This window comes from Neofelis nebulosa, chromosome 10 (assembly GCF_028018385.1).
Source record: "Neofelis nebulosa isolate mNeoNeb1 chromosome 10, mNeoNeb1.pri, whole genome shotgun sequence".
In the NCBI taxonomy this organism is placed as follows: Eukaryota; Metazoa; Chordata; class Mammalia; order Carnivora; family Felidae; genus Neofelis; species Neofelis nebulosa.
The window spans coordinates 60,749,241-60,821,329 of NC_080791.1; the positions used below are offsets into that span (position 1 = coordinate 60,749,241).

At 37.8% G+C, this 72,089-nt stretch overlaps 5 protein-coding genes and 1 pseudogene across 5 annotated transcripts; all 6 read right to left on the reverse strand.

Moving 5' to 3' along the window:
• LOC131486574 (olfactory receptor 51F1-like) overlaps positions 1-5,022 on the reverse strand; it is an 8,848-nt pseudogene extending 3,826 nt beyond the window's left edge.
• A 5,754-nt stretch (positions 5,023-10,776) lies between these two features.
• On the reverse strand, positions 10,777-15,293 carry LOC131486575 (olfactory receptor 51F1-like). Its single transcript, XM_058686488.1, has 3 exons — positions 14,376-15,293; positions 13,075-13,091; positions 10,777-10,852 (listed from the first exon to the last, which is right to left on the reverse strand). Exons 1-3 carry the CDS (start codon positions 15,291-15,293, stop codon positions 10,777-10,779), a joined length of 1,011 nt encoding a protein of 336 aa, XP_058542471.1.
• An 11,630-nt stretch (positions 15,294-26,923) lies between these two features.
• Positions 26,924-27,941, reverse strand: LOC131486576 (olfactory receptor 51F1-like). Its single transcript, XM_058686489.1, is given in 2 exon segments — positions 26,924-27,008; positions 27,010-27,941. Coding segments are annotated over 2 exon segments (1,017 nt in total).
• Positions 27,942-40,252: 12,311 nt separating this feature from the next.
• LOC131488592 (olfactory receptor 52R1-like) lies at positions 40,253-41,206 on the reverse strand. The gene has a single exon (XM_058690454.1). It carries the CDS (start codon positions 41,195-41,197, stop codon positions 40,253-40,255), a length of 945 nt encoding a protein of 314 aa, XP_058546437.1. The 5' UTR covers positions 41,198-41,206.
• Positions 41,207-51,853: 10,647 nt separating this feature from the next.
• On the reverse strand, positions 51,854-52,798 carry LOC131488594 (olfactory receptor 52R1-like). Its single transcript, XM_058690455.1, has one exon. The coding sequence runs from the start codon at positions 52,796-52,798 to the stop codon at positions 51,854-51,856; it is 945 nt and encodes a 314-aa protein (XP_058546438.1).
• Positions 52,799-63,888: 11,090 nt separating this feature from the next.
• LOC131488595 (olfactory receptor 52R1-like) lies at positions 63,889-64,830 on the reverse strand. Its single transcript, XM_058690456.1, has one exon. It carries the CDS (start codon positions 64,819-64,821, stop codon positions 63,889-63,891), a length of 933 nt encoding a protein of 310 aa, XP_058546439.1. The 5' UTR covers positions 64,822-64,830.
• Positions 64,831-72,089: the final 7,259 nt, after the last annotated feature.

Below are 72,089 nucleotides of genomic sequence, written 5' to 3' on the forward strand. Positions count from 1 at the left end.
GGAACTTTTTCTTAATTTCAGTTTTGGATTGTTCATTGCTAGTGTATAAAAATACAATTACTTTTTTATATTTTGATCTTGTATTCTGTAACTTTGCGTAAGTCATTTATTATTAGTTTTAATAGTTTTTAATAGGTTTCTTAGGATCTTCTATACAAAAAAATCAGATCATCTACAAATAGAAATAGTTTTACTTCCTCCTTTATAATCCAGATAGCTTTTATTTTATTGCCTTTTCAAACTGACCTGGCTAGAATTTCCAATAGAATGTTGAATAAATTCGTGAGAATGGACATCCTTGTTTTGTTCATCATTTTAGGGTAAAGCATTCAGTCTGTCACCATTAAGTATAATGTTACTTGAACTTTTCACAGGTATCTATTTATCAATTGAGAAAGTAACTTTTCTTCCTAATTTTTGAGTGCTTTTACCATAAATGGATGTTCAATTTTGTCAAAAGTTTTTCCTGCATCTATTCATATATTGAGATGATCATTTTGTTTTTGTCTGTTATTCTATTGTTTTAGTGTAAGTATATGTATATTTTTTTCTTTTTTCCCCCCAACTTTAAATAAACCTTGAATTTCTGGGATGAATCCCCCTTGGTTATAGTATATAATCTTTTCTATATGTTGCTGAATTTGGTTTGATAATATGTTATTGAGGATATTTGCATCTCTATTCACAAGATATGTTGGTTTTTAATATTCTTTCCTGTGATGTCTTTGATTTTGACATCAGGGTAAAATGGCACCAATAGAATGAGTTGGATGTGTTCTCTCCTCTTCCATTTTCTGAAAGAATTTTTGAAAAATTAACATTAATTTTTCTTTAGGTGTTTGGTTAATTAACCAGTGAATTCATCTAGATCTGGGTTTTTCTTCTTTGGAAATTTAAAAATTACTGACTCATGATTATCAAAGAACCAACTTTTGGTTTTGTTGATTTTATATATTGTTTTTTAATTCTCTATTTAATTAATTTCCACTAGCTTAATCATTATTATTTTCTTCTTTTTGCTTTTAATTTTTTAATGTTTATTTATTTTTTAGAGAGATAGACAGAGTGCAAGCAGGGAGGGGCAGAGAGTGAGGTAGACACAGAATCTGAAGCAGGCTCCAGGCTCTGAGCTGTCAGAACAGAGCCAGATGCAGGGTTTGAACTTACAAACCACGAGATCATTGCCTGAGCCAAAGTCAGACGCTTAACTGACTGGGCCACCCAGGCACCCATCTTCTTTTTGCTTGATTTAAGGTCAGTTTGCTCTTTCCCCCAGCATTTTAAAGTGTATGGTTAGGTAATTGATTTGAGATACTTTCTAAAGACATGACATACCAAAATTGTGTGGTGAAGCTAAAGATTGCTTAGAGGAAAATTTATAGCCATAATGCCTACATTGAAAAAGAAAGTAGGCATTATGGCTATAAATTTTCCTCTAAGCAATCTTTAGCTTCACCTCACAATTTTGGTATGTCATGTCTTTATTTTCATTCATCTCAAAGTACTTTCTAAATCCTTTCGTGATTTCTTTTTTGGCCCATTATTTTTAGGAGTATATTGTTTAATTTTCTAGTATTTGTGAATTTACAAATTTTTGTTACTCATTTATAATTTAATTCCATTGTGGCCCATTTCTCTTGGAGTTAATCCCCTGATTTACATGCATAGATAGGCAGGATAGAATATGGCCTATTCAGTTTGCCTCTCTTGTCGTGAATCCTGTTCCTTATAATAGAGCTAGGGAAAGAGTGATTGAGGCCCCAGTATTCTCTGGCTGCCATGCCTGGGATAGAGCTTCTGCAGTATGACTATGGCTGAGTGCATGAAGACAGCCACTGACCTCTTGACTGCATTCACCTGGAATTTAGCTTCCACAGTTGGAGCTGAGGTGAAAAGAATGAGGAATATGGTGGTTTGCCCTTTCCAGGAGATATCGTAGCCTTAGACTGACAACTGGTGAAGATGGGGGTGGGGCTGGGGCTGGGGAAAGAAGCCCTATGTCCTTAGCTACACGGAGTGGAGCTATCAATATGCTGTACTGTGGGGGAAGGGAGGGGCAAATGCTGGCTCCTATTCAAGGGCCACAGACTCCCACTGTTCTTACAGTAATTTAATAGATTTTCTTGAACAGTTCTTCTGCTGTATGCACTTAGGGCAATTTTCAGAGAATTTAAATGTTTATACCCATGTCTATATATAATTTTCACGATTTATGGTTGTTTCCCTGGGGAAACTATCCACAGATTTCCTCATGTTACCATTCTTCCCTTTTTTTTTTTTTTTTTTTTAATAGGCTTCCTGCCCAGTGTGCAGCCCAGTGCTGGGCTTGATCTTTCTGCTATTCTGAAAATTGATCTTTCCAGTTCTTTAGTTTATAGTTTTTTAAAAAATGTTTGTTTGTTTGTTTGTTTGTTTATGTATTTATTTATTGAGAGAAAACATGAGTTGGGGGGGGCAGAGAGAAAGGGAGGAGAGAGAGACCCAAGCAGGCTCCAAGCTCTGTGTGGAACCCCACAGGGGGCTTGATCCCACCACTGTGAGTTCATGACTTGAGCCAAAGTCAAGAGTCAGAGGCTTAACTGACTGAGCCACCCAGGTACCCCTTGACTTTACAGTTTGAAGAGCACATTTTGATGGTATCTTGATCTTCCCAGCTTGGAAAATAGCAACAACATTGCTAAGAATATATTATTCTTACACATTCTATTAATCATTTTGCTTACATATTGTCACATATCACATAGTACATCAGATTTTGATTGGTTGCTTTATATCTACATATTTCAGTAATTATGATAATATCTTGTTGTTTGTCTCTGCCACCCTATCATATTGTGCAGTGTCTGGCAATAGGAGACACCCAGTAAATGAAAGAATGAATCAATGGTGGTTAAGTTATATATAAGAATAATAGATAGGGGTGCATGGGTGGCTCAGTCAGTTAAGCGTTGGACTCTTGATTTCAGCTGAGGTCATGATCTCATGGTTTGTGAGATCAAGCCCCATGTTGGGCTCTGTGCTGATGGTGTGGAGCCTGCTTGAAATTCTCTCTCTCTCTCTCTCTCTCTCTGCCCCTCTCCTGCTCGTACTCTCTCTCTCTCTCTCACAAAATAAGTAGATAAACATTTTTTAAAAATATAAAAAAAGGATAATAGACAGCAGGGTTTAATTGAAGATTAAGCAAAACTTAATAACTTTTTATTATGTATACTTTAAAAAAACAAAATGAGACAGAAAGATATGTTACAGTTTTAAGTATAATTTTGGAGGCAAATAATGGGCAAAGTATTCATGTTACCTATTTTCATTCATGCTTTCAGAAATTTATATTAATATATATAATACCCAGGCACACCTGGATGGCTCAGTCGGTTGAGCATCTGACTCTTCATTTTGGCTCAGGTCATGATCTCATGGTTCATGAGTTTGAGCCCCATATCAGGCTGGGTGCTGACAGTGTGGAGCGTGCTTGGGATTCTCTCTCTCTCTCTCTCTCTCTCTCTCTCTCTCCTTCTCCCTCCCCCTCCTCTCAGAATAAATAAATAAACATATGCATATATATATATCCCATAATATTAGGATATTATTGGGGTATTATATTATATTATACCCATAATATTAAGATATTTTATTGATTATTTTTGAAGAGTAGATTAGTAATAGTTCTATTGAAGATAAAAAATAAATTTCTGTCAAATTGCATCTCCTACCCATCCTACCCAACTTTCTAGTTTTTTTGGTTTCAGGTCACTAATGAAAGCATACTGATTAAACACTAGGTCTTGGAAATGATAGCTAAGGAGTAGATTTTATTAAAAAGGTATTAGAGTCAAACCTCAAATCACTTGGGAAAGAGGACTTTTTTTTTAAATGTTTTTTTTTCAACGTTTTTAATTTATTTTTGGGACAGAGAGAGACAGAGCATGAACGGGGGAGGGGCAGAGAGAGAGGGAGACACAGAATCGGAAACAGGCTCCAGGCTCCGAGCCATCAGCCCAGAGCCTGACGCGGGGCTCGAACTCACGGACCGCGAGATCGTGACCTGGCTGAAGTCGGACGCTTAACCGACTGCGCCATCCAGGCGCCCCAAGAGGACTTTTTTAATGGCTCTACGGATCTGCTTGGTTTTTACACTGTAAATAATAGGATTCATCACTGGTGGAAGAAGCAGACACACATCAACCATAAGAATGTGTAACATAAGGAGACGCCTTTTTCCCAAACCTATGGACAAAGCACAAGCTAATGAGAGGAATGTAGAAGATGGCCACAGCACCTATGTGGGAAATACAAGTGCTAAAGGCTTTATGCCAGTCCTCTAGGGAAGCAATGTTTAGGATAGTCTTAATAATCAGAATATAGGAGAGAAAAATAAAGGTGGAGTCCACTCCCACAGTAACTGCAAGGGCAGTAAGTCCTAAAACACTGTTGATCTTATTGTCAGAACATGAAGCCAGATTATATCAGGATGGAAACAATAAGAATGAGGAAGCACATGGCTTTGGCAGAAGGATAAATGTTTAAGAAGTAGGACCAGAGGCACTAGGAACACTGTTACCCTGACAAGGATGGCAAACCATACTTTGACAATTCTGGAATCAGTTAAGATGGCAGCATAGCTCAGTGAGTTACAAATGGCAATGAAGTGGTCAAAGGCCATTGCCAGGAGCACTGAGGACTCCATGACGGTAAAGAGTTGAATGAAGAATGTCTGGGCAACACAGGCATGGAAACTGATTTGTCTTGCACTGAACCAGAATATACCCAACATAGTGACCAGCGTTGAAATATACAAGCCCAAGTCAGTGGTTGAGAGCATAGAGAGGAAATAGTACATAGGTGCATGGAGACTTGACTTGGTGATGGTGAAAAACAGGATTAAAGCATTCCCAGAGAGGGAAGTCATGTACAGATAGCAGAAGAGGATGATGGTCCAGGTGTGGGTAGCTTCAAGACCTGGAGATGTTTTCCCGTCAGGAAAAAGAATAGAGAAGTTGAAGTGATGTTAGGAAAGGATGACATCATTACTATGGAAGAATAATTCTTTTGAAATAAAATACCCTAGAAGGAGAAATGAAAACACCATTCAGCAATTTAATTGTGATTTCTATTAACTGTAGTTAGAGAAATCAAATTGCAGATTACTCCTAGGACTTCATCCTCTCCTTTTTGCTTCTCAGTTATTTCTTTTCTTTTTGGTTTATTGAGCTTCCCCTCCATGATTCATATTTCCTAATTCACAAAAGAGAATAGGATTTTTTTTTTATCTCAGCAGTACTTTTTCTTGTCTTCCTCTTTAACTCTAAACATTTTCTTTCCCCCTTCTCTGTACTTCCTGCATAGAGAATTGTAGCAAGATAATCTGAAAATGTCAAGAATTTAATGGATTTCTCAAAGTAATATTAGTGTTTAAAAGTAAGATTTATTACTTAATAAAATATACATATCTTTGAGTGTTTTTATATTAGTGCATTATCATGGAATTTGTCATACACTTTAAAGACATATAGTCTTTTCAGGAAATAATTTTATACGTCAAAATAACCTATTCATTATTTATTCATCAATGGATCTTATCCCTGGCTTGTTAAGGTTGCTTCTAGTCTGAGGTTAGATTTCTAATATTGATTTTTTATTTTCTTATCTGTTATTACTGTAGTGTTGACACATAATTGTTAAAGAAAATTTTCTGTAGCATCATTGTCAGCAGTTAGTCTCTTTCAAAGACAACTGTATTCAATTTCAAAGCTAAGAGTGAACTGCATGTACAGAGGCCAGCTTAGTGTTGTTGTGATCATTGCCATCTGTTACTTACATATAGCCTCAGAAGAGTATATTTACAGAGGGTGTCTTCATGAAAGCAAACACACATTTGAGCTTTCAGCTCCACCAAAAGGTAGCATCTGAAATGAGACTTACTATTTTGTAGATGAGGTCCTGGGTAAGTTTTCTTCTCCTTCCTTTCTTCTTTCCTGTATTGACTTAACTCTTGTGATCTAGTCCCCTTAATGTACTGGAAAATCTTGCTAAGAGCTTCACTAAGCCAATATGGTGGTGCTCTGAATACCCTATATTTTCTTCTCTTTGGCTTCTCAGAAACTGGTGACTTTCCTCTTAGTCCTAGTCATTGGCTGGAATCCCGTTGGTCCTTCATGAGCATTTGGAACCATGAAGTCTCCAACTACCTGATTTGGAGAATATACTCCTACAGCTGTGTTATACCTACACAATTTTACCTCCTTAGTTATTGAAACATTCTGGCTCCAAATCTTAGTTTGTGACACCTCTTGTTAATACCTGTTGTATTTCTTGGTCAGTGGATCTTATCCCTGGCTATTTATTTTTAAATAAATAAATTTTAAATAAATAAATCTCTGGCTACTCATTTTTAAATCTCTAGCTACTATTGCTATCTAGTCTCAACTTTTATTCCTGCTCTCACAAGTTACTGAGATTCCAACACATATTACATCTGAGCCTGCTCAGTTTGGGTTAATTCACAAAATAGGCACATGTCTTTGGTCTTGTCATTTAATGTTAATATTAAGGTTAATGGAATTAGATCATCTCCATTATTGTTTTTTTTAAATTTTTTTTAATGTTTATTTATTTTTGAGAGAGAGAGAGACAGAGAGACAGAGCATGAGCGGGGGAGGGGCAGAGAGAGAGGGAGACACAGAATCCAAAGCAGGCTCCAGGCTCTGAGCTGTCAGCACAGAGCCTGATGCAGGGCTCGAACTCACGAACTGTGAGATCATGACCTGAGCTGAAGTCGGATGCCCAACTGACTGAGCCACCCAGGCGCCCCTATTGTTTTCTTATTCCACGCAATTGCAGCTTAAAAAAAAAAATCACAGAAATAAGCTTGCGGGCATTACTTAATATCCTAAATATTTGAGAGATTATGGAAAGGGCCCTATGCAGAAATTTTAAGTATGTAATATAGGCATTATGGAATAGTTACTATCCTGATTATAAGATGATTCATGTTTCATAATAATTTGACCCAAAAGTGTATTAAGTGAAATGAAATAAATTTCTCAGTTCTCTGGCATCATTCAAAAAAAAAATCCTTTTATCAGATAATTTATGACAAACATTTTAAAGGTTATATTTAAAGGTCTATATAGAAGATAGAGAAATTACTAGAAAAACAATCTCCTGGAGCGCCTGGGTGGCTCAATTGGTTAAGCGTCCGACTCTTGCTCTCTGCTCAGGTCATGATCTCATGATTCATGGGTTCAAGGCCCCTGTCGGGCTCCACACTGACAATAGAGCTTGCTTGGAATTCATTCTCTCTCTCTCTCTCTCTCTCTCTCTCAAAATAAATAAATAAGCCTAAAAAGAGAAAAAGAAAAAAAGATTCCCTGATGGCTGGAGTCATCAATACAAATTTTAGCAGATTTAATTTAAATAAAATAAATACTCAAGAATGTTAATATTTCCATTGTCAGGAAAGTAGCAGCAGTAGGGTTCAAGAAGACATATTGTTTTTATTTTCAAAGTCTCTTCTAAGAAGAGACTTATAAATGAAATGCCTTCATTTATAACATTTTAGAGTAATGTAGAATCCTAGAATTATTGAATTGGAATGTACCTTAGAGATATTTTAATTTCTGTCATATAATGACATTAATTTTATCACATGTTCTTCTACTTGCCTAAAAGCAACTGCTTAATTTTATTAGTCCTATTCCTGTTAAGATGAATTGAAGAGATGGCTGTTTAAAAAAAAAGAATAGTCATAAATTATAAAGTTTAGAATCAGCCAGGAGAAGAGAAAACTAAGAGCAAACACATGGTTGTGTTCAAATGGTTGAAATGTTATTATATTTGAGAACTACATTTGATCTGTGTGCCATACAGAGGATACACCTATATCTTCTGAAAACTAGAGGGAATTTATAAGATGCTCCTTTAAGAAGTACTTTAATGCATGGAATGATCCAGAAACAGTGCAGGAATGAACTTCCAGTACTACTTGTCAAAACAGTCACCTTACTAAGCAAAAATACTGAAAATTCATTCAGTCATTCAGAAAAAAATATATTTCCCATGTACCTTGGATGAAAAACAGGAAATTAAATGCTAAGTGTAATGATGTCTCTGATCCTGAAAACACTTAGTTGACAAGGGAACACAGACAAGTAACATGGAATTAGAGTGTAAAGAGTAAATCTAGAATGCTATGAGAGCACATAAAGACAACAAACTCATTGTGAGGAATAAGGAATTGTTTCCAGTAAATAATGATGTCTAGATCGAGATCTGAATTCTAAGTAGAGGTATCAAGAAATGGATTTAGGTGTGTGTGTGGTGTGTGATGGTTGATTTTATGTGTCAACTTGACTGGGCCACCCCATATATCTGATTAAACGTTATTTCTGGGTATGTCTGTGAAAGGATTAATGTTTGAGTCAGTCAGTAGATTGAGTATAGCAGATTACCCTTCCCACTGTGGGTGGGCCTCATTCAGTTAGTGGAAGGCCTGAATAGAATGAAAAAGCAGAGGAAGGAGGAGTTCTTTCTCTCTGCCTGACTGCCGAGCTGGGACATGGGTCTTCTGCCCTTGGGCTGGGATTTACACCATCGGTGCTTCTAGTTTTCAGGAGCCTTCAGACTTGGATTGGTACTACACCATTGGCTTTCTAGGATCTCCAGCTTACAAATGGCAGACTGTGTGATTTCTTAGCCTCCATAATTATGTGAACCAATTCTTCATAATAAATACCTACCTACCTACCATCTCCTATTTGTTCTGTTTCTCTGGAGTATGAAAGAGGAGGGAAATTATAATGGAAGAAAAATTCTGGAATCATAGGACTTAGAATATTTTTTTCAAGTTTTCATTAAAAAATTTTTTAATGTTTATTTATTTTTGAGAGAGAGTGCGAGAGAGCAAGCATGAGCAGGGCAGAGCATGAGACAGAGACAGAATCTGAAGAAGGCTCCAGTCTCTGAGCTGTCAGCACAGAGCCCGATGTGAGGCTTGAACTCACAGACTGCGAGATCATGAACCTGAGCCTAATGGGATGCTTAACTGACTGAGCCACTCAGGCACCCCTCAAGTTTTTGTTTAAATTCCAGTTAGTAAACATACAGTGTACTATTAGTTTCAGGTGTACAATATAGTGATTCAACACTTCCACACATCACACAGTGCTTCTCACAACAAGGGCACTCCTTAATCCCCATCACCTATTTAACTCATCCCCCGACCCTCTACCCCTCTGGTAATCATTATTTTGTTATCCACAGTTAAGAGTCTGTTTCTTGGTTTTACTTTATTTTGTTCCCTATGTCTGTTTGTTTTGTTTTTTAAATTCCACCTATGAGTGAAATCATATGGTATTTGTCTTTCTCTGACTGACTTATTTCACTCAGCATAATACCTTCTAGCTCCATTCATTTTATTGCAAATGTCAAGATTTCATTCTTTTTTATGGCTGTGTAATATTCCATTGTATATACATACCACATTGTTAGCCATTCATCAGTCGATGGACCTTTGGACTCTTTCCATAATTTGGCTTTTGTTGATAATGTGCTATAAACATCAGGGTGCATATATTCCTTCGAATCAGTATTTTTGTATCCCTTGGGTAAATATCTAGTAGTGCAATTGCTGGATTGTTGGTAGTTCTATTTTTAACTTTTTGAGGCACCTCCATACTGTTTTCCAGAGTGGCTGCACCAGTTTGCATCCCCACCAACCTTTTAAGAGGGTTCCCCTTTCTCTGAATCCTTAATTTAGAATGTTTGATGCTATTTTCTCATTGGTAAATTGGAGGTAATATAGTTACTTTGAAAGTAGTTAAGATCTATCATTTATAAAATCCCAAAATGTGTCAGGCTTTACATGAGTTTTGTGCTTTATGTAGATTATCTTAATTAATTTAAAAATCAATTTGCTTATAATATCCTAAGTTTTCATCCCAGGAACGTAAAAATTAGAGAGAGAAACAAATTATAATATTTCATACAGTGGAAAAGCTAGGATTTGAATTCCATGTATGTAAATTTAAAATTGGTTACAATTCTACTATGCTACATATCAATTCTTCTTGATGTGGTGAAATTTATAGAATAACATTAAAAAATAAACTTTTGTTACATATGCATGTAAATTACTAAAATTTCAAATATTCATGTGGTTTTTCCTCTTTCCATAGACGTACACTGTCATTGTTCCTTGGTTCTAAACACTACTATAAATGCATATGTATTAGGGCATCAAACACCTGATATTTGATAAATTTGTTTTTTCACTTCCTGATTTTTGTTGCTTTATTTAAAACTTATTTCCTTATCAACAGCGAGGGGAAATGGAAAGCTATTGTTTTATTACATGCTAAATTATTAAGACTACTGGTAAAATGAATCATGCATGTTGGATAATGATGCCTCCTGGAATCATGGATTTGAGCTATGGATACTTCTTTTTTTTTTTTTTTTTTTTTTTTTAAATTTTTTTTTCAACATTTTTTATTTATTTTTGGGACAGAGAGAGACAGAGCATGAACGGGGGAGGGCCAGAGAGAGAGGGAGACACAGAATCGGAAACAGGCTCCAGGCTCCGAGCCATCAGCCCAGAGCCTGACGCGGGGCTCGAACTCACGGACCGCGAGATCGTGACCTGGCTGAAGTCGGACGCTTAACCGACTGCGCCACCCAGGCGCCCGAGCTATGGATACTTCTATTAGTGCTGCTCATTTTCATAGCCACTGCTGATCTATTTAACCTAAGTTAATTGACTTCAAATGCATCTCTTCATTTTCAATCTGGTTTGAATGTCTTAATCTCTTTAAGAATATTACAGTCTGTTATTCTGAATGGACCAGCATCATCCCTACTACAAGAAAAAGAACTAAAATTTCAAGCCTTACTAATAACGAATCACTATTATTTTTGGACAAAGTATTTACTTCTTTGAAATTCAACATTGGATTTGGGCATATGACTCTAGATATGCCATATTCTGTGTTTTTGCTTAAAGAAATTATATTGTACTTACTTTTTATGGCAGAATTCTACATTGATGACTCATTCAGTTTGGGGGCTATTCAGACTCCCTGTGTCTAGCACTATGAACAATACATTTTAGATATTTTATCTTATCTAAGGAATCCCAGCCAGATTTTAAACTGACCACATGCTCTGGATTTTTGTATTTTCAAAATTTTGTTGTTTATGAATTTTTTCAGAATTGAGTTTCAAGGGGTACCTGGGTGGCTCAGTCAGTTCAGCATCCAACTCTTGGTTTTGGCTCAGGTTGGTTTTGGTGCTTACAGCACAGAGTCTGCTTGAAACTTTCTTTCTCTCAAAATAAATAAATAAACTTGAAAAAAAAGAATTGAGATTCAGTAAATTGTGAAGAATTTCTAATTTTTATTTCTAAGCTTTGCTGAAAACTCTATGAGAATAGGACCTTTCCAGTAGTAGATTTTTTTTTTTAATTTTTTTTTTCAATGTTTTTTATTTATTTTTGGGACAGAGAGACACAGAGCATGAACGGGGGAGGGGCAGAGAGAGAGGGAGACACAGAATTGGAAACAGGCTCCAGGCTCCGAGCTGTCAGCACAGAGCCCGACGCGGGGCTCGAACTCACAGACGCTAGATCGTGACCTGGCTGAAGTCGGCCGCTCAACCGACTGCGCCACCCAGGCGCCCCAGTAGATTTTTAAATCAAAAGCAATTCCCAGCATCTTATGTTTACATGGTTGTTCTTATAATTTCATTTTAGAAATACTTCCTTTAATGAAGCCAAATTTCTTATTGCAGAATGAGCCCACATAAATCATCTTACATTAATACATATCCACAGTCTCTCTGATGCATCTGTACTTACATCAAGTGAAGACAATGAGGAAGAGACAAGGCTCTGAGGTCTCATTCACCTCTGAAGGAAGGGTATCTGTGAGAAACACATTCTCAGGAGAGTTGTTTACCCCTCGGAAAAATCTATTTATTCCTAAGGGATCTTTCTGGCTAATTGTTTTTGCTTCAGAGACACTCTGCATGCCTAAATCTACTTGCTCTCCCTTGTGGTTTAATGTACTGCAATTGCTGAGGTTGTTTTCTTTTTTGACTTGCTATGATTAATATTGAAATATATGCCAAGAAAATATAAATATTGAAGAAACATGGAAAGTGTATGAACATAGTTTTCACACCTGCTTTAGGAAGGAGACCACTGAAATCATTTGATATACTCTGGTATTGTAGACCCAGTTATTCCACATTGAGAAGATTTAAAGATTATTTTCTCCCCCCACCACCTCCTACAGGGATCAAAACAAATAAATGTTATATTGAAGATAATAAACAACAGAGAGATACATAGTTGTACCTTGTGGTTGGTTAAGCATCAGGCTTAGGCTTAGGTCATGATCTCATGGTTCATGAGTTTAAGCCCTGCATGGGGCTCTGTGCTGATAGCACGGAGCCTGGAGCCTGCTTCGGATTCTGTGTCTCCCTCTCTTTCTGCCCTTCCTCTTCTAGCTCTCTGTCTCTCTCAAAAATAAATTAAAAAACATAAAAAAAATTGAAAATTTTATTTTCTCCATATCTGTGGACATTAATGCATAGAAAAATGAAGGAAAAAAAATCAAATTTATACAGTGGTTTCCTATAGAGAAGACAGAAAGACTGAACTTGAGGAAACATATCAAGGAGGACTTTCACCTTTTCTGTAAAATCTTTTATTAATAAGAGCATATTTATTATTTCTTGTATAACTAAAATGTAATTTAAAAGGCTTTTAAAAAGTTTTTTTCTTCTTCTGATTTTCTTATGGAAAACAAAGGGAGGAGAAAGGGATAAGATTGTACACCTTAAACCTAAAAGGAAAATGTGATTTAATTTAAGAATTTTAGTGTACTATGGGTGCCTGGGTGGCTCAGTCAGTTAAATGTCTGACTCTTGATTTCAGTTCAGGTCATGATCTCATGGTTTGTGGGATTGAGCCCTGCGTTGGGCTGTGTGCTGACAGCATGGAGTCTGCTTGGGATGCTCTTTATCCCTCTCTCTCTCTGACCCTCTCCGCTACTCTCTCTCTCAAAAATAAATAAATACATATTTTTTAAAAAGAACTTTAGTGTCCTGAACAAAGTCTAAAAGTGGAGATGAAGAGATGTTTTCATGTTAGAATAGAAGAAATACAGATTCATTGGATGCAAGAGCAAATGGTAAGTGAGGAATTAAGGACGGTTTACTAGTTTTTGTCTTTGGCACCTGGGAAAATTTTTTTTTTTAGTTATGTATAGTAGTTGGTTCTGGGAAGCCATTCATGGAGAAAAAAAGTGGCTAAAATTATTCTTAGTCAAGTTGGGCCTTATGCAAACTGGGATAAATTCCAGAGACTGTGATCTCAGGTTCCAAAATAGCCCTTTGCCTATGCAATTTGAATTGTTCAGATGGACTATTTGATAGTCCAATATGTTCAGTTCAATTCAACAACTATCACTGAGTATCTGCTATGTGAAAGGTATTCTGCTAGGTATTATAGAAGCTTCAAGGCTTTTTTTATTTAGGGAATTTATAGACCTGTGGCAACCATTTTATATTAATATTAATATATATTTATATTTCTGTTATTTCCATTTCTATGCCAAAAGTACATAAAGGCAAAAAAGATACTGGCAAAGTACTATAAAAGGTGAAATATAGGAAGGCAAGATCAAGTACCATTGGGCAATCATGAAAAATTTAATGACGAAGCTATTTAAAGGTGAGCCTTGACATACAAGTAGAATTCCAAAGTGAAGGGTGGGTGTCAAGATTGAAGTAGAGTCAACAGTGAAGCTCAAGTCAACAGTGAACAGCTTTAGGAAAGTTGCATGTACATGAAGAAACAGTTAGCTGACTGCTTTTCTTAGACTGTCAGTATGTGAAAAGAGAGAGAGAGATAGATTAAATTTTAAAGGAAAGTTGAATCCAAATTTTGGAGGACTATATCAGAGATAGGAGCAGTTGCTTCATTTAGTTGGTGTATGAGAAGTGAACATGAAAGAGATACTTACTTATTGTTTTGTTATTAAATTTTACTTGTGCTGTATATTTAGAAAATTAATTCAAAGTGAATGATGTGTGGTTTTAGGTGGAAACATCAGAGATATAGGAAGTCAGTTATCTATAGGAATAGGGTAACTGAGAGGTAGTGAGAATCTGAATCAGTATTTTGGTGGTAGAAAAGATAAGATTGCCTTAGGTAGAACTAACAGCATTGTGGAGGTATTTGAATTGGATGGCATCTAGTTCCACCCATCTCTAAAATTTCATGAGTTATAACTCCAACTTATGATCAATTTTCACTGACTTTGAAATGGGTCTTTATGGGCCAGTAATTGTTAAATATGAGTTCCCTTGGAACATACCAGTTTGAGCACAGATTTTTGAATCTGCTTTGTTTTCACACTATAAATGATGGGATTCATTACAGGGGGAATGAGCAAGTAAATATTAGCAATCAGTGTGGGCACATATGGTGGAGAATGTTTTCCAAATCTGTGAACAAAAGACAGGCTGATTAAAGGGATGTAGAATATGGCCACAGCCGTGATATGAGAAATGCAGGTGCTGAAGGCCTTTTTCCTCTCCTCTGGGGATGCAATGTTGAGAACTGAGCGAATTATCAGGACATAGGAAATCAGGATAAAAATAGCGTCCACTCCAGCAGTAGAGATAATTGCAGTTAGTCCAAATGCACTGTTGATCTTTGTGTCTGAACATGAGAGCTTCATTACATCAGGGTGGAAACAGTAGGAATGATGGAGCACATGACTTCGGCAGAACGATAGACGCTTGAGAAGAAGGACTAGTGGTATCAGAATGACAGTTCCCCTGGTAACGACTGCCAAACCAATCTGTGCAATCCTTTCATGAGTTAGAATGGTAGCGTATCTCAAGGGGTTGGAAATGGCCACAAAACGATCAAAAGCCATAGCCAGGAGCACTGAAGATTCCATGAAAGTGAAGAGGTGAATGAAGAACATCTGTGATAAGCAGGCATTAAAGCTGATCTCCCTGGCATTGAGCCAGAATAATCCTAGTACTGTCACCAGTGTAGAGATGCATAAGCCAATGTCAGTGGTGGACAACATGGAGAGGAAATAGTACATGGGCTCATGGAGGCTTGGCTCAGTGAGGACTACGAAGAGGATCAGGGTATTCCCAGAAAGAGCAGTTAAATAGAGGCAGCAGAAGGGGATGGAAATCCAGGCATGGGCCCATTCAAGTCCAGGCACCCCAGTCAAGAGGAAAGTAGGGAAAGTAGAATTATGGAAAATTGGCATTATGGTCTGCAGGAGCTGAATTATCTTGTAATATCTTGATTTTCTAAATTTAGAATTTAAAAATTACTTTTTGTTAAAGTTTAATACACAAAAACTTAGTAAAGTGCACAAAACTTTAGAGTACAGCTCAATAAAGTTTGGTATCTATATGGACTCATATAAATCCTTTCAAGATCAACTGATAGACTATTACCAGAAACCCAGAAGTCTTCCTAATGCCTCATCCTAATCAATCTCTTCTCCTATTGTAACCATTATTCTGACTTCTCTTACCATAATTAATTTTCCCTCTTCTTGATCTTTATATAAATAGAATCATACAGTATATACTACTTGCCTCTGGCTTCTTTCACTCAATATTATATCTGTGAGATTTGTCAGTGGAATGAGATATTTAACTAAGTTCAATTTAATTTCATACCTGGCTATGAAATTGGGGTTTGGTGTGTATCACTTACTAACCTGGACTCTGATCAATATTTTTTTTGTTACATTTTTTATCCTTCAACTGGATTATAAGCTTATGCTTATTAATATGGTCTCATGAAAATAAGAGGTTATTTTTAGCTAATCTTTGCTTAGTAAAATTCATTTCTCATAGGAGATATTCAATATGTTTTTTGCTAATTTCTGTTTTATTTGCCCTTTCTGAAATACTCTAACCATGAGTAGATCCTGGCCTAAGAAAATAATTGGTTCCTTTTTGCCTTGGAATTTTAGAATTATTAAATTCAGATTCCAAGTGAAAATTTATTTTGACTTAGCAGAGAACATCAGGGACAACCCAGGAATCTACTTTAGATAAGGCCAGTTCATCCTATCTCATGACATATGTTTATTAGAGGGAACTAGAGGGAAGATGCTTCAGGTCCCGTGGACCTGAAGTGTGATACTCTTTTTACTTTGTAAACTAAAATACTGCCTTGTTTACCATTATGGAACCTGCCTCTATTGTGGCAAAAATCAATAAGGAAATTGATAATCTTCTTTTGTAGCATTTATACCCTGCTCTTTCACCTGGCCTTTGATTTCTTATAGGGTTATTTGGATATAGATTATATGACTGATAAGACCATGTTCCAGATGATGTTCTAAGTATTTTACATAGATTACTTCATTTGAGCCTTTGAAAAGCCTAGGAGAGAAGTATTTTTTATTTATTACGGATGCATAAAGTGAAATTTAGAAGTTTGGACAAATAACTGAAGGTCACAAAATCTGAAAGAACAGATGTTGGGAATCATAGAAAATAAGATTTTAGAAATTGTGATATTAACAACTGCACTACATTTTCCAATGATAATAATAATGGTACCAATAATAATGATATAAGGCAAATGTGTTAGAGATATCTATGTCTGCAAATCTCCTAATTATTTATCATCTTTATGGTTCAGAGTTGAAACAATTATTCAGGATTGCTTAGGTATTATATGATTGTAAATAAACTAATGAGACTTGATTTTAGCAGATTGTAATTTCTTAAGCATATTGTTGGATGCTATAATTTAAATTAATCCACTGGATACTATAAGTTAAATTAACCCATGGTGGATATATTATAAAAATGAATTTATGCTCAAAATATATTTTAAATCTCTTTAGGATATCTATTATTCCTTTAGAATCCATCCATGATAATTTCCGTTAAGAATGCCCATTTTTATACAATTTTATCATTAACATTTTTTTAATGTTTATTTATTTTTGAGAGAGAGAGAAAGAGAGAGAGAGAGAGAGGGACTGAGCATGAGTCGGGGAGGGGCAGAGATAGAGAGACACAGAATCTGAAGCAGGCTCCAGGCTCGGAGCTGTCAGCACAAAACCCATATACCATGAGATCCTGACCTGAGCCGAAGTCAGACGCTTAATCAACTGAGCCACCCAGGCGCCCCAATGCAATTTTATCATTTAAGTGACTATATAACTTACTTATGGATATAGATAAAAATTAGTTTGACTCTTTTAATAAACATGTTACCTACTTCTACATACTTTGAATTCCATAGGCATTCTATGAACAATGTTTTTATTCATTTATTTTCCTAATTGCATACTTATCTTTATCCTAGGCTAATTTCCTAAATATTAGATCCATGTATCTAACTCTGTAATTTTTCTGCTTCAGTATCTCAAAGTCCACTTGAGCACAAGATGACTGCATCTGAATTAGTCCCCAGAACCCCTACAACAACTTGTATGTTCTATTTTCCTCAGTTTGATAATAGCTCGTGGTAGCTTGATGTGCCAGGCTGCCTGATCCAGAAATCTGAATGTATTTCCACCTCCCATTTGTTGATCATCAATTTCTGTCGGTACTGCAACTGTTTGTAATTCATACAGCATATTGCTCTCACAATTTTCTTTCTAAGAATTACAATAGACTTTAATTATAAAATAATTTTAGCTAGTACTATCTAAAACAGTCTCTCCCAGTTTTCTATTACATTTTCAAGGAAGATAAAGGATGAAAGGAACAGACCAAAGAAGTACTAATGCTAAAACTGATATCCTACATCCGAGATATTTTGAGGGTGATTAACTCCTAACTAAGGAGATCAGTTAAGTCAAAATATAGGATAGCACTTGAGTAATCAAAGAAAGGGTAAAATTCCTCTATTCTTTTAGGAAGAAGAATTGAAGTCTGATCTTCTAGATTAGTAGTCATTGCATATAAAGAAAGGTCTGGAGTTATATCCTGCTGCAGAGGAAAATCAGTTACCGTCACACGATGGTCTGCCAAAACAATGAATAGCAACATAATCTCCCTGGAAAGACAAAATGCTGTTCCTATGATTGAAAATGTTGTAGATTCAATTAATTAAATTAATTTATGTATTCATTCACAGAAAACTATTTAAAAGAGTCCTTCATTGTATCTTACTGAATTTAGAAGTGGTGTCTGTGGAATGCTACAAAGTGAACCACCTACATGGAGGGGAAGAAGTGCCTGCATGCTATGAACATGCTGACCTGAGAGGCACGCTGGTCTTCATGTCCGGGGCCTGGGCTGAAACATGTACTAGGTGAAAGGTTGGAAGATTAATGAAAGAATACTCCTAATATTCTTAGTGAGAAGAGAAATTAATATTGAGCCAGATTCTTTGCCCCACATAGCTCTACCTGTCATTGCTTTAATTGAATAGCACCATGAATAGGCTGTGACTAACATTCCTAGATTTTTTGTGAAAAGATTTTGGTTTTGGAGTGAAGGTTCCCCTAGACAGACATAACAGGACCAGTGTATGAATCCAGGTCTGTCTGGCTCTCTAGGTATGCTCATTTCACTGTGCCATACTGCTTCTGGTGTTCAGACAAAATGGAAAAGAAACAAATCATATTGCTGAAGACTGAATGGAATAAATGTGCTACAGTAGGCATAAACCAATTAGAAACAGAAGTAAAACAATGGTAAGGATGTGCCAGTGATTTTGGTTATTATATATGTCAGGAAATATATACATAGAAGAAGCACAGCTTTGCTATGATTAGCTAAATAGTTGAAAACAAAACGTCCTTATGGAATTTGGAATTTCTGAATAGGTATCAGGTTCATGGAAGTGAACTAAAGAATGGAGAGCAAGTATAATCAGTGGCTCGAAGGGTTTGGAGACCAGAGACCTGTGGTAGGTGGAGAGAGTCTTACCTTTCAAGATGTGGAGAATTACAGAGGATACAATACCAGAGACTAAATGAATTGTTGTCTTTAACTTCCCTTCCAAGAAACTCTTCCTTGGGTTTAAGCTAAATTACTCATGATGGAGCTTAAAGCCATCAGATACATTTTATTATAGAGACAAGTAAGTAGTGGTGCTGATCTGAGACCAGCTGCTTGACTTGGCCTTCAGATAGGGAGGAGAGCTTCTTTTATCCTTATTTAGAGTGGGGCATATGAAGGTCACCTATTTACCTCTCCGTATGGAAAATTTTACAAAGGACTTTGATGGTGTAGCCATTTACCCAACTGGGATAAATACACCCTTGGGGGATTTCTGTGCTAGTCTACTGTGCTTCACCTCTCTGCCCCAAGTTATTTAGCTAGCACCAGGAAATGCGGATGCTCTGACAAGAGAAAAAGGACCAAAGAAAAATAAACATATTGACACAATAACTCTGTGTTTATGTGTTTTAATTAAAAATGATATTGAACATGAATACAGCATTTAAGATGAGGATCCAATATTTCTTCTTGATTTTTATTCTATTAGTTTCTTGTAAATAATGAATTACACAGATTTTTTTGTACAACTAAGTGGAATAACAAATATTTCGAAAGTATTTCCAGGTAATAGCGTAGTGCCAAATACATAGTACATGTAAATGAAATATTTGTCGAAATGAGCAAATGGATTCCTACAATTCAGAAGCAAACAGTAAAACAGAATTACAATGTTAAGGGGTTCCATGCAGGTTACACTTTCAATAGAAGAAGAAAGATTTGTCAGCATAGCCATTCAAATGGAAGCAACTCCTAGAAAAAAATAGATTGGTTCTTCTTCAGGGATTATGCTAATTAACATTCGTATAGTGATTAATTTTTCCAAGTAATTTTAGGTACATTATCTTATTTTGTATTAGTCACTCAGGCTAAAACAAACATTTTTAATTTACCTAACATATACTGATAAACAGTACTTAACACAAAATCAGTGGTCAGTAATGTTTGTCAAATTAATTTATCGCTCACTCTTGCAGATCTATTTCAAGTCTAGAAAAGAGAACCATATAAATAAGCAAAATAGAAGCCATTTTATTAAAGTCTATTTGGTTGATGATTAGGTTAATTAGCTAATAAAGTTGGTTAAATGTAGGAGTCATAAAAGTAATTTTAACCTACACTGATCATTTTATTTTAACTTGAGACATATATGTAATTTATTCATCATTGTTTGAAGTAGAGTTAGGGTCTTTCAATGTAGTTCTGAAAATTGCAATTTTATATTATCTTCCTTTGTAAACCATATCTTTAATAAGCTGTATACAATTTCCATCATAATAATTATGATGACTGAAGGAAAAGCAAGTAGCCTACAGTGTACTTACTGGGGGCAATTAGGATTTGCTAACTAGAGAGTGATCTGTGAGTGTTCAACTGGCTGCTAGCATTAGTCAGTATGTTTTACAGAGGGAATACATATGGCAAGTTTATTCAGTAGAACTTGTATGGGAATCTTTTTTTAATTAAGTTTTATGGGTATATAAAGAGCTGTATATATTTACTGTATACAATTTGATGAATTTGGGAATACATATACAACTGTGAAAGGCCATAAATGTATTCCTCCCACCCCCTTTCGTATTATTTTATGTGTGTGTGTGGTAAAACACTTGTCTTAATACCTACCCTCTTAGCAAGTTTTAAGTATACAATATTATGATATATAGACCAACAGGTATGTGAAAAGATGCTCAACATTAATAATCATCAAGGAAATGGAAATCAAAACCACAATATCACCTCACATTTCTTAGGATGCCTATCATTGAAAAAAAAGAACAGCAACAAAAAACAAATACTGGTGAATATATGGAGAGAAGGGAACACAGCATTGATGGAAATTTAAATTGGTACAGTCTTATAGAAAACAGTATGGAGGTTTCTTGGGGTGCCTGGATAGCTCAGTAGGTTGAGTGTCCGACTCTTGATTTCAGTTCAGGTCATGATCCCAGGGCCATGGGATCAAGCCCCTTGTTGGGTCTGTGATGACAGCATGGAGCCTGCCTGGGATTCTCTCTCTCTCTCTCTCTCTCTCTCTGCTTCTCCTCTGCTCACACTCTTGGTCTCTTTCTCTCTCTCAAATAAATAAACATTATATATATATATATATATATATATATATATATATATATATATGAAAAAGGAAACAGTATGGAGGTTTCTCAAAAAATTTAAAGGAAGCATTAGATGCCCCTGGAGAAGAGCTTGGTCAAGTATTTTCAACAAGTATTTTCAAAGTAAAACTTTTAATCATAAAACATATAGTTAATGGGGCACCTAGGTGGCTCAGTTGATTAAGCATCTGACTTGATTTTGGCTCAGGTCATAATCTCACAGTTCCTGGGATCCAGCCCCACGTTGGTCTCTGTGCTGAGCCTGCTTGGGATTCTCTCCCTTTGCTCCCCCATTTGCACATGCTTGCACAGGAACACACATTCTCATGCTCAAAATAAATAAATAAACATTAAAAAAAAAAGAGCACTGGGTGTTATATGTAAGGGATGAATCACTAAATTCTATTCCTGAAATCATTATTACACTATATGTTAACTAACTTGGATGTAATTTAAAAAATAATAATGAATTAAAAATAAATAAAACAATAAAACAAAAAAAAATGACAAAAAAGAAACATAGAGTTAAGTGGCTACAGACATTTTGTGGTTGGTTTTGCATATTTTCTTCAATTCTTATAAATTGTCCCAGGCTAGAAATTACGTTTTTTTAAGGCTTAATGGTATATAGCATTATTTGTTATTAGTAACAAAGCATCTAGTATTATATTGAATTCATAAAACAGTAATTGTGAGAATAAGTAATTCTTTAATATAATAAATATGAAAATTTTATGGAGAATCTAAATGTAGACATGAGAGACATTTTATTGTTTCTATGCCTAACACAGATTTTTAATCTTGATTATTTTTTAATCATTGCTTCAGAATATCTGAATCTGTCTCTGCTGGCCTGCAGGAAAGATATGACATGCTAATATATGTGTTTATACTTTATAAATTTACATAACTCTCTTGCTATTCATCTAATCAGTGATTTTGTAATCCCTAGTACTTTTGCCTTGAGGAGTTTTGCTAATGGGAAATTTTCAAATTGAAATTTTCTTCTGTTTAATCAATCATTTAATTCTTAGGATTCTGACCACTGCTTTAAAGACATTTGTCTTTAATCAAATGTTCTTAATGTAATCTATTGGATAAAAAACAGGTATATGAGTGGTGTTGAGCAATATTTTGGTGAAATATTTCCCCTTTTCTGATAGACCCAAACATAGAAATGGGCCCAATCTGCTGGTCCTGTAGATGTGAACCTGATTGATCACTACTAGAGACTTAGATACCTGACCTAAGAAGGGTCAATCAGATGTTTTTCTCATAAGCATTTTTAACATTGTGTTTAAGAATAATTTCTGTGTTATAGAAAAGCTGCAAAAACAATAGTAAAATTTTCATATGTCCTTCACCCTGATACTTCATTTCCTGAGTATTTGTAACTTCAAGGGAAGCCAGTGAAGACTGAGAAATGGCAGGCTTTTAAACTTCTCCTGAGCAGCCCATAGCTTCTCTGGCTTCTTTGTCTTGGGTTTGGTTGTTTGGCTCCTCCTTGTATTGCCCTACATACTTTCCTAATTTGTTTGTTTTTTTTTTTTTTAATTTTTTTTTTTTTAACGTTTATTTATTTTTGAGACAGAGAGAGACAGAGCATGAACGGGGGAGGGGCAGAGAGAGAGGGAGACACAGAATCAGAAGCAGGCTCCAGGCTCTGAGCCATCAGCCCAGAGCCCGACACGGGGCTCAAACTCATGGACCATGAGATCGTGACCTGAGCTGAAGTCGGACGCTCAACCGACTGAGCCACCCAGGTGCCCCCATACTTTCTTAATTTGATAGATGTGCTTATTATTAAGTGTGCCCTTCACATCTCTGATTATCTATCAGTAGTCCTAGTTCTGAGCTTTTAATCCATCTTCACATCCTATGGAGGTCGTATTTCCATGAGCTGTTTTCAGCTGATGATTGAATATGGCAGGGAAACTAAGACAGGCCCATTCCTAGAAGGCACAGGTTTCCTTTGACAGATGACTTTGACTTGAGGATACCTAATGGCCTTGACTAACTCTGTTTAGAACTGCATGGCAGTCTGGGATGATTCTTTCCACCGAAACTTTTTTTCCTTATTTTTCTGTTTAACTCAAGGTGAAGCTTACATTAAAGTATGACAGTTCTTCCAGCTTCCTTCTTGTCCATTCTTGACTTCTTCTTGTAATGTTCCCTAGCCCCTTGTTGGCTGTCTATTTTCTCCAGGGATGTCATGCTCTATTAACCATCCCCACAACTGCTTTCACTTTGAACTCTATTGCCTGTTCTTTGGATCTTGTTGGTTTTTATGACAATTGCAGCCCTCTGGTTTTTGGTGATTATCTGGCCTCTGTTATGTCCAGACCTCATCATATACATGGATATTAATGAGCCTGTCTCAGTGACCTTATCTCCTGTTGTCCCTGGTCAGCAGAAAAAAGCTACTTCTCAACTTCTTAGTGATGCTGGTTTCATTTTCACAGCTCATTCCTAATGAACTTAGTGAATGGTGTGTCCTCTAGGCCTCTCATGGAACACACCCTAGGGCAGATCTTCTGACCTTATATAATCTATCCATCCTGATGTGCTTACTTTTCTCAGCCACTATTCTATTGCTTAAAGAATTGTTCATAAAAGAAGTAGAATCAGGAAATCAACATAGATTAAAAGAAAAAGAGGAAGGAATATGGTATTTTGGGGTGGGAAGTAGCAGAATTCAACTTGAAGTTAACCTGTTGCATTTGAGGAATGGTAAGAATACAAGTCTAGTTAGAAAACCTGGCTAATTGGGGTGTCTGGGTGGCTCAGTCAGTTAAGTGTCCAACTCTTGGTTTCAGCTCAGGTCATGATCTTGTGGGTCATGAGATTGAGCCCCACATCAGGCTCCACACTGACAGCATGGATCCTGCTTGGGATTCTTTCTCTCCCTCTCTCTCTGCACCTCCCCCACTCATTCTCTCTCTCTCTCTCAAAATAAATAAATAAACTTTTAAAAAAAGGAAAACCTGGCTAATGAAGTAGATAAGCAAGCATGTTTTACTACAAGGCTAAGAGACTTTATCCATCCTTCTGAAGGAAACATTTTGATTCCATTTTTTCCATAATTGATCAAATGACAGTTTACTGGATGGATAAATTAAAGAGAGAAAAAAAGGCAAGGGACACAACAGATGTGCATGAATGAAAGAATCAGGACATATACAGTGTATGGAAAAACATAATGAAAAAAATCATGCCTTCACACGCACAGAGCTGTTTTTTTTTTTTTCTTGCCATTCTCTTTTATTTTCTCTTGTGACCTATAGGATGAACTATTCAGATCCTTAAGACTCCCCATGATAATCTTTTTCATGTGGTTAATCTTTTTCATGTGGATAATCTTTTTCAAGTGGTTTCCCCTTGAGCTACAAACTTTATTAGAATGTTAATTTAGTGAATTTACCTCAATCTCACTCAATATACTAAGCCAAGTACTAGTTTATTCCCTTTAATGAATTATACTAAGTAACATGCATATGTAGTATGCCAGACATTTTGTAGATCAACAATATAACTCAACCTAAATAAAATTATGCAAATATTTGCTTGCACCTTATAAAGTTCCCTAAATATATCAAAAGCATTCCCCTCTTGCCATTATCTTGTTCACTTTCTTAACTCTAGATATCCTCCAGAGATAGGCTCAATCACAGCAAACTTGGCAATACTGTGGCCCTTTGAGCATCTCAACATATGAGTCCCTCAGCTCTAATATTTCCAGGTGTTCTATCTTTCTGAAGCTCCAGTCAGCTAACACACATATAGAATTACCAGAGCAAAAGTCCCCCATACATTCAGGAAGCACACCCAAATTTCTAAACTAAATCTACAAATCAATTCCTTTATAGAATAGTATTGTTCAAGCAAAAGATTTTCTTTAAGCAACTAATACAAATCCTACAATCTAAAGTCACTTAATAGAATCCAATGGGTAGAGAAAACAAAACAAAAAAAGAGGTAAAATTTTGTATATTCTTCAATGCTGTGTCCAGATAGGACCTATGAATTTAAAACTCAGAAGAGTATTCTTCCATGAGGAGTAAAATGGTGATGCAGTACTTCTCACGTTCTTCTAGTTTCTTCCAAAATATACATCTCCTCTATTTACCTTTGGAAACATTTTCAACTTAGATGGCAACACAAACAAGAGGTATAATTTTGCCTTATCAAGTTAGTACATTACTTTATATTTGTTTATGTCACTGCTTCACACACTAGACTTTAAGCTTCTTGAGTGCAGAGAATATGTTCTTTTGAACTTTTGATTTCTATTGCTTCTCACAAAGCCAAACATAAAGTAGCATCCCAGTTGCTTGTGTGCTGGCAAATTGAATCTCTGAAAACTAAAAAGTCCTCATTTGTAGTGTTTTTCAGTTCCCAGGTATAAATGGTTTTTTCAAGCTGCCAGTAGGACATGGTGGAACACAGAGTTGAGATGAGATGCACAGCATGGCTGCCTGTAAGCTGATGTGCGCTGGCTCCACGTGTGCTGGCCCTTTTTTTTTTTTTTTTTTTTTTTTCAGGCTTGTAGTCTCCAGAGGAAAAGTTATCTGATGTTGTCCGTGACTCCATACAGGCCGTAACAGTTCAGAGAAAGTGACAAGTTCTAAATACAAGTCTAAATAATACAGCTTAACAATACAGCTATATCCCAGTGTTTGTGGGCTACATGAAACATCCCTCCTATTGATTACTTTTACAACTGCAATAAAATTGATGAGACTCCACTTTCCTCTTCATTTTTGTACTATTTTATACAACTGACTTTTAACCTTCTGCCTGTCTCTTAAATTGATATGGTTACCATAAGTTCTTTTTTAGGAACAAAATATTTTAAGTATGGCCATGTATAGCTGTTTATAGGCTGAACATCATAAATTATTTATGTCGATTCTTTGGTTGGTTAAGATAGCCATAGTAGGTCCTTTGTGGCATTTGTGAAGCCTCTGAAATTTTGTGGAAAATCTGAATGTGTTTATATGTGATTTTTCTGTGGAGAAGTCTTCATCGGTTTCATTAGACTCCAAAGGGACTGTTATGCTTTAAAAGGTTAAGAAGCTCTGCCTCAAACTATTTCTAGTTCTCCAAAGTTCCCATTTCCTGTAATGAATTAGCAAATGCCCCTAATCCTTGAAGCTGTGCTATTGGCTGTCCAATACTAAATATTGATCTCTGGCTTACATGGCATGACATATCTATTCTAATCTTTTGAACTATTAACTATGAATGAAGAAAACAAACTATAGTCTAAGAAAGACAACACAACTTTCTTTTAAGGCATGATATATCAACATGAAGATTCTTACTTTTTCAGTTCTTACTTTTGATCTTATAATATTTTTCCTAGATGCTTTTGGCAGAATGTTAATACACTAGTGAAGAGCATGACATCTAAGACGCAGAAAGCCTGGATTCAAATCTCAACCCTCAGCCATGTCAGATGTCTGGCCTTTGATGGCCTAAATGTCTTTAGGCCTCACTTTCTTCATCTCTAAAATGTAATTAATATTGTATAGTTCACTGAGCTCTTTGAAGAGTAAATGGAATATGTCTTAAAAGCTGTTAGTAGAACACATAGTATAAAGTAGTCACTAAATGTTAATTACTCTGAGTATTTTCTTATTTTATTATCAATGATTTTCATGTTTCCCTTTTGGACTATAAAATTCTTGGGATGTGACATATTTATGACTGAAAACACAAAACCACTCTCTAAATATTTGTTGATTAAGGAATAAAATGACAAAAAAAAAAATCTGATAGACAGTAACTTACCAGGACTACTTTTTTACAGTGAAAGTCACTTTTTTCAGGTTTTTCTCAAACAAACAGCTCTGTTTGTTTTGCAAGGAGAAGACTGAATATAGCTTTGCGAATCTGTTTTGTTTTTACACTATAGATGATGGGGTTGAGCACTGGAGGAAAAAGCAGATATATATTAGCCATCATCGAATGGACCACTTTGGGGGCTGATGGACCATAGCGATGCACCAAGGATAGGCTTATCATGGGGATGTAGAAAATAGCGACCGCTCCAATGTGGGACACACAAGTGCTGAAGACCTTATGGCGTTCTTCAGGGGAGGCAATACTGAGCACACAGCGAATGATCAAGATATATGACAGGATAATGCATGGTGTATCTACTCCTGTGGTCAGGATGAGATCAATTAATCCACAGATGCTGTTGGCCTGAGTATCTGAACATGCTAATTTAATCACATCTGGGTGGTAGCAGTAGGAGTGGGAAAGGACATTTTCTCTACAGAAATAGAGAGGCTTAAGGAGCAAAAGTAGTGGTACTATTAATACTACACTACGTATAATCATTAACAAGCTCATCTGAATTATTCTGGAATTAGTGAGAATAGTAGTATACCTCAGAGGATCACAGATGGCCACATAGCGGTCAAAAGCCATAGCCACCAGCACCCCAGATTCTATGAATGTAAATCCATGAAGAAAAAACATCTGGATAATGCAGGTATCTAGATTGACTTCCGTTGCATCAAACCAGAGGATACCTAATGTTGTTGACATTGTAGAAATGGCCAACCCCAAGTCAGCAGCTGAAAGCAGAGAGAGGAAATAGTACATGGGTTCGTGGAGACTCTGCTGGGTAATGATGAGAAACAGGATCATGCTGTTCCCAGAGAGGGCAATGGCATAGAGACAGCAGAAGGGGATAGAAATCCACGCATGGACAGACTCTAGGCCAGGAATTCCAGTCAATAAGAAGGTTGGAAATTTAGATGTCAAGTTACTTAAGATCTGCATGTTTTCCTGGATTTGTAGCATGCTGTCCTCACAATGTTCACATCCTATAGGAATAATAAATTACATTGTCACACAAAAATTTCTAGATAAATTTTCTTCTGCTTAAGGAGAGCTATATAGGTCATAGATAAATACTCTATCATTGAGAAAACTCTAAATCAAACTCTATTTTAAGTATATATATTCTTAAATTCAAGGAAAATATGTCTAATTTATGATGATAATTATTTGCTATACTGACAGAATTTTAGTTCATAAGATTCTATGGATGGATAATTACTATATAATAGATAATATAATTCAATGCATTCCATTTTGAATAGGTTGTATATTAAATGACTAAGAGAAACCCACCTAAAGATATCCGTGGCTCTCCAGTGCCCACATGGGTATCAATTTCCAGGCAAAAGTCTCCAGATTTTTGCTGATAATATCCATTTGGAAGTTATCATTATATAAGTGCCATTTCAATCTAACAGTGTGGGTGAACAACCTCAGAGGGTAGATTTACAAAAGAAAACCAATGAAGACCAACTCCATAGAAGTTACTGGAAAGGACTATATACACTAAAACAAGGCTAGATGCTTTACAGGAACCATTAAAACCAAGAGAGATGATGATATGACTGGGTGTTACATGAACAACAATGTCAAAGTGCTTAAGTGGTCAAATATTCTAAGGATTAAAAATTTGAAATGCACCCAAGCAGTATAGTGACCCTAGAAAAAACAGTTGAGTCTAGGGATGACAGCTGAGAAGCTGCTACAGTGTCTTGAATGAATGGAAAAATGAGTAATAGAGGCACAGGTAAATTATTTCGGGAAGTCATCAGTGAAGGCAAGTGGAGAAATAGACCATCACTAAAGAAGACCAGAGGTGGATGGAGGATTTCTACAAGATTAGACAAACTTAGAGAAATATATATATTTATAAACTGAGGCTACAGATATAGAAGATAGTGAGAGATTGAAAACATAGAACAATAGGGATTAATTGGTATAGAAAACTCAGTAAGAAAGTAGTAGGTGATTGAATACAGAGCATAACAGTAATTAACCCTCAGAAAGATAAGGATCACCATTTCCATTGACCCTCTAGAATAAGTGGCAAAAGAGTAGATTGATGGAAGGTCATGTGAGGGAATTATGAGGCAGTGCCTGTTTGGGATTTTTTTTCCTTTTTTAAAAATTGTGGTCAAATAAATCTAATATAAAATTTACTATTGTTAGCATTTTTAAGTGTACATTTCAGTGGTATTAAATACATTCATAATATTGTACAAGCATTATCACCATCCATCTCCATAACTCTTTTCTTCTTGTAAGACTGAACTGTATACCCATTAAACACTCAGTCCTCTTTCCCCAATTATCTATGTAGAGTTCTCACTACTCTTAACATCTCATATAAGTGGAATCACACAGTATTTGTCCTTCAGTGACTGGTTTATTTCACTTAGTGTAATAACCTGAAGAGTCATCTGTGTCATAAAGTATGTCAGAATTTCCTTTTGTTTCTAACCAGTGCCTACTTTTTTTCCTTATGAATTATTAAGGGAAAATTTGCTGCTGTTCAAAGTGTGTGGAGTGATGGAGGCTGGTTTGAGGACATGATAGAGGATTAAATAGATGTTACAGGGAATAGAGGAGACAGTTGAATCAATACACACAGAAATGTTATAAATATTATAAAATCTTGTTCAATTAAAATGTTTAACATAATTTTGAAAGCAATACATTTAATTGTTGAATTGTTAAAATCAATTCTAGGAAGACTTAAATAATACCAATGGTAGTTATTGTAATGTTAATACTTTTCAATCAAGCTTTTAACAATACTAGGTAAAGTTTATTACCTGAGAGTAAATACCCCATAATAAGCATATATGTTACAATTCCTTTTAGGTACTTTCTGTGGTTCCTTTTTAAACTCTAGTTCTCAAGGTTTCCATTCAGTCTGTGAAAAATTATAATTTTTATCTATCAGCTAGTAGGAATCAGATATCTGTGTGGTATGTGGATCCCTTAAGACAAGATGAATCCTAGTGTTACCTGACTTTTCTGAAAGTTCATATGAATATTTGTGAATAGGCAACAATCAAAGTGTAAATTCAACACAATGGACACCTTTTTCTACCTTCTTACCAGCTCAACGTGGAAAGAGGAGCCTTCTTTGTCTTCACTCTCAGAGAGAGAACGAGATACACTTCTGGAGCCATGGACTTTATACCAAAGTGGGTTTGATCTGTGGGGCCATTGGTGAAATGTGCATCTCCCTGAGGCCATATTCAGAGGAAAACTGAAATCTTCTGTCTCCATCTGTAAATACAGGACAATGCTGTATAATCTCAGAAGGATTTTAGCCACTAACTCAAGTGACTAGTAATCCACAGGGATTAAATGCAAAACATGTAATTATCCATATAAATGGAGAGTTTAGACAGTGTTCTAGGCCCTGTGGAATAGAGGGATGCATGTTATGGATTAAGGATTATCAGTATGCTGGGAAGACAGTATAGCAAACCAGTGTTCATTGGAATAACAATTATAGTGACAATTAGGAGAGAACATATCCCCCCAGTTTCCAGGCCCCTATCCTTACATTTTTGCATTGACACATCGGGAGGATGATATATCCACTCCCAAACCTTCTCTGCCCAGACACTCACTAGCTTTTCCCCAAGAAATGGGTCAGCTCTTCACATATAAATTGGGACTTCTTAAACTAGTAGTTGAGTCACTGTGGGTGAATGAGTTCTCATGTGCATGTGTTCTTGCTCTCATACTTGCTGTTTTCCTGTGGTATTAAGTTCAGGGGCCTAAGACTCCTCGGGGAGTGTGACCATTGTTGTCAATGTGGACAGTTGCATCATGGAAGCAGGTTACTTTTTAGTCCTAGCAATTCTAATTCATTAAATTTTTTTTTTCATGTTTATTTATTTTTGAGAGAGAGAGAGAGCAGGGGAGGGGCAGAGAGAGAGAAGGAGACACAGAATCTGAAGCAGGCTCCAGGCTCTGAGCTGTCAATACAGAGCCTGATGCGAGGCTTGAACTCACGAACTGTGAGATCATGAACTGAGCCAAAGTCAGATGCTTAACTGACTGAGCCATCCAGGTACCTGTAGGCCTAGCAATTCTAGATTCCTGGGAAAAAAGAAGACCCAGATATGAACAGTATATTTCTCCTTTATAGAGAAGTCCCACACAGGCAAGAACAGTTTTACGTTTACCTAGACATCAATAAAATCAGTAATCTCTTCTATATTTAGCTATTTTTCTTTAATTTCCATTTGGCTATTATTTCTATGCTTCCTTGTTTAAGAACTCTTAATGCCAGGAAGTCTGAGGGGTTCAATTCAAGTGCTATAACTCTATGTGGAACCCCTCAAGTGTCTGGACTGATACTTCAAACAAAAAAATGAAATATGAGCAAATCATAGCACAAAATTTTATGAGTCAGTGAGAAAAAATTCAAAGTTTTACCATTGTTGCCTTCATAGAGGTTACAATATAACTACAGTTTCCATCCAAATCTTTCTGTGGTGGCCAGACTATAAAACAATAAAATCAACCCTGATTATCCCTGCCTCCTTGAACTCTAGTGTAATCCTTTGCCCTTGAATATGGGTAGGATCTGTGACTTGCTTCTAACCAATGGAGTAATAGCAGAGGTGATAGGATATTACTTTCATGGTTATGTTACCTAAAATGTGGCTCTGATGAAATGACAGCATAGTGCTTTGGCACATGGCAAAGAACTGAGGGCCATCTGTAGCCACCAACCAGCTAGGAACCAAATGTGGCTTCCTTTAGCAACAGCCAGCAAGAAACTGAATCCCTCAATCTAATAGGCCACAGGGAACTAATGGAATCCTGCCAACACCCATGTGATCTTGAATGCATATCCTTCCCCATTTGAACATCAAGTGAGATCATGGCCCTGATTATACCTTGATTACAGTCTTGCAGACTCAGCTAAGCTGTACCCAGACTCCTGATTTACTGAAGTTGTGAGATAAATGTTTTGAGCTTTTTGAAGACACAACATTTGTGGTAATTGTTATGTAGCAATAGGTAATTTCTATTGAAGGTCTAAAGCAATCTGTTTCAGTTGTTTTTCCACTGCTCTACTATCTTGGGGTTGCTAATGAGCATGAAAACACTAACATACCAAGTGACATTTACTTATTCCCTGAGTGATATGTCATGACTATGGAAGTTTTGAGGTTATTGAGGAAAATGATTGTGCTTTTTATGGTTTATGCATTACACAAAACACCCAGAACACATCTGGATACATCATAGGAAGCAAATAATGGCTTGCTGAGTTGTAAATAAACTTGTTATAAAGACAGTAACATGCATTCAGCAAGGTATGCATGTGAGTGTACTGCTCACTGATTCATCACATATAATTGCAGGCCAGGTAATGGTATAGAATAGAGGCCAGCAAGTTTTTTTCTTTTCTATAAGGAATGGATAGTAAATATTTTAGGCTTTTTCAGGCCATATAGTATTCTGTCTTAACTATGCAATTTTGATGCTGTAGCATGGAAATATCTATAGTCCATTCTTATTTGGTGTAACTCTCTTCAAATTGAACTTCATTTATAAAAACAGGTGGTAGGCCAGATTTGGCTTTTAGGCTGTAGTTTGTTAATTCTGATCCTTACTACATATTCTCTTCTAGCCCATCCCGATAACTGTCCTCTCCTCTTACAACCAAAGTAACTACCATCCTGACCTTCAACATCCTAAATTGGTTTTCCCTATAATTTGCATTTATAATATAATAAAATATATAAATTGAATAATACAGTATGTATACTTCTGTTTTTGGCTCCTTTGACATTATCATATGAGATTTTTTCACATTGTGTATGACAGTTGTTAATTGTTTTTAATTCTTTTAATTATATGAGCATAGCAAAAGTTAATCAATTTTTCCTTTCTTAGATACTTTCTTTGTTTTCAGGTTTTCGTTATAAATAATTATGCTTCTATAAACATTATTATGCCTTTCAGAGCACACATATATACATATCTGCTGGTTAATATTCTAGGAACTAAATTGCTGGGTCAACTTTGAGATACTCTCAAATGTTTTTTGCTTTTTTGTATTTTTTTCTAATTTCTTTTTTTTTAAATCTTTTTTTAACGTTTATTTTTGAGACAGACAGAGACAGAGCATGAATGGGGGAGGGGCAGAGAGAGAGGGAGACACAGAATCGGAAGCAGGCTCCAGGCTCTGAGCCATCAGCCCAGAGCCCCACGCGGGGCCCCAACTCACCGACTGCGAGATCGTGACCTGAGCTGAAGTCGGACGCTTAACCGACTGAGCCACCCAGGCGTCCCATCTAATTTCAATGTTTATATATTTTTGAGAGAAAGAGAGACAGAGTGTGTGCAGGGGGGCAGAGAGAGAGAGAGGGAGAAACAGAATTCAAAGCAGGCTCCAAGCTCTGAGCTGTCAGCACAGAACCCGAAGTGGGGCCACGAACCACACGATCATGATCTGAGCCAGTCAGAGGCTTAACGGACTGAGCCACTCAGGCGCTTCTCTCAAATGTTTTTTGAAAGAATTTGTACCAGTTTACACTCAGACCAGCAGTATGCGAGAGTTTCTGTTGATTCATACCTTTACCAGTATTTGATGTTATCGTATTTTTAAAGTTAATCATTCCTATGGGTTTGTAGTCTGATTTTAGCATTAATTACCATTTTCCTAACTAATGATATTGTATACCTTTTCAAATGTTTAATGGCACTTTGAATATACTTTCTTATAAGACTGTTCCAGACTTTTCCCCATTTTTCATTGGCTTGTTTGATTTTTCTTTTGAATGTTATAGAATTCCATGTATATACAGGACAGGAATTCTCTTTTTAATATTCACTTTCTGGAAAATGTCTGTGATGAATAGATTTCCAGTTTTTTTTAATATGAAATTTATTGTCAAATTGGTTTCCATACAACACCCAGTGCTCATCCCAACAGGTGCTCTCCTCAATACCCATTACCCACCCTCTCCTCCCTCCCATCCCCCATCAACCCTCAGTTTGTTCTCAGTTTTTAAGAGTCTCTTATGTTTTGGCTCCCTCCCTCTCTAACCTCTTTTCTTTTTTCTTCCTCTCCCCCATGGTCTTCTGATAAGTTTCTCAGGATCCACATAAGTGTGAAAACATATGGTATCTGTGTTTCTCTGTATGACTTATTTCACTTAGCATAACACTCTCCAGTTCCATCCATGTTGCTACAAAAGGCCATATTTCATTCTTTCTCATTGCCATGCAGTATTCCATTGTGTATATAAACCACAATTTCTTTATCCATTCATCAGTTGATGGACATTTAGGCTCTCCATAATTTGGCTATTGTTGAAAGTGCTGCTATAAACATTAGGGTACAAGTGCCCCTATGCATCAGCACTCCTCTATCCCTTAGGTAAATTCCTAGCAGTTCTATTGCTGGGTCATAGACTTTAGCCTCTACTACAAAACTGTAATCATCATGATATTTGCACAAAAACAGACACATAGACCAATGGAATAGAATAGAGACTCCAGAATTGGACCCACAAAAGTATGGCCAACTAATCTTTGACAAAGCAGGAAAGAGTATCCAATGGAAAAGACAGTCTCTTTAACAAATGGTGCTGGGAGAACTGGATGGCAACATGCAGAAGAATGAAACTAGACCACTTTCTTACACCATTCACAAAAATAAACTCAAAATGGATGAAGGACCTGCATGTGAGACAGGACACCATCAAAACCCTAGAGAAGAAAGCAGCAAAAACCTCTCTGACCCAGCCACTGCAATTTGTTACTTGACACATCTCCAAAGGCAAGGGAATTAAAAGTAAAAATAAACTATTGGGACCTCATGAAGGTAAAAATCTTCTGCACTGCAAAGGAAACAATCAACAAAACGAAAAGGCAACTGACAGAACGGGAAAAGATATTTGCAAATGACATATCAGACGAAGGGCTAGTATATAAACTCTATAAAGAACTCACCAAACTCCACATCTGAAAAACAAATAATCCAGTGAAGAAATGGGCAGAAGATATGAATAGACACTTCTCTAAAGAAGACATCCAGATGGCCAATAGGCACATGAAAAGACTGACTCTTGATTTCAGCTCAGGTCAATATCTAGTCCCACATGGAGCTCTGTACTGACAGCATAGAACCTGCTTGGGATTATTTCTTTTCCTCTCTTTCTTCCCCTCTCAAGTTCTCTCTCTCTCTCTCTCTCTCTCTCTCTCTCAAAATAAATAAATAAACTTAAAAAAAAACAAAAGAAATAACATGGCTGGTAACTCTAGGGCTTCTAGAAAGTAGTGAATCCCAAAACTCTTCCATGATGGTCCATACCTGAGATACACACATTGGGAACTGGAAGTCAAAGACTGAGTGAGACTCCAGGTTTATCTGGGATTGGGGATAAGGACAAGGCTCTGCTAAGTGAAGCATCATACCTCCTTGGGCCTTTCTTCTTCTTCTGCTTTCTGACCTCTAGCCTCAAAGATAGAGTAAGATTAGTTAGTGAGCTCAGGCATAACAGATGTAGCAGAGAATCAATAATAAATACATAATCAGGTCATCAGGGTATAAGTGGGTGAGGGTGATGACTGTAGATTGTAGCAGGTGCTGGAAGAGGTTGGAGGAGGGGATTTTAGGATCAACTATGAACTTGTTATGTTCATAACCCCAGCACCAAACACAGTACTGGCACATAGTAAGTGGTGAAGAAATGCTTGTTGACTTTGAGCATGAAATACATCATACTAATAACACTGTGTTTGGCTCTGTGCAGAGTAGACAACACTGATGATGCATTATTCCCCTCTTGAAGTTACTGCAGAACTGAGCTCAGACAGCAGATCTCAGCCCTGAATAATGTTTAAAAACCAGGAGAAGCTGACCTGCTTTTGTTAAGTTCTGACTGGCTTCTCTTAGCCACTAGGTCACCCTAGAGGTGTGTGCTGAGAGAAGAGAGGCACTGGGATGACTCTGCCCATGTACAAATGGGAAATCAAGTCTCTTGCTCAAAGTACTCACTTGCTAGTTTTTGGAAATGAGTACAGGTGCCTGGAGTTAGTTACAGATTTGATGTCCTGGACCCACTGGTTCTTCAGGTTGTAATGAAGGCAGTCTTCTATTTTCACTGATTCATGATACTTAAGGGTACTTCTAGTCATGATAGAGCTGCACAGTTTAAGTAAGTAGGTTTTCTACTGGAGCTGGAATTCAGTGTGCTTCATTTGATCGTTTCATACTAACGAGGTTGTCTGATTGCCATTTTCTCCTGTGTCTATGGTAGTCCCATCCTCTCATAGAATAATATTTGGTGCAAGATAATCACTTCATAGGTATTTCTTGAAGAGAAATGTAAAATGTTCCACGTATTTTATATTTGTAAATAAAAAGAAGTGAGTGAGGGACAAATTGTTATTTATCTGTCAAAGGTATCTTATCAGACAGATAACAACCTTCCAAGTTTCCATGGGAATAATGAAAGGAGGCCGTAGGACTGAAATGTCTGGTATCCCATTTTGGAGGAAGGAGGCAAAAATGGACCTGCCAATGCCATCTTGTGGTCAGGAGTGGAATTGTTGTGACGATGGTAGCAGGCACATGTAAAAATTTAATCATTCGTTCATGTAAGTAGGTTGGTTGTTTTTTTTTTTTTATAGTCAGCTAAGTTTGGGAAAGAATAGTGAATAATTATGTATAATTTTCTATTCAGGTAAGAGGAACAGATGGTGAATAAGTTGGAAATAAAATATTTGTGTTGAAAGAAAATTGATGATATGTAAGTTGATACGTAAGATATGTTGAGGTATGTGAGTTAAGAAATACCTCACTGAGAAAGTGGTATTAGTTGAGATCTAAACGGTGTTGAGGGGAAGATAGAATATTCTAGAAAATGACAGCTGGAGGAAGTGGGAAGATTTAGGTCAAAGCACTAAAACAGATAAGAAGTGAATATATTTGAGGAGTGTCTGAGTAGCTCAGGAGGTTCAGTATCTGACTTTGGGTCAGGTCATGATCTCACGGTTAGTGAGTTCGAGTCTTGCATCAGTCTCTGCTGTCTGCACAGAGCCTGCTTTGGATCCTGTGTCTTTCTCTCTCTCTCTGCTCCTCTCCTTCTCTCTCTCTCTCAAAACGAGATATTTTTGTATAAAAATAAATTTTAAAATGTTAAAAAAAAAGAAGTGAGGGGTACCTGGGTGGCTCAGTCAGTTAAGCGTCTGACTTCAGCTCAGGTTATCATCTCACGAATCATGAGTTCAAGCCCCACGTCAGGCTCTGTGCTGATAGCTCAGAGCCTGGAGCCTGCTTCAGATTCTGTGTCTCCCTCTCTCTCTGCCCTTCCCCCATTCACGTGCTCTTTCAGTCTCTGAAAACTTAATACAAGTAAAAAAAAACAGTTAAAAAAAAAAGAAGTGAATGTATTTCGAGGAAGAATAGAAAGGGCAGAAGCATTGGAAAAAGGTAAAAACTGGTATGTTGAAAAAACAGAATATACTACTTAACAATAATAGGAAATGGATTACTTATAAAAAATGCAACAGTATGACTGAATCTGAAAATATTTATACTGAATGAAAGATACCAGACTCGAAAGAATGTATTATTTATTATTTCATTTATGAAAGTTTTAGTGAGAGAGAAATTAATCTATAGTGAATGAAATCAGATCAGGGTTTTCCTGGTTTGGGTACAGAGGTGGTGATTGACTCCAGAGAGGCAAGAGAAACTTTTCTGAAGTGATGGAAATGTTCTATGTGTTAATTGGGCTGGTAGCTACAGAGGCATTTATATGTGTCAGTACTCTTCAAACTGTGTGTTAAAATACTTACATTTTATTGTCACAAGTTATACAACAACAAAGCTGATTTTAAAAAGAGGAAGAGGCACTCACAATCACTAACTGATTTGCTGATAACAGTATCACAGTCCCTTGACAACCCTAAAATTTGGGAATCATGAAAATGCTCCTTCAGAATACCTATTCATTTCTGGGGACACTTTTAGTCTCCAATAGTGTTTCTTCTGGGGGAAGCAAACATGTTTCTGATTCTTCTTAAAGTACTTTCAACTGATGTTGGTTTTCGTATCATAAAAGCCTGAGTTCCTAGACCCTCTTCACTGTTGGCTTTGATGGGAGAGTGTGCAGGATGATAAAAAGACCAATGCAACAATTGTATTGGATGTTTTTTACCTTGTTTGTGTGATGGTATTATGTATGCATGCATATATCCAAACTCATAGAAATGTATATATTGATGTATAAATAAATATGTATACTTATTTTATAAGTATACTCTATAAAGTTGAAAGACTAAGGAAAAGTAAGCAAAATACATTTTTCTAAAATAACTTGAAATTTTAGTTTAAAAGGAAATTAAATATTTACAAATACTAAAACTCTTTGTGACTTTCTCATTCCCTTAACCATAAATATAGTTATCCTCAGAAGAAAATCTTTTTCATTCTTTTCCACAACTTCTTCATTCTGAAATCCATTGTCATCTGGGAATAGGAAATTTTTGTAAGGAAAGACCAACACTCAGCATACGTAATACTCATGGTTACTGGTCTCTGAAAGTTGTGATTCTGGCACCAATTTCATATCTGGATTTTCAAGCTTTTCGGGAAGTTATCCTATTCAGGAGTCCTTCATCTTTTTAGATTGTCCCCTCCATTCCCCTAGGGTTTGGCACTGAATTAACCTTTTCTGTACACTTCTGTTGTTGTTTCAATTACCTTTTTCTCATACTAAATTAAATCTCATCAACCAAGGATAATTTTAAAAATAATTTGGGGCACTTAGGTAGTTCAGTTGGTTAAGCGTCTGACTTTGGCTCAGGTCATGATCTCGCAGTTGGTGAATTCGAGCCCCACGTAGGGCGCTGTGCTGACAGCTCAGAACCTGGAGCCTGCTTCAGATTCTGTGTCTCCCTTTCTGTCTGCCCCTTCCCTGCTCATACTCTGTCTCTCTGTCTCTGTGTCTCTCAAAAATAAATAAACATTAAAAATTTTTTTAAATACATTAAAATGCAGAAAGAAAATTAGAATGTCATAACTCTCTCACTCCTCTGAGTTGCTATTATTAGTATTTGGATTAATTTCCAGAGTCTTTTTCTATGCTTATGTATTTCTTTTCAGAACTGGTATCACCCCTATGGGCAAATGTTACTTTTCTTTTTTCTTTAATATTCTATCTTGTCCATTTTTTTTTACATCTTTACATACTCTTTGCAAATACATTAGTTAAATGATATATGATATTCAATTGCTCAGTCTTCATCTGGGTCTTATAGATCAATATATGAATGTTTTCCTCTTTTTTTGTTTTATAAATAATGAATCTATACTTTTTTTTACTTATAAAATAAAGTCCTATTTTTTAAAAAAAATGTTTATTCATTTATTCTGACAGGGAGAGAGAGAGAGCAGGGAGGGACAGAGAAAGAGCAGGGAGAGAGAGAATCCCAAGCAGGCTCTGTGCTGTCAGTGCAGAGCCTGATGTGGGCTCTATCTCATGAACTGTGAGATCACGACCTGAGCTGAAATCAAAAGCTGGAGGCTTAACCAGGTGATCCTCAAATTCTATTTTTATAAAAGAGATTCCATGTGAGGAAAAATATGTACTTTTTAACTGTTTTGGTGGGAAAACAATTTTTAAGTTTGTTTGTTTGTTTGTTTATTTATTTATTTATTTTTGAGAGAGAGAGAAACAGACAGAGAGCACATGTGTGAGGGGGGTAAGGGCACAGAGAGGGAGAGAGAGAATTCCAAACAGGCTATGCACTGTCAGCATGGAGCCTTATGTGGGACTGGATCCTAGGAATCACAAAATTATGACCTGAGCCAAATTCAAGAGGTGAATGCTCAACTGACTGAACCCCCATGTGCCCCTGTTTTGGTGGAAGTTTGTAATCACCTTTTTAACAAGGTATACCAACTTATACTTCTACTGACAGTTTAAAAGTATTTTCAACTTTGTGATCTGTGGAAGATGGCATTCTTTTTAAATCTTCACTAATTTGATAGGTGGACATATTTTTTATTATTTTAATATTTTATTGTGTTTTGGGCATTGGTCAAATCAGGATTAATGATCAATCACATTTCCCAGAGAGCTTTTATGGGCATTCTAAAAATTGGTCCTTTTCCTCTAGAAGGTTGCTAACCTCTGGACCTTTTGTTCACAGAAAAGACTTTGTGCTAGTTTGGCAAACTTTCTGCATCTATATGTTCCTGGATCAGTGTGGGGGGTGGGGCACGGGTTGGCTATGTTGCCATGACCATTGGCTCAGGGATCTTTTCCACAACAACCTTGAATAACCCTGTTCCTGATCTGCTTGGTTCTAACTCCATAGATGATGGGGTTGAGCATGGGAGGAACCAGGAGATAGAGATTGGCAAACATGATATGTACTGCTCGGGACACATGATGTCCAAAGCGGTGGGTGAGAAAAGTGAAGAGGGCAGGGATATATAAAGCCAAGATGACACAGATATGGGATCCACATGTGCCAAAAGCCTTGAGCTGGGCTTGACCAGAAGGCAACCCCAGAACAGTTCTCAAAATCATCACATAGGATACACTGATGACAATCATATCAAAGCCAACCACAGAGAAGGCCACAAAGAGCCCATATGCACGATTTACTCTAGTATCTGCACACACCAGCTTTAGCACAGCCATGTGTTCACAGTACGGCTGGGGAATGATCTGGTTGGGGCAGAAGGGCATCCTGGAGACCATAATGCAGAAGGGGCTCACCAACAGCAATGCTCTCATCATCACAGCTGCTCCCAATTTACCCACTATAGCTGGGGTCAGGACACTTGAGTGACGGAGTGGGAAGCAGATGGCCACATAACGGTCCAAGGCCATAGCCATGAGTACCCCAGACTCCACAGAGGAAAAGGCATGGATGAAGAACACCTGGATGAGGCAGGCATGGTATTCAGTCTCATGAGCATGAAACCAGAGTATAGCCAGCATTTTAGGTTGGGTGGAAGACGAGAGGACCAGGTCAGTGATAGCCAGCATGGCTAGAAAGAGGTACATGGGCTCATGCAGAGTGTGGTCAATTCGGATTATATGGAGGACAGTGGTATTGCCAATTATAGCCACAACATACATGGCACAGAGAGGAAAGGCAATCCAAAATTGGGAATTCTCGAGTCCTGGGATCCCAAGTAGGATGAAGGACACAGGATAAGATGAGTGATTCCCTGAAGCCAGCATCACAGGACGGTTAATTTGTTCTCCCCTGAGAAGGTAAGGTACTATCTATAGATGATAATAATAAATTATAATTATTATTTATAATCTTTTGGAAGAGGCAGTTAAATAATAGGGCAATAATGTTTAATGGTAAGCTGGAATAATTTCAACTATTTTAATAAATACATTTTTGCAACTTAAAGTAATGCTACTCTTTATTCTTCATTCATGTTTATGTCATTCAAATGGGGTCAGAACATGCTAGCTGCAATTGTAATTTCTGTATAAGAATTAACATTTTTCTTGAAAGTAGAATCTGCCAAGGGAAGACTATCTTGACAAATAACGTCACTAATAGTAATTCTTGCGCTTCTATTCTTTAGAATGAACGGATTTGTTTTATCTTTCCCAAGGTCCTTTTCAGCCCTTTGTTTAAGCCAGTTAGGCAACTTTTCAGGGTTGGAAACCAGTTTGGAAAACATTTTGGCTGAGGGCTCATAACAATGTATGTAGTGATGATGAGTTATCTTTGACTCTAGGAGTTACCAGGAGAATTTGGGCTGGAGGATGACAGACTGACAGATTGTACACCTGAAATTAAACCTGTTATCTATAGTGGATGTCTCCTCCTAGATTAGGGGCCAGCAACTGTTTTCTGTAAAAGGTCAGATAGATCACACATATTTTAGTCTTCGTGGGCCATACATTCTCTGTTGCAACTAGTCAGTTTAGCGATTGTAGCATGAAAGCAGCCACAGTCAATACAGACATTTGTGAGTGTGGCTACATTCCAATACAATTTCATTTTTAAAACAGACTAGAAGCTGGATTTGGTCTTCAGGTGACAGTTTACTAATTCCTCTCCTATATGATAAATTTTCATGATATCATCCCTGAAGAGTGCACCAACATGAGCACCTCTGTATTTGGCATAGAACAGGGATTTAATAAATATTTGCTGAAGCAAACAAGAAATATGTGTCATTGTTAAAGGGCAACAGACTTTTCAACTGATTAGCCATTCTTAAAATGTCTTGACAGAACCTTCTAAACACTACTTTGATGCCATGTCACAAGACAGCTATATCTATTTCTCACACTAGAGTCTGACCTCCTGTCCATTGAAAGACGTGAATGTCATCTTCTGCTGATACTTGCATACATGGTTGATCTTGTCTGGTCTCTCTGGTGACTATGACCTACCTGAGAGTCAATGACACAAAAGCTTACCTGGTTCTTAACTCAACACCTTTCCACTTTTTAATCTCACTTGACCCGAGCCTTTCCTTGAACACATTCATTCTTTCTCCTCCATAACAGTAACACCCAGAGATGAAGAATATCTTTTCAGATTTCCCTTAATCATTTATATCTGGGGACTAAGAAATGTTTCATTCAACCAGACTTAATGGTTCCTAACAAGGGTTTCTTTGAGATCCCAAATAGACTAAACTCTCTGATTTTCACTAGATTTATAACATTATGAGAGAAAAGGGACTCAGAACTTATAAATCTTACTCTAAATTGGAAACTTTACTATTCTACCTAGACAATAGCTATAGATTTGCTCAAACCAAATACTCCTATCCAAGCCACAGTAAAAAATTAAGAAACACACACATTGTCTAGTGTCTAAGGCTCTGTTTCATCCCTTTCAGCCTGGCTTTGTCTTCCAGTGAAATATTCTGTTTGAATCAGAGTCTTCCTTTCTCCTTCTTTTCTGTGCTCTGTAAGTCAGCCTCCATTTGTGAGGATGAAGTCACCGAGGCTCATAGGCACCTGGAAAAGCACTTAGACCATCTTCATTCCTGCACTGGGCACTGGTAAAGATACTGGCTAAAACTACACTTTAACAAAAGGTATGCTATTCTAATTAATTATGATAGACATTGCTGTTTTTATAAATATAACACTGTATGCCTTTACATGTTATTGTTTTTAACTCTCACACACTTCTGCCCACCAGCCTTCATGGAGAACATACCTATTTTACATACTCCATTTGGAGTGGTGACTCTTCTTGGTGGTGACCAGGGACCCAAGTCTGAGATAGCAGATGGGGCCTCTTGACAGGTGTCTCTCATTCTTTTCTGCACTTACATTCCCATGGAATCTGGTGTCCTCACTATCAGCATTTCCTTAGTCTTTCTTCCCCCTCAGACTTATGAACCCAACATGTGCAGAGTTAAGGTTACAAGTCATATGGAGTGGACAGGGAGTTAACTAGTCTTGTATCATTTTGTGCAGTGTGTGAGGTTTTCAATAGTAATTCTGAGGGGGAGACACAGGTTATCAAGTTGCTGCTGGGTTGAAGGATGGAAATTTGCTTTTCCTAAAGAGTAGGGAAAGGAAGAGCAATGTAATTTCCCTTCTTGCTCAACATTCCTCCTCCTTTCCCTGCTTTTAAATATGTCCCTGTCCCTGCCCTTATGTGCTACACCTCTTGTGAGCATAGTGCATACTGAAAGAAGAAATTAAGTCATCTTTTCCAACATTATACCTAAGATGATCATACAACAAACTTCAGATTCAATTTTTCTTTTCTCCAGAATACAATCTACTTTGTAAGACCTTGGCATAGCTTTTGGTTCAAGGATTCTGTTCTGACACTAATGGAGCTCAGCTTTCATCTGTGAGTATAGGTTTGAATCCAATGATGATACCATTACCTCTGTTGGCTTCAATTACTCCACTCATTATGTGGAAATAGTTATGTCCATCAGTTTAACCAAGTTGCTCAAGCCTGAAAGGGTAGAGGAAAAATGGGCTGAGATCTTGCTAAGGAATAGCTGCAGGGAAATTTAGACTATTCTCTCACTTTGGGGTATCTAAAACTAAGGCATGGAGCAAGAATGCTAGAAGAAGGTAGAGTTCAGATCCAGCGTCCTTTGTGGAGGGATTGTGTATGAGGCAAGCTTCCTTCTTTTCTAGAATTTTCCTGGAGGACACAGTGTGAGCAGCGAATTATCTCCCCATCTCAGAAAGAAATCCAACAGTCATGGATCTCTTGACCTGGAGCCCCCATGAGTCATGCCATCCTTCAAAGTGTATTGCCTTATCTTTCAGCTTCTTAGAGCCTCTGTGAGTCCTACTGTTCTTTGGGAAGGGCAGAGATGACTGAGGCACAGGGGACCTACCACTCACCTTGAGCTCTGCTTTATCTCTGACCATAAGCAGCTTAACTGACTCCTCTGTGACTCAGCTTTTCACAGAGACTGTAGATTAAGACCTATTTAAAGACCTGTAAAGTATGGCCCCTCTCTTCCCCAAGCATTAATTCTTTCCCTCCTCTTGGAACCCACTGCCTCATACACTGGCTTCCTCTGAGATTAGAGAATAAAACTGGAAACATTAACCCCTAACTTGCCTCTCTCCTCTGTATACACATAAGCAAAGGCAGCGTATTTGAATGGATGCACAAAAGTGTGTGTTGTTGAGATTACAGGAGTGTGAGCTTGTCAGTATGCATGTATTTTTCGTTAGTAAATTCCCCTTTGTGAAGCTGGAAAGTCCTTCTCACTTAGCCCAAACAGTTAAGCCTATGCAGAACTTCCTCTCACTCCCTGTGTAGAGCCTTGCTGGTATTCTCTTATTTATTATTTCTTAGCATTCCCTGGTATAGGATAGGTCAAATGAAGACTTGACAGCAATTATTTAAAAACAGAGGGTAAGGCTTTATTTGCAGAGTTCAAAGCTGTCGGACTTCAGAAGCTATGCCTCACCAAATCAAAATCCAACATACATTTACAGGGAAACAAATCACACAAAAATTCACCAAGAGTATCAAGTTTACAGCAATCTGTTTATGGTGAATTGCAATCATCATGTTCACAAAGGTCATGGTTTATTTTAATACATTAGCATAACAAAAATCTGACTACAACTGTTTTTGTTAGAGAGTCCAGGTTTAGAGGAAATAGTCAAGGTTTTATTATCCTGGGGATCAGGCTGACATTGTAATTTTGGAGTTATCTCTGTTTGCAGATTTTTCTCTTTGTCTGTTTCTTTTAGCTGTCAGAGATTAAACACTTGGTGTAATGAAAGAGCAAGAAGTGCCAGGTTCTTCTTCTTCCTTCTTTTGTTCTTGTTCTTGTTCTTTTTCTGCTCTTATTCTTGTTCTGATTGTCCTCTCTTTCTCCTTCTCCTTTGTCTTTGTCTCCATCTCAACTTCAGCAAGTTCCTGCAATGATACATTTCACTGAATCAAAACTACTCTCTGTCAGGCAGAGACATAATACTTGTTTTAATTATTCTACATCATGTAGTCTTAACAGCTACTTTAGAGGTAGTTCTATCTTCTGCATTTTACATATAAATAAATAGAGGTTTAGCTAGGTTAAGTTACTTCATTAAATACAAGTAAAGGGCAAGTCTTTCTGACTCAAAGATGTCACTTTTCCTACTATATCATACTTTGCACATGTTATGAGTATTAGGGCTGAAACTAAGGTGAGGTAAGGAACATATTTCTCTTGGGCATGAAAGAAGGGTGCTATAAAAAACTCACCCACCAATCAGATAAATAACATTTTATGCAGTGTGTTAAGAAATAAAAATTGATGCAAAAATCTGTAATGAACAGAATATCAAAATTCTCATTAAAGACCAGAGCTGTGCCAAGCAACAGTGTCCTGTAGCAAAATGCAAACTATGAACCCCTATGTACATATTTTTATGTATTTTTAATACTTAATGTTTTCTTGAACATTAAAATATTTGAGAAATTGAAAAGTAATTATATTAAATACCACACCATTATTTTCAATTTAAGTATTTTATTAATACTAAAATAGAATAAATTAAAATTTATATTTCATCTAAAGTCAAATAAAAATTATTTAGAATCCTCATTTACTCAGGAGAAAACTTCCAACATGGTAACTTTTTGAAATGACATAAGCAAAGAAGTACTTACGTACTTACTTACTTACTTTATTTATTTATTTTTAAAGTTTATTTATTTATTTTGAGTGAGAGAGAGAGAGAGAGTGGGGTAGGGGTAGAGACAGAGGGAGAGAGAGAGAATACCAAGCAGGCTCCACACTGCCACTGCAGAGCCCAATGTGGGGCTTGAACTCATGAACAGTGAGATCATGACCTGAGCTGAAACCAAGAGTAGACAGTCACTTAAGCAACTGAGCCACCCAGGCCCCAAGTACATATTTAAAATAGTAACAATAATTTATCTTCCTAAAAAAGTACTAGTGCACATTTTTTTTTCCTTTTGCTCTAATACAGCTTGGCATGGCACTGTTTTTTATTTAAAATTTTGATATTTTATGAATCATGGAATAACAATTATTTTATTTTATTTTATTTATGTTTTTTAAACTTGATTTATTTATTTTGAGAGAGAGAGGGAGAGAGAGAGAGGGGAGGACAGAGAATCCCAAGAGGCTCTGTTCTGTCAGTGCAGAGACCACATGGGATTTGAACTCACAAACCATGAGATCATGACCTGAGCCCAAATCCTGAGTCTGTAGCTTATCAACTGAGCCATTCAGGCACCACTGCCCACCCCCCAAATAATTTATTTTATAAAAATATTGCATTAAAAAATTTTAAACATAATTACTGAATTTTTTTTTAAGAGAGAGAGAGAGAGAGAGAGCATGCGCAAGTCCTGGGGGAGACACACAGGAAGATGGAGAGAGAGGATCCCAAGCAGGCTCAATGTCCATCTAAGATTCTGATGTGGGGCTTGATCTCATGACCCTGAGATCATGACCTGAAATGAAATCGAGGTTGACACTTAACTGAGTTAACCACCCAGGCACCCCTAGTTACTGAATTATTGAATCCCTGTAATTTTACTCTCCTCAAAGTGTTGTTGGCTATTAGCAATTGTCCTTGGTGTATCTCCATCTTAATATGAATAAGGCCATGAGCACTTTCATGATTCTGAGTTTCAGGGGAAAGTTTGAACACTCATATGTGTTTCAAACTTCTAGAGAGTTTTTGCAGGATATTTTGTCCCTTCATTCATTCTCATTTCCATCTCCCTCCCTTTACTCTGCAAAGCCTAGAGAGGAAGAAAAGAGATAGTATTTCCTCTTTCAAATTTCTACTCCAGTTTCTCCACCTCTCTGTCTCCTTGGTTCTTCTTCGCCTCTTCTCCTGCTCCTTTATTTGTATCTTTACCTGCTGTTTGTGGGAGGAAGATATGACTTTGCACTCACAGGACTCTATCAGAGAGAAGAGAAGTGAGAACAAAGAAGACCAACTCCTTGCAAAAGCCTCTGAAATGAAAATAAAGGAAGAGAGGAGGAATTACTCACCAATTTTCATTGAGCCTTGGAGTCCAGATGAGAAGACTCAGGCCCCATGCTGGATGCCAAAATGAAGTGAGTTGGAGTGGGGTCTGAGAGTGAATGGTCAAGGAAGAATTCTTGAGATGTTTTTCATGCAAAAGGGTGTTTTTATTATAGCCTGTTGACAGGACCCATGAGCAGAAAGAGCTGCTCCCCCCACCCGTGACCCTTCCAGGGTGGGTTATGTGTGACATTCCTCAGGACAGAGGAATTAAGACAGAAATGACTGTCTTAATAATTTACAAGGAAAAGAGCAATCTCCAGAACCCCATAGACTCAATTTCCTAGAACCCTAACATCACCCTTTCCTCCATAATGATGTGGGGAACATAGGCAAGGAGAAAATGTAGACGAAATTAAATTTATTTATAACCTGCAGCCCTTTGACAAATACTTGAGATAGAGTATAACATTCCTCCAAAAAACTCCCAACTGTCTTGTCGTAATGTTAATGCCTTACAAGAGAGAAAAATAACTTTAGCTCAACAATACTAAGGACTCCAGGATCTTATGAGTCCAAATTGGCACATGAAAGCCCTTTTGGAAGACTTTCTTTTTCCTTAACTCTCCCAACTCCCAAACATAAAATCACAATCCCAGTGCAGCTCTTTCAGTCCATGGGTCCTATTCATGTGCTTTAAGAAAATCACCATTTTGCATAGAATTTACCCTATGACCCAGCAATTGCACAAGTAAGCATTTATCCAGAGGCTACAAAAATACTGATTCAAAGGAGCACATGCACCCAATGTTTATAGCAGCTCTATCAACAATAGCCAAATTAGGGAAAGAGCCCAAATATCCATCCACTGATGAATGGAAAAAGAGATGTGGTATATATATTTAATGGAATAATATTTGGTGATTAAAAAGAATGAAATCTTGTCATTTGCAACAACATGGATGGAAGTAATGTATTATGCTAAGCAAAAATAAGTCAATCAGAGAAAGACGAATATCATATGATTTCACTCATATGTGGAATTTAAGAAACAAAGCAGATGAACATAGGGGAAGGGAAGGAACAATAAGATAAAAACAGAGAGGGAGGCAAATCATAAGAGATTCTAAAATACAGAGAACAAACTGAGGGTTGCTGGAGGGGAGGTAGGTGGGGGGGGATGGGCTAATGGGTGATGGGCATTAAGGAAGACACTTGTTGGGATGAGCACTGGGTGTTATACGTGAGTGGTGAATCACTGGGTTCTGCTCCTAAAACCAGTACTACACTCTATAGTAAGTAACTTGAACTTAAATAAATAATTTTTTAAAAACTCAATGTTTTGAACCAAAGACATCTCAAGAATTCTTTCCTGGCCTCCACTCCAGATCCCTGCTCACCCCATCCTCGCCCCCCCCACCCCAACTCCAAAACCACACCAAGAGGACCTCTATTATGAAAGCTGTAAGGACCAGGAAGAAATACATAGTTCATAGAGGTAGCCAGTGCAGGCCATATCAAAGAAGGGAGTTGTTTCACCACAACCATAGCATAGTTGATCTAGAACAGGAAGCAGATCCAGAATTGAGAATCCTTCCATCTTGGAAAGACACAGGAAGTGGGTTGGCGCCAGTCCCTGGTGGTGGCATCAGAGGATCACTGCTGATGGGGAAGGAAACTATCCTCTAAAGAGACTAAGCAAGTAATAAACATGCTGTTTTTGAGAAGGCTGGGAACTATGAGAGCTGAGTGACCAGAAAATTGTCTGAACAAGAAACACTAATTATATGTTATAAATACACATATTTTTCCTAAACTAAATTAAAGAAAAATTGAGTTATCCTGTTTCTCCTGATGGCTGTGTTTATAAATCACATGCCCAGATATAGAATGAATAATAAACACTTCAAATATTAAATCTCCAAATGGAAATGAATCACAGTAAATGCTATGTTAATCCCTGTCCTTTTCTGCTCATAAAAGTCAATTGCATCTAAAGAAAGATACTATGTTTTCATGATGCCTATGGGCATATCTGAATACTCTTCTGTTTTAGAAACATTACTTAAGATAAATTTGAAAAATCAAAAAAATGGATAGAAGAAAGGAGGGTGTGATCAGTTGTGATTAATAATAAATATATATTTGGTCTTTGTCTACTTTTCTGGCAGAGAGTTCCTAAAACTCTTGGACTTTCCTAAGTGATAAGAGCCATTAAGGTGTCTTTTGTTATGTCAATGACATGACGTTCTGACCCCACACAAGGATAGGGCCCACTTGCCAGAGGAACCAGCCACGTGATTGGAGAGTGGGAACTTTCAGTTTCAATAGACATCCAGGGAGGAGAGAGGGGCTGGAGTTTGAACCAATTGCCAATGGCCAATGAATGATTGCATCAATCAATCATGCCTATGTAATGGAGCCTCCATAAAAACCCAGAAGGACAAGGTTCTGAGAGCTTCAACGTTGGTGAACACTTGAAGAGTGGAGAGAATTGTGGGAGAAAAAGCCCACAGACCCAAACAAAGGAGGGATGTGGAGACTCAGAACACAGCGAAGCCAGGCTTTAATCAACATTCTTGCAAGAGCAGGTGTCTGATGGACAGGCACACTAGGGACAGTTATAGCAAACAATTTATTTCCTAGTGTGCAAGTCCCTCCCCTAGTTCCTCACTGGCTAAGTACTACAAAGGTTTCAGCCCTACCCAGGTGTTGCCTATGCCCATGTAAGGCAAAAACTAGTGTTATTGGAACAAATGTACATTCCCTGAAGTGAGGCAGAGACTTTTAGTCACTCCTCCTTGTGTTGTTTGGTGCATGCTCATTGCAAAGCCTACAAAAATAAGCCCTTGAAAAGGAGAGGGGAAGAAGAACCAGGAAGTAGAGTGTCCAAGAGTTTCAGACTCCACTGTGGAGGGAGTTCGAACATATTTCCAATAGGTTGTAAACCTACTGTTAACTATACAGCACAGTTTTTATTTGGTATTTCTGAAAATGAATCATCTCCCTTACTTCTCACAATAGTACCCCTGGCAAAGGCATATAGGTTCAATGCCCTTTCCCCATCCTTTGCGCTATGCATCTCCTCCCTCTGGTTGCTCTTGAGTTATGTCCTTATAATACACTGGTAATCTAGTAATATGTTTCTCTGAGTGCTATGAGTTGCCCTAGCAAATTAATTGTGAACAAGACGCAGGCCAAGGGAAACTCTGATTTATACTCAGTAGGTTAGAAGCACAGGTAACAACTGTTCTTATGATTAGTGTGAGAGGTCAGGTGGGAGGTGCAGTCTTGCAAGATTGAACCTTGAAGTTGCAGAATCTGATGCTGTCTCCTGAACTGAATTGTAGGATACCCAGTTGGTGTCCAGAGAATTGCTTGCTGGTGTGGAGCACCACCATACAAACTGTGATTTGGTCTCAGAATACTCATTTAGAGGGAGGGGGAGAGACAGAAAGTGAGACCTAATTTCATCAGGAGTTTGTCCATCTCTCTCCTTGTATTGCCTGACGGACTGGGAGATCTCTGAGCTCTGAGGCCTCTAGAATCTTTTTCTATGCATATGTATTTCTATTTAGAATTGGCATCAGCCTATGGGAAAATGTTATTTTTCTTTTTTCTTTAATATTCTATCTTGATCATTTTTTACATCTTTACATACTTTGTGCAAACACATTAATTAAATGATACATGATATTCAATTGCTCATTCTTCATCTGTGTCTTATGGATCAATATTTGAATGTTTTCTGTTTTTGTTTTTATAAATAATCTATACATGTCATTGTACTATTTTTTTCTCAAATTCTGTTTTTATAGAGATATAAGATGGGGAAAGTATACCTACTCTTTATTTTAAATGTTTATTTTTGAGAGAGAGAGGGAAAGGCAGAGAGAGAGGGAAACAGAGGATCCAAAGCAGGCTCTGTTCTGAGAGGAGTGACCCCACGTGGGGCTCGAATTCACCAGCTGTGAGATCATAACCTGAGCCAAAGTTGAACACTGAACTCAACGGGGCCACCAAGATGCTCCAAAGTACACATACTTGTTAACTGTTTTGGTGGAAATTTCTAATCTCTTTTTTAACAAGGTATACCAACTTATACTTCTGGTGACAGTGTCAAAGTAATTTTCACATTGGTCTGTGGCAAATGGCATTGTTTTCAAATCTTCACTAATTTGATAGGTCAACATCGTTCTTACTGGTTTCTTGTGCTGATGAACATTCATCATCTCATCATTTATGATCAGCAATCACATCTCTCAGAGAGCTCCTGTTCTGGGCATCCTGAAAATTGATTCTTTTCTTCTGGAGGTTTGCTAACCTCTGTACTGATATGTGATGGCTTGGAAGACTTTCTTTTTGTGTTTATGTTCCCAGATCACAGTGGGTGATTGGCTTGATTGTGATGCTGTGATCCTTGACTCAAGGATCTTTTCCACAACAACCTTGAATAACCCTGTCCTTTATCTGCTTGGTTCTAACTCCATAGATGATGGGGTTGAGCATAGGAGGTACCAGGAGATAGAGATTAGCGAACATGATATGTACTGCTCCGGGCACATGATGTCCAAAGCGGTGGGTGAGGAATGTAAAGAGCGCTGGGATATAAAAAGCCAAGATGACACAGATATGGGACGCACATGTGCCAAAAGCCTTGAGCTGGGCTTGACCAGAAGGCAACCCCAGAACAGTTCTCAAAATCATCACATAGGATACACTGATGACAATCATATCAAAGCCAACCACAGAGAAGGCCACAAAGAGCCCATATGCACGATTTACTCTAGTATCTGCACACACCAGCTTTAGCACAGCCATGTGTTCACAGTACGGCTGGGGAATGATCTGGTTGGGGCAGAAGGGCATCCTGGAGACCATAATGCAGAAGGGGCTCACCAACAGCAATGCTCTCATCATCACAGCTGCTCCCAATTTACCCACTATAGCTGGGGTCAGGACACTTGAGTGACGGAGTGGGAAGCAGATGGCCACATAACGGTCCAAGGCCATAGCTATGAGTACCCCAGACTCCACAGAGGAAAAGGCATGGATGAAGAACACCTGGATGAGGCAGGCATGGTATTCAGTCTCATGAGCATGAAACCAGAGTATAGCCAGCATTTTAGGTTGGGTGGAAGACGAGAGGACCAGGTCAGTGATAGCCAGCATGGCTAGAAAGAGGTACATGGGCTCATGCAGAGTGTGGTCAATTCGGATTATATGGAGGACAGTGGTATTGCCAATTATAGCCACAACATACATGGCACAGAGAGGAAAGGCAATCCAAAATTGGGAATTCTCGAGTCCTGGGATCCCAAGTAGGATGAAGTATGCAGGATGAGCAGAGATGTTCCCTGAAGCCAGCATCACAGGATGGTTAAATTGTTCTCTCCTGAGAAGATAATGTATGATTATAATCAATAAATTAGTATTATTTTTAATCTTTCGTAGGGGCCACTGAATGATAGGACCATTGAGTTTAATGGTAAAATGGAATAATTTCAATTGTTTTAATAAATACATTTTTCAACATAATGTGATGCTACTCTCTTCTTCATTCATGTTTATGTCATTCAAAATGGGATCAGAACATGCTAGCTGCAAGTTTAATTTATGTGTAAGAATCAGTATTTTCCATGAAAGTCAAACCTGCTAAGGGAAAAAAGTATCTTAACAAATAATGTCACTGATAGTAATTCTTGCTCTTCTATTCTTTAGAATATTTTATTTGTTTAACCTCTCCCATAGGTTCCTTTCACCCTCTGTTTAAGCCACCTAGGCAACTTCTCAGCATAGGAAACCAATTTGGAAAACACTTTGTCTTAATGGCTCATAGCATTGTATACAGTGATGATGAGTTACCTTTGATTTAGGAGTTACCAGGAGTATTTGGGCTGGAGGATGACTGACTGACAGATTGTACACCTGCAGTTAAACCTGTTAGTCTCCTCCTAGATTAGGGGCCAGCAAATGTTTTCTATAAAAGGTCACATCACAAATATTTTAGACTTTGTGGACCATATAGTTTTGTTGCAACTAGTCAGCTTAGCCATTGTAGCATGAATGCAACCATAGTCAATATAGAAATGTGTGAATGTGGCTACATTCCAATACAAATTTATTTTCAAAAACAGGCTACTAGCTGGATTTGGTCTGCAGGTGATAGTTTGCTAATTCCATTTTATATGACAAATTTTCATGACGTCAGCCCTGAATTGCGCACCATCCCTAGCACCTCTGTGCATGGCACAAAACAGGGGTTTAATTACCATTTTCAAAGCAAATAATGAATAAATATCATTGTTCAGGAGTAATTGCTTTTTTAACTGATTAGCCATATCTTACAATGTCCTGATAGAATCCTCTAAACATTACTCTGATGCGGTGCCACAGGACAGCTACATATATTTCTCATAGTAGAGTCTGACCTCCTGTCCATTGAAAGACGTGAATGTCATCTTCTGCTGATACTTGCATACATTGTTGATCTTGTCTGATCCCTCTGGAGACTATTACCTATCTGAGAGTCAATGACACAAAAGCTTACCTGGGTCTTACTCAACACCTTCCCACTATTTAATTTCACTTGACCTGAGACTTTCCTTGAATTCATTCATTCTTACCTCCTCCATAACAGAAACACCAAGTTAAGAAGAGTATCTTTTCAAATCTCCCTTAACCAATCACCTATGGGGATTAACAATTGTTTCAGTCTACAGATATAATAGTTTTATAAAAGGGTTTCTTTGAGATCCCAAATACACTTAATCTATTTCGGATTTTCCCTAGATTTATAACATTATGAGAGAAATGTGGCTCAGAGTTGGTAAATCTGGCTCTAAATTGGAAACTTTACTCTCCTACCTAGATAATAGCTGTAGGTTTGCTGAAAAGAAATACTCCTCTCCGGGGCATAGTGAAAATTCAGAAGCATACACATTATCTGACGTGTAAGGCTCTTGTTTCATTCCCTTCTGCTGGCTTGGTCTTCCAGTTATACATTCTGTTTGAATCAGAGTCTTCCTTTCTCCCTCCTTTCTCCCCCCCGTAAGTCACCCTCCATTTGTGAGGACAAAGTCACTGAGGCTCATAGGCACCTGGAAAAGCACTTAGACCATCTTCGTTTCTGCATTAGGCACTGGTGAATAAACTGGCTAAACCTTCAATTTTTCAAACTGCAGAACAATCTCTTTAATAATATGTAAGACATTGCTATTTTTGTAAGTATAACACTATAAGCTTTTACATGTTATTGGTTTTAACTCCCACAAACTTCTGCCTGTCAGCCTTAACAGGGAAATTACCTGTTTGTTTTACATACTTTTTTTTGGAGTAGTGACTCTTCTTAGGGAGTGGCCCAGTCTGAAGAGGGAAATGGGGGCTCTTGACAGGTGCTTTTCTTTCTTATCTACACTTAACAATCCCATGAAATATGGTGTCATCACTACAAGAAATTCTTCTGTCTTTTTTTGCTCCTCAGACGTATGAACTCAACACATGAAGAATTAAGGCTACAAGTCATGTGGAGTAGACAGGGAGTTAACCAATCTTGGGTCATTTTTGTGCAGTGTGTGAGGTTTTCAATAGTAATTCTGAGGGGAGATACAGGTCATCAACTTGCTGCTGAGTTGGGGGAAAGAGATGTACATTCCCTAAAAAGTAGGAAAAAGAAGGGCAATATAATTTCCCTTCTTGCCCAAAATTCCTTCCCCCTTTCCCTGCTTATAAATATGTCCCTGTCCTTGCCTACCATATGCTAGACCTCATGTGAGCATAGTGCTTATTGACAGAAGAAATTAAGCCATCTTTTTTTGTATGTTACAGCCAGGGTGATCACACATTGAACTTCAGATTCAATGCTTCTGTTCTCCAAAGTACAATATAATTTGTGAGAACTTGGCGTAACTTTTGTTTCAGGGAATATGGTTGCAAGAAAAATGTTCTTACACTGCTGGAGCTCAGTTTTCATCTGTGAGTATGGGTTTGAATCCAGTGCTGATACCACTACCTCTGTTGACTTCAATTACCCCACTCATTATGTAGAAATAGTTATGTTCATCAGTTTAATCGAGTTGCTCAAGTCTGAAAGGGTAAAGGATAAAATGGACTGAGATCTTGCTAAGGAATGGCTTCAGAGAAATTTAGTCTGTTCTCTCACTTTGGGGTATCTAAAACTAAGGCATGTAGCAAGATTGCCGAAGTGGGGTAGGGTTCAGATCCTGTGTCCTTTGTGGAAGGATTGAGTGTGGAGGCAGGCTGCCTACTTGTCTAGAATTTCCCTGGAGGACACAGTGTGAGCAGCGAATTGTCTCCCCATCTCAGAAGGAAATTCACCAGTCATGGATCTCTGGACCTGGAGCCGGCATAAGTCAGGTCATTCCGCACAGTGCATTGCCTTGCATTTCAGATTCTTAGAGACTCTGTGAGTCCTACTGTTCTCTGGGAAGGGCAGAGATGACTGGGGCACAGGGGACCACTCACCTTGAGCTCTGCTTTATCTCTGACCATAAGCAGCTCTAACTGGCTCCTGTGATTTAGCTTTTTACAGAGACTGTGAGTTCGGACCTATTTAAAGACCTGTTTAAGTCTGGCCTTTCCCTTCCCCAGCATTAATTCTTTCCTTCCTCTTGGGCCCCACTGCCTCATACTCTGGCTTCCTCTGAGACTGGAGGGTAAGCTGGAAGCATTAACCCCTAGCTTGCCTCTCTCCTCTGTATACACATAGCTAAAGCAGGGGATTTGAATGCATGTACAAGAATGTGTGTTGTTGAGATTACAGGAGTGTGAGCTTATCTGTATGCATGCATTTTTTGTTAGTGAAACAAAATGTGGAATGTGGAATGTGAAAGTGTGTTGATATGTTTGTTGATGTGTATCTGAGAGATGTGTTAATAAACATGTGTAAGGACTGGATTTGCATGTGAATGTATGTGTATAAGCTGTGTTTGTGTAGGTATAAATAATCATTTGCTGTTGGTTTACATATTTAGTGGGATAGTGTGGCTCTGTGAGTACAAAGAGATAAATACTAATACTAAATACACTAAATACACATGTTTTACGAAGGCATACACTAAACTCCAAACCTGACACTGTGATTACACATCACTGTGTGTCTATACGAGTATGTATAGGCAATATTGTGGGTTTGATGAGGGTGTTGACAATCTGTTGGTGCTTCTGTGTGTCCCAAGGTACAATGGTCTAAGCCCTTTCACTTCTTATTAGGAGAGAGAAAACGAATTCCAGATGGAGGTCTTGCCATAGTTGTTCGTGAAAAGTTGTGAAGCTGGAAAGCCCTTCTAGCTCAGCCTGAATAGCTAAGTCTGTGCAGAGCTTCCTGTCACTCCCTGTGTAGGCCTAGCTGGTATTCTCATATTTATTTTTCTCAGCATTCCTTGATATAGGATATGTCAAAGGAATATTTGACAAATAAATAACTAAAACCAGAAAGTAAGAATTTATTTGCACAGATGAAAGCTGTCAGACTTCAGAAACCGTGCTTTGCAAAATCTAAAACCCAACATATAATTATAGGGAAACAAATCACACGTAATATTACCACCATTATCAGGATTACAATAACCTGTTTATGGAGAATTGCCATCATTATGTTCACAAAGGTCATGATTTAGTTTAAACTATCAGCAGAAGAAAAAATATGGGATACAACTGGTTTTGTTAGGGAGTCCAGGTTTATAGGAAATATTCAAGGTTTTATTATTCTAGGGAGCAGGGGACATTGTAATTTTGGAGTTATCTCTGGTTGCAAATTAGTTTTCTTTGCTTCTTTTAGCTGTCATAGATTAAACACTTGCTGTAATGAAAGTAGAAGAAAGTGCCTTGTTCTTGTTGATGTTGTTGTTGTTGTTGTTCTGTTCCTCTTCCTCCTCCTCCCTCCTCTTCCCCTTCTTCCTTCTTCTCTTCTTATTCTCCTCCTCCTCCTCTTCCATCCTTCATCTCCCCCCCCCCCCACTCCAACCTTATTTCTTTTGTAATGAGAGGAGCTTTTCTCCTTCAATACAATGTCACATCTAAGGTTAGGAACTGAGTTTCCTCATCTCATGAATCTTCCCAAGATTCTCAGTGCCATGGTGCTTCCAAGCAGACATGGTACCCAAGTTCTTATAGAAGTAACTCGTTAGGTCAGCCACACTGTTTGTCAAGTTTAGTTCGGTATTGCTTGCTGAAATCAATGTGTAGTAGGCAGGTCAGTACTTTCCTGATTTACTCTTATAAAGTTCTTTTCATGGTTTGTGTGTTTCAAAAGGTGGTGTTTCTGCAGGATCCATGGAGGACTTGTGAACCAGGCTCACACCCGTGCTCTAAATCTCAGTCTTTGGTAGAATGTACAGATTTGTGGGAAGTATTGAGAGCCTAGTTAGGGTGTTTTACCATGAACTTGTAGCCACACCAATCTTTAAGTTAGGTTTTGTGGGGTTATGATGGCAGAGTCAGAGAAAAACGTTTGGAAAGGAAGTTTTGATGGAAGAAGATGTTGTTGAGAATATTGACCTAAGAATCCTGGGACACTTCAGTGTAACTATGTCAAAAGATCCCCATCCAGAGCCTCATAGCTTTTTGATCCTCACTTGTGTTTTCCTCTGTCTCCATATAGATACTTAGTCAATATCGAATGGACATGTCCTGAACCTTGCCACAGCATATCAATCAATCTGAATCCTTGAGCATGTTATTCTAATGACACCATTGTATCTTTCTACTTTTTTTTTACTCATTTTGTGTTTCCTTTTTTAAAATTTAATATATTTTTTAATGTTTATTTATTTTTGAGAGAGAGAGCGAGAGTGAGCGAGCATGAGTGGGGGAGGAGCACAGAGAGAGAGAGAAAGAGAGAGAGAGAGAGAGAGAGAGAGAGAGAGAGAGAATAGAATCCAAAGCAGGCTCCAGGCTCTGAGCTGTCAGCACAGGTCCTAACGGGGCTCAAACTCACGTACCATGAGATCATGACCTGAGCTGAAGTTGGATGCTTAACTGACTGAGCCATCCAGGTGCCCCTCATTTCTTGTTTTTCACATCATGAATTCCTTCAAAACTTATATATATATAGTCAATCTTTTCAGTACTCTTTTCAAGTTCTTGTCTATGAAATATAGTCCTCATAGTTCATCATTTCAACCATACTTGTGTGAATAACCTCAACACGATCTATCCATCACAGCTACTATTATGTCATTGTCTCCTGCTACCCCTGTACCACTGAACAACTGCTAGAAGCAATAGCACCAATGATCAGATTGGGATCATTGCAAGTTCATGGCAATGACTTTACCTGGGCTCTCAAAGCAGCCCAAACTATTGTCACATTTCTCTCCCTTTAATTGTGCAGAGACATTGTGTTTGGAAACTGTAATAACTGACCTCCTTGACTAAGTTTATTGTTCAGACTCTGTCCACTAATTACAATGAATATCTTTTGTTACTTTGTGCATCTTCTCAAGAGGCAGAACTTCCAACCATAATGTAGAAGGTTAAACTGTCTGTTATCTGACCTCAGAAGGTGTATAACGATGGTTTTTTGTCCTCATTTCTTACTCTCCTGAAGAAAGTGCTCTCACTGCCCGTTGCTCTGCCATGCAGGGTTCATTACCACATTCAGGAAGGAAATCAAACATGGTTAGAGGGGAAATAATCAGGGCTATGCTCTGCTTCCTCAAAGTTCAGGGAGAACCTTGCTGATGTTAACAGTGTAGTGAAGGCCCTGGAGACCGAAAAAGACAAGAAAATGTATGTGTACTGCTTGGACAATTGTTGTGGGTTGAATGTGTCCCCCCACCTCGATTTATATGTTGAATTTCTACTCCACTGTACCTCAGAATATGACTTTGTCATCAGAGTGTAGGTGGATAAAATGAGGTCATGTTGGAGTAGGGTGGGCCCTAATCCAATGTGACTGCTGTCTTCGTACAAGGGGAAATTTGGAAACACAGATGTATAGGTAGAGAGAAATTGCCATTTGCCCATGAAGGTAGTTATCAAGATGATGTGTCTATAAGCCAAAGTTTCCGGGAAAAAAGTTTCCACACTGACAGCATGGAGCCTCCTTGGTATTCTCTCTCTCCTCTTTCTGCCCCTCCAATGCTCTCTCTCTCTCTCTCTCTCTCTCTCAAAACAAATAGATAAAGTTTAGAAAACAAAAGAAATAACATGGCTGGTAACTCTAGGGCTTCTAGAAAGTAGTGAATCCCAAACACTTCCATGATGGTCCATACCTAAAATATGCACATTCAGAACTGGAAATCAAAGACTGAGACTCCAGGTTTATCTGGGATGGGGATGAGGACAAGGCTCTGCTAAGTGAAGCATCATACCTCCTTGGGCCTTTCTTCTTCTTCTGCTTTCTGACCTCTAGCCTCAAAGATAGAGTAAGATTAGTTAGTGAGCTCAGGCATAACAGATGTAGCAGAGAATCAATAATAAATACATAATCAGGTCATCAGGGTATAAGTGGGTGAGGGTGATGACTGTAGATTGTAGCAGGTGCTGGAAGAGGTTGGAGGAGGGGATTTTAGGATCAACTATGAACTTGTTATGTTCATAACCCCAGCACCAAACACAGTACTGGCACATAGTAAGTGGTGAAGAAATGCTTGTTGACTTTGAGCATGAAATACATCATACTAATAACACTGTGTTTGGCTCTGTGCAGAGTAGACAACACTGATGATGCATTATTCCCCTCTTGAAGTTACTGCAGAACTGAGCTCAGACAGCAGATCTCAGCCCTGAATAATGTTTAAAAACCAGGAGAAGCTGACCTGCTTTTGTTAAGTTCTGACTGGCTTCTCTTAGCCACTAGGTCACCCTAGAGGTGTGTGCTGAGAGAAGAGAGGCACTGGGATGACTCTGCCCATGTACAAATGGGAAATCAAGTCTCTTGCTCAAAGTACTCACTTGCTAGTTTTTGGAAATGAGTACAGGTGCCTGGAGTTAGTTACAGATTTGATGTCCTGGACCCACTGGTTCTTCAGGTTGTAATGAAGGCAGTCTTCTATTTTCACTGATTCATGATACTTAAGGGTACTTCTAGTCATGATAGAGCTGCACAGTTTAAGTAAGTAGGTTTTCTACTGGAGCTGGAATTCAGTGTGCTTCATTTGATCGTTTCATACTAACGAGGTTGTCTGATTGCCATTTTCTCCTGTGTCTATGGTAGTCCCATCCTCTCATAGAATAATATTTGGTGCAAGATAATCACTTCATAGGTATTTCTTGAAGAGAAATGTAAAATGTTCCACGTATTTTATATTTGTAAATAAAAAGAAGTGAGTGAGGGACAAATTGTTATTTATCTGTCAAAGGTATCTTATCAGACAGATAACAACCTTCCAAGTTTCCATGGGAATAATGAAAGGAGGCCGTAGGACTGAAATGTCTGGTATCCCATTTTGGAGGAAGGAGGCAAAAATGGACCTGCCAATGCCATCTTGTGGTCAGGAGTGGAATTGTTGTGACGATGGTAGCAGGCACATGTAAAAATTTAATCATTCGTTCATGTAAGTAGTTTTTTCTGGTGAGCTAGGTTTGGGATAGAATAGTGAACAAGTATGCTATACTTGTGGAAGTTATATTCAAGTCATACTAACTGATGGTGAATAAGTATTTGAATATTTACATATTCTGTTAAGATAAGGAGGAAATAAAATATTTATGTTGAAAGAAAATTATGGTGGGGGCAAGAATTAGTTGACATATATGAGTTAAGCACACTTCACTGATAAGGTTGTATTAGTTGATATCTAAAGGATGTTGAGAGGAAGATAGAATATTCTAGAAAATAACAACTGGGGGACGTGGAGCGATTTAGAGCAAAACCCTAACACAGAGAAGAAGAGAATATGTTTGGAAGAAGAATAGAAGGGCTGAAGTAAAGGAAAATGGTGACAACTGGTATGTTGAAAAAATAGAATATACTGCTCAGAAATAATAGTAAATAACTACTTATCATACATACAACAGTATGGCTGAATCTGAAAACCTCTATACTGAGTGAAAGACACCAGAATTAAAAGAATGTATTATTTGTTCTTAGATTTATGAAAGTTTTAGTGAGAGAAAATAAATATATATTGAAAGAAATCAGATCAGGCTTTGCCTGCTTTGGGTACAGAGGTGGTGACTGGCTCCAGAGAGGCAAGAGAAACTTTTCCAAAGTGTTGCAAATGTTCTATGTCTTAACTGGGGTGGGAGCTACAGAGGCATTTATATGTGTTAGAACTCTTCAAACTGTGCATTAAAATACTTACATTTTATTGTCACAAGTTATACAGAAATAAAGTTGATTTTAAAAAGAGGAAGAGGGGCTCACAATCACTAACTGATTTTCTGATAACAGTATAACAGTCCCTTGATAACTCTAAAATTTGGGGATCATGAAAATGCTCCTTCAGAATACCTATTCATTTTTGGGGACACTTTTAGTCTCCAATATTGTTTCTTCTGGGAGAAGCAAACATGTTCCTGATTCTTCTTAAAGTACCTTCAACTGATGTTGGTTTTAGTAACATAAAAGCCTCAGTGCCTAGAACCTTTTCAGTATTGGCTTTAACAGGAGAATGGTGCAGGATGATAAAAAGACCAATTCAATAATTGTGGTGGGTGATTGTACCTTGTTTGTGGTGATGGTATTATGTCTGTAGCATATGTTCAAACCATCAAAATATATACATTAAATAAGTACAACTTTTTGTAGGAGTATACCTCATAAAGAAAAAATGAAAGTAAAAAATACAGTTTCTAATAATAGCTTGAAATTTTAATATAAAATGAAATTAAATATTAACAAATACTAAAACTTCTAGTGATTTTCTCACTACCTTCAACCATACAGTATAGTTATCTTCAGAAGGGAAATTCTCCTTCATTCTTTTCCCACACTCTGTCATTCTGAAATCCATTGAATCAGGGATTTAGGAAATTTTGGAAGGAGAATCCAATGCTCAGCATACCTAATCCTCATTCTTACCAGTCTCAAAAGGTTGTGATTCTGGTTTAATTTCACATCTGGAGTTTAAAGATTTTCTGGAAGTTGTTCTAGAGTCCTTCATCTTCTCAGATTGGCCACTGCCTTCCCCTAGGCTTAGGCACTGAAATAACCTCTTTGTACACTTTTGTTGTTTCAATTACATTTGCTCACACTAAAATTAAGCTTCCTCAATCAAGGATAATTTTAAAGAATACATAAAAATGAAGAAATAACATTAAGAAACCACAAATATCACTCCTCTGAGTTGCTATTATTAGATTTTGGATGTATTTCCAGAATATTTTTCTATGCCTTATATTTCTTTTTGAATTGGCCATAGCCTTATGGGCAAATGTTTTTTTCTTTTTTCTTTAATGTTCTATCTTGGTCATTTTACATACCTTTCCATACTCTTTGCAAATACATTAGTTAAATGTTACATGATATTCAATTGTTTATTCTTCATCTGGGTCTTATAGGTTATTATTAGAATGTTTTCCAGTTTTTGTTTTTATAAATAATGAATCTGTATGTGCCTTTGAATTTTTTTTTCAAATTCTATTTTTATAAAGAGATCCCAAGATGGGGAATACATGTGTTTTCTAATTGTTCTGGTAGAAATTTCAAGTGTCCTTTTTAACAAGGTTTACCAACTTGTACTTCTAGTGATAGTGTAAAAATAATTTTCACCTTGGTGATCTATGGAAATGGCATTCTTTTATTTATTTATTTATTTATTTATTTATTTTTCAATATGTGAAATTTATTGTCAAATTGTTTTCCATACAACACCCAGTGCTCATCCCAAAAGGTGCCCTCCTCAATACCCATCACCTACCCTCCCCTCCCTCCCACCCCTCATCAACCCTCAGTTTGTTCTCAGTTTTTAAGAGTCTCTTATGCTCTGGCTCTCTCCCACTCTAACCTCTTTTTTTTTTTTCCTTCTCCTCCCCCATGGGTTTCTGTTAAGTTTCTCAGGATCCACATAAGAGTGAAAGCATATGGTATCTGTCTTTCTCTGTATGGCTTATTTCACTTAGCATCACACTCTCCAGTTCCATCCACATTGCTACAAAGGGCCATATTTTGTTCTTTCTCATTGCCCTGTAGTACTCCATTGTGTATATAAACCACAATTTCTTTATCATTCATCAGTTGATGGACAGGAAATGGCATTCTTTAAAATCTTCACTAATTTGGTAGGTTGACATATTTTTCACTGTTTTCTTATGATGATGAAAATTGGTCAACTCAGCATTTGTGGTTAATCACATCTCTCAGAGAGCTTTTGTTGTGGGCATCCTGAAAATTGGTTCTACTCTGGAGGGTTACTAAACTCTGGGCCTTTTGCTCACAGAGATGACTTTGTGCTGATATGTGATGGCATGACAAATTATCTGCATTTGTGTTCCTAGATCAGTGAGGTGATTGGGTTGGTTGTTATACTATGACTTTTGGCTCAGGGATCTTTTCAACAACAACCTTGAATAACCCTGTTCCTGATCTGCTTGGTTCTAACTCCATAGATGATGGGGTTGAGCATGGGAGGAACCAGGAGATAGAGATTGGCAAACATGATATGTACTGCTCGGGGCACATGATGTCCAAAGCGGTGGGTGAGGAATGTAAAGAGCGCTGGGATATAAAAAGCCAAGATGACACAGATATGGGATGCACATGTACCAAAAGCCTTGAGCTGGGCTTGACCAGAAGGCAACCCCAGAACAGTTCTCAAAATCATCACATAGGATACACTGATGACAATCATATCAAAGCCAACCACAGAGAAGGCCCCAAAGAGCCCATATGCACGATTTACTCTAGTATCTGCACACACCAGCTTTAGCACAGCCATGTGCTCACAGTATGACTGAGGAATGATCTGGTTGGGGCAGAAGGGCATCCTGGAGACCATAATGCAGAAGGGGCTCACCAACAGCAATGCTCTCATCATTACAGCTGCTCCCAATTTACCCACTATAGCTGGGGTCAGGACACTTGAGTGACGGAGTGGGAAGCAGATGGCCACATAACGGTCCAAGGCCATAGCCATGAGTACCCCAGACTCCACAGAGGAAAAGGCATGGATGAAGAACATCTGGATGAGGCAGGCGTGGTATTCAGTCTCATGAGCATGAAACCAGAGTATAGCCAGCATTTTAGGTTGGGTGGAAGATGAGAGGACCAGGTCAGTGATAGCCAGCATGGCTAGAAAGAGGTACATGGGCTCATGCAGAGTGTGGTCAATTCGGATTATATGGAGGACAGTGGTATTGCCAATTATAGCCACAACATACATGGCACAGAGAGGAAAGGCAATCCAAAATTGGGAATTCTCGAGTCCTGGGATCCCAAGTAGGATGAAGTATGCAGGATGTGAAGAGCTGTTCTCTAAAGCCAGCATCACAGGATGGTTAATTTGGTTTCCTTGGGAAGGTAATCTATGCTCTACAGGTGATAACAATGAAATAAGTTATTAGTATTATTTATAATATTTTAGAAGAAGCCATTGAATAATAGGTTGATTGACTTTAAAAGTAAACTGGAATAATTTCAAATGTTTTAATAAATTAAATTTTGGAACATAAAGTGATGTCATTCTTTAGCCTTCATTCATATTTATGTCACTCAAAGTAGTGTCAGAACATACTAGCTGCAAGTGTAGTTTCTGTATAAGAATCAATATTATCCATGAAAGTAGAATCTGTTAAGAGAAAACTACCTTAACTAATAATGTCACTAATAGTAATTCTCATCCTTCTATTGTTTAGGACAAAATGATTTGTTTAACCTTTCCAACAGGTTCTTTTCAGCCATTTATTTAAGCCACTTGGGAACTTTTCAGGACAGGAAACCAGTTTGCAAAGCACTTTGTCTTAATGGCATTGTACGTAGTGAGGATGAGTTATTTTTGATTCTAGGAGTTACCGGGAGAATTTGGGCTGGAGGATAACTGAGTGACAGATTGTACACCTGCAGTTAAACCTGTTATGTATAGTGAATGTCTCCTCCTAGATTAGGGGCCAGCAACTGTTTTCTGTGAAAGGTCAGATCACGCATATTTTAGTCTTTGTGGGCCATACAATCTTGTTGGTATTAGTCAGCTTGGGCATGGTAGCATGAAAGCAGCACAGTCAATATGGAAATGTGTGAGTGTGGCTACATTCCAATACAATTTTATTTTCAAAAACAGGCTGCAAGCTGGATTTGGTCTGCAGGTGATAATTTACTAACTCCTGTCCTGCATGATGAATTTTCATGAGGTCGGCCCTAACGAGTACACCAACCTGAGCACTTCTCTACTTGGCACAGAACAGGGTTTTAATAAATGTTTGCTGAAGCAAACAAAAAATAAATGTCATTGTTCAGGGGCAATGGACTTTTTACCTGGTTAGCCATATCTTAATGTCCTAATAGAACCTTCTAAACACTACTTTGATGCCAGGTCACAAGACAGCTGTATGTATTTTTCATGCTGGAGTCTGAGCTGCTGTCTGTTGACAGACATGAATGTCATCCTGTGCCAATACTTGCATTACATGGTTGACCCTGTCTGATCCCTCTGCTGACTGTTACCTATGTGGAGTCAATGACCAATTTAATCTCAATTGACCAGAACCTTTGTTCGAATGTCCTCCCTAACGGAAACACCCAGATAAGAAGAGTATCTTTTCAAATCTCCCTTAACCAGCCTCTGGAGACTAACAAAATTTCATTCAACCTGATGTAATGGTTCCTAAAAAGGTTTTGTTCAAGATCCCAAATAAACTTAATCTCTTTCTGACTTTCCCTATATTTATAGCATTATGAGAGAAATGTGGATCAGAACTTATAAATTTTGCTTTAATTTGGAAACTTTACTATCCTACCTAGATAATAGCTAGGGCTTTGCTCAGAACAAATACTCCTCTCCAGGGCATAGTGAAAATTCAGAAACACACATGTTATCTGGTGTTTAACGTTCTTTTTCATGCACTTCTGCCTGGCTTTCAGTTTTATCTTCTGTTTGAACCAGAATCTTCTTTTCTCCTTCCCTTCTGCCCCTTGTAAGTCACCCTCCATTTGTGAAGACATACTCACTGGGTCTCATGGGCACCTGGGAGAGCATAATGAGGCCATTTTTGTTACACTGATAAAGGTGCTGGGTAAACCTACAATGTCTCAAAGTGCATAATAATCTAATTACTCATAGAAAATGTTGCTATTTTTGTAAATATAACACTATTTGCTTTTACATGTTATTGTTTTTAATACACACTTACACACTTCTGCCCATCAGCCTTCATGGGGAACTTACCTGTTCTACATACTCTTTTTGGAGTGGTGACTCTTCTTAGGTGGTGACCAGGAACCCAAGTCTGAGGTAGGAGATGGGGCTCTTGACTGGTGCCTCTCTTTCTTCTCTACATTTACATTCCCATGGAATCTGATGTCCTCACTATCAGCATTTCCTTTGTCTTTTTCCCTCCTCAGACTTGCAAGGAGTTAAGTCTGCAACTAATGTGGAGTGGACAAGGAGTTAACCAATTAACCATTAGCCAAGACTAACCAATCTTAGGTCTTTTTTTTTTTTTTTTTTTTTTTTTTTTTTTGTGCAGTGTGTGAGGTTTTCAATAGTAATTCTGAGGGGAGACACAGGTCATCAACTTGCTGCTGAGTTGGGGGAAAGAGATGTACATTCCCTAAAAAGTAGGAAAAAGAAGGGCAATATAATTTCCCTTCTTGCCCAAAATTCCTTCCCCCTTTCCCTGCTTATAAATATGTCCCTGTCCTTGCCTACCATATGCTAGACCTCATGTGAGCATAGTGCTTATTGACAGAAGAAATTAAGCCATCTTTTTTTGTATGTTACAGCCAGGGTGATCACACATTGAACTTCAGATTCAATGCTTCTGTTCTCCAAAGTACAATATAATTTGTGAGAACTTGGCGTAACTTTTGTTTCAGGGAATATGGTTGCAAGAAAAATGTTCTTACACTGCTGGAGCTCAGTTTTCATCTGTGAGTATGGGTTTGAATCCAGTGCTGATACCACTACCTCTGTTGACTTCAATTACCCCACTCATTATGTAGAAATAGTTATGTTCATCAGTTTAATCGAGTTGCTCAAGTCTGAAAGGGTAAAGGATAAAATGGACTGAGATCTTGCTAAGGAATGGCTTCAGAGAAATTTAGTCTGTTCTCTCACTTTGGGGTATCTAAAACTAAGGCATGTAGCAAGATTGCCGAAGTGGGGTAGGGTTCAGATCCTGTGTCCTTTGTGGAAGGATTGAGTGTGGAGGCAGGCTGCCTACTTGTCTAGAATTTCCCTGGAGGACACAGTGTGAGCAGCGAATTGTCTCCCCATCTCAGAAGGAAATTCACCAGTCATGGATCTCTGGACCTGGAGCCGGCATAAGTCAGGTCATTCCGCACAGTGCATTGCCTTGCATTTCAGATTCTTAGAGACTCTGTGAGTCCTACTGTTCTCTGGGAAGGGCAGAGATGACTGGGGCACAGGGGACCACTCACCTTGAGCTCTGCTTTATCTCTGACCATAAGCAGCTCTAACTGGCTCCTGTGATTTAGCTTTTTACAGAGACTGTGAGTTCGGACCTATTTAAAGACCTGTTTAAGTCTGGCCTTTCCCTTCCCCAGCATTAATTCTTTCCTTCCTCTTGGGCCCCACTGCCTCATACTCTGGCTTCCTCTGAGACTGGAGGGTAAGCTGGAAGCATTAACCCCTAGCTTGCCTCTCTCCTCTGTATACACATAGCTAAAGCAGGGGATTTGAATGCATGTACAAGAATGTGTGTTGTTGAGATTACAGGAGTGTGAGCTTATCTGTATGCATGCATTTTTTGTTAGTGAAACAAAATGTGGAATGTGGAATGTGAAAGTGTGTTGATATGTTTGTTGATGTGTATCTGAGAGATGTGTTAATAAACATGTGTAAGGACTGGATTTGCATGTGAATGTATGTGTATAAGCTGTGTTTGTGTAGGTATAAATAATCATTTGCTGTTGGTTTACATATTTAGTGGGATAGTGTGGCTCTGTGAGTACAAAGAGATAAATACTAATACTAAATACACTAAATACACACGTTTTACAAAGGCATACACTAAACTCCAAACCTGACACTGTGATTACACATCACTGTGTGTCTATACGAGTATGTATAGGCAATATTGTGGGTTTGATGAGGGTGTTGACAATCTGTTGGTGCTTCTGTGTGTCCCAAGGTACAATGGTCTAAGCCCTTTCACTTCTTATTAGGAGAGAGAAAACAAATTCCAGATGGAGGTCTTGCCATAGTTGTTTGTGGAAAGTTGTGAAGCTGGAAAGCCCTCCTAGCTCAGCCTGAACAGTTAAGTCTGTGCAGAGCTTCCTGTCACTCCCTGTGTAGGCCCTTGCTGGTATTCTCTTATTTCTTTTCTCTTAAAAAAAAGTTGTTTTAATGTTTGTTTATTTTTGAAGGAGAGAGGGAGAGAGCATGAGTGGGGGAGGGGCAGAGAGCGAGGGAGACACAGAATCTGAAGCTGGCTCTAGGCTCTGTTGTCAGCACAGAGGCCGATGTGGGACTCGAACCCACAAACTGTGAGATCATGAACTGAGCTGAAGTCAGACACTTAACCGACTGAACCACCCAGGCGCCCCTCTTATATATTTTTTTCTCAGCATTCCCTAATATGAAGGATATGTCATAAATGAAGATTTGACAAAAATGTGTTTAAAAACAGAGAGTAATATTTTTTTTGCAGAGTTCACAGTTGTCAGACTCAGAAGATACACTCTGCCATTTAAACCCAACATACATTTATAGGGAAATAAATCACACAAAATGTTACCAACATTATCAGGGTTATAGTAATCTGTTTATGGTGAATTGCCATCATCATGTTCACAAAGGTCATGGTTTGTTTTAAGATATCAGCATAACAAAAATCTAGGGTACAACTGTTTTTGTTAGGGAGTCCCAGTTTACAGGAAATATTCAAGGTTTTATTATTCTTGGGATCAGGCTCACATTGTAATTTTGGAGTTATCTCTGGTTGTAACTGTTTTTCTGTGTCTGCTTCTGTTAGCAGTTGTGGATTAAACACTTGGTGTAATGAAAGTAGAAGAAAGTGCCACATGCTTCTGTTTCTCCTTCTTTCTTAACTAGAGGAATTTTCTCCCTAAATAACATGAAACATCTCGGGATAGGACCTGAGTTTCCTCATCTCATGAATCTTCCCACGATCCCCAATGCTATGGTGGCTCCAAGCAGACATGATATCCAAGCTCTTATTGAAATAACTTGTTAGGCCATCCACAGTGTTTTTCAACTCTAGCTGGGCATGACTTGCTGAAATGAGTGTGCAGCAGGCAGGTCAGTACTTTCCTGATTTGGTCTCGTAAAGTTCTCCTCATGGTTTGTGTGTTTCAAAAGCTGGTGTCTCTGCAGGATGCACAGAGGACTTGTGCACTTGGCTCGCAGACCTGCTCTAAACCTCTGTCTCCAGTAGACAGTGAAAAGATTTGTGGGCAATATTGAGAGTCTAGTTAAGGTTGGTTACCATGAACTTGTAGCCACACCAATCTGTGAGTTAGGTTTTGTGGGGTTGTGAGGGCAGAGACAGAGAAAAATGTTTGGAAAGGAAGTTTTGATGGATGAAAAAGCTGTTGAGGATATTGACCTGAGAATCCTGGGATACTTGCATGTAATTATGTCGAAAGCTTGTCCCCATCCATAGCCCCATAGCTCTTCTATCCTCACTTGTGTTGTCCTCTATCTCCACAGTAGATACTCAGTCAATCATGAATGGACATGGCCTGAACCTTGCCAAAGCTCAGAGATACTCAATCTCTGAATCCTTGAACATACCCTATGTATATTTTCCCAATCTTTTCAGTCCTCTTTTCTTTTCAAGTTCTTTTCTATGAAATATAGTCCTCATAGTTCATCATTTCAACCATACTTGTGTGAATAACCTCAACACGATCTATCCATCACAGCTACTATTATGTCATTGTCTCCTGCTACCCCTGTACCACTGAACAACTGCTAGAAGCAATAGCACCAATGATCAGATTGGGATCATTGCAAGTTCATGGCAATGACTTTACCTGGGCTCTCAAAGCAGCCCAAACTATTGTCACATTTCTCTCCCTTTAATTGTGCAGAGACATTGTGTTTGGAAACTGTAATAACTGACCTCCTTGACTAAGTTTATTGTTCAGACTCTGTCCACTAATTACAATGAATATCTTTTGTTACTTTGTGCATCTTCTCAAGAGGCAGAACTTCCAACCATAATGTAGAAGGTTAAACTGTCTGTTATCTGACCTCAGAAGGTGTATAACGATGGTTTTTTGTCCTCATTTCTTACTCTCCTGAAGAAAGTGCTCTCACTGCCCGTTGCTCCGCCATGCAGGGTTCATTACCACATTCAGGAAGGAAATCAAACATGGTTAGAGGGGAAATAATCAGGGCTATGCTCTGCTTCCTCAAAGTTCAGGGAGAACCTTGCTGATGTTAACAGTGTAGTGAAGGCCCTGGAGACCGAAAAAGACAAGAAAATGTATGTGTACTGCTTGGACAATTGTTGTGGGTTGAATGTGTCCCCCCACCCCGATTTATATGTTGAATTTCTAACCCCCAGTACCTCAGAATATATCTTATTTTGAAATAGAGTCATTAAAGACATAGTTAGCTAAGATGAACTTACACTGGAGTAGGGTGGGTCTTGGTCCAATATGACTGATGTCCTTATAAAAATTGAAATTTGGACCCAGAGACATATAAATAGATAGAGAATACCATGTGGACATGAAGGCAGAAATCAAGATGATGTGTCTATAAGCCAGTTTTATAGCAAACCACCAGAAGCCAGGAGAGAAGCATTGAACAGATTCACTTTCATAGCCAATAGAAGAAACCAACATGTCTGATACCTTAATCCTAGACTTCTAAGCTCCAGAACTATAACGCAATACATTTCTGTCAGTTAAGCTATTCAGTTTGTGGCACTTTATTATGGCAGCCTAACAAACTAATACAGCAATAAATACATTTTATCCTTAATTTTAAATCTTCATCTATAAATAATTATACTCCACATGAGCCAGTGGGTTTTTTTTTTTAACTAGGCTTCACGCCCAGCAGAGTCCAATGTGGGGCTGAACTTGTGATCTTAGATCAAGACCTGAGCTGAGATTAAGAGTTGGGCAGTTAACTAACTGAGCCATTCAAGATCACCAGCCAGTGGATTTTAAACATAGTTTTTATTAGTTTATCTAATTAATTGCTAAATGTAATTTAATTCAATTATTTATCTAATTAAATTGTTTTTTATTTAGGCAGTGATCCTACTGTGTCCCACATAACTTAGGGGTGGCCTTGTATGCATGTAAGGATAGATCAATACGTTATTGAAAAAAATGATAAAGAAACCAGAAATAGCTTCAAGCAGAATTAATTTTCAGCAGAGAAAGTAATGCAATTCAGGGACAGAAAAATGTCTTTATGGCACTAAACTAATTGTCTGTATAAAAGAAAAATGAACCTTAACTCCTACCTCAAAAAAATCTTTACTGAATTATAATATAAACCTAGATTTGAAAGCTAGAACTATAAATATTCTAAAAGAAAAAATAGAATAATATTGTCATGAACTTTAGGAAAGGAAAGATTTCTTAGCCTGCAAA

Bases quoted from the DNA above. Each gene is read 5' to 3' on its own strand.
- LOC131486575 (XM_058686488.1), bottom strand. From the start codon at position 15,293: ATGCCAATTTTCCATAATTCTACTTTCCCTACTTTCCTCTTGACTGGG.
- LOC131488592 (XM_058690454.1), bottom strand. From the start codon at position 41,197: ATGCTGGCTTCAGGGAATCACTCATCTTATCCTGTGTCCTTCATCCTA.
- LOC131488594 (XM_058690455.1), bottom strand. From the start codon at position 52,798: ATGCTGGCTTCAGGGAACATCTCTGCTCATCCTGCATACTTCATCCTA.
- LOC131488595 (XM_058690456.1), bottom strand. From the start codon at position 64,821: ATGCTGGCTTTAGAGAACAGCTCTTCACATCCTGCATACTTCATCCTA.